The following is a 71936-nucleotide window of genomic DNA, read 5'->3' as shown; positions in this document are numbered from 1 at the left end:
TTTATCTTCCTGTATCAATCTCTATTCATGGAATAAACTCCTTCGATATATAAGCTTAATGATCATAAAAAGAGAATGTTTGACATCACCTTTTGCTTGCATGTGCTAATTCTTTGCAGTAGTGCTTCTTTAGTTTACTATAAGTGATTATTTGGGTAGAACAATAAAATCATCCTTGTCCCATGTTTGAGCTCTTGTTCTGCAATGATGGTCAGTTGGGATTATGAAGTTTCTTTTTAGACTTTGTTCAAAGCATATGAGGTGGCAAAATTGTACTAAGATGAAAAATGTTCTACTGTGTTTTAGATTTACGCATCAACCGGTCATCATAAATCTAGAAGTGCAAAGGGAAGTTAGTGTTTTGCATTGGTCATTCATGTGTTTGTCTCATTTCTTTTGGCAGGTATATCTTGGAGGGGAAAGAGCTGGAATTCTACATGAAGAAGCTCCAGAAGAAGAAAGGCAAGGGAGCTGCTGCCTAAATTTTTGTTACCCGAACTTCATATTCAGATCAAACTTTTAGCCCTCCCCGACTTACTTTGTCTTTCTCTTTCAGACTATCTTTTTTTCGTCGTAATGAGATAAGCGTTTAAACTTGTATCACCATCTAGACTTCATTAAATTCTTAACTAGAATTGTGACATTTCAAAAAAGTATTAATGTTATGCGGTACTTTGAGCATGTTTCAAGAGTTAGAAACTTGATGAGGCCTTGTGTTTATTTGTTGTTTCCTATAATCACACAACTAGCCACTACAAATTTGTTAGTTCACCATTTCCATTAGCTGTCACAAGCTATCGAGAGTTTATTGGGGATTGAAGAAAATATGGTAGTGGATAGGATGGAGTGGAGGGAGAGAATTTGTCACTGATACGACTTGATTTCACGATTTTGTATGACAGTTCATGTTAGCGGACCTCGAATCATTTCGGGACTGATGTTTTGTTGTTGTTGTCGTCGTCACAAGCTAATGGGGCATCCATTTCTCAGAACAAAACCATTCATCACGTAAACTTATAAATATATTAGAAGGTAAAGAAAGAAACAGTGAACAATAACCATAAAGAATCGGTACTCTTCATTCATTGGCTTTTACAACATGAATGCAAAACTGGTATTTTATTATTATTTTGTAACAACAGAAGCAACATTTACATATGGAAGAAAAAAACTTAAACTAGCCTACAAGGGTGGGTAACGTTTTTGGAAAAGAGACCTTCTGGTCATCACGAAGATGCAAGCCACTAATGGCACCCTCAGGAGGACCAGCAAAGACTACACCACGACTAAAAAGAGTGAGCCATATTAGCCAATAAATCAGCACAAGCAATAGCTTCCCGGACAGTTAGCTGCACATAGGTTCTTAACAACTCTAATCAGATTCCTTAAAAGGATGATGGTCGTCAATATCAACCTTATCATTCAAAAACTGAATAGCTTGGAAAGAATCAGATTCCAACGCAGATTTAAGAGTACTCATGCTGAAGAGCTAATTGCAAACCTGTTGAGCAGAAACAGAGCCAATATTCTGGCAACTGCCAGTTTTCCAACAACAGTTTAAATCTCTAATAAGACCCCATCACCAACAAGACCAGAAGGGAGACACCAGGAACCATCTGTGGCTAACTTAAACCAGCCAACCAAGAAGCCAATTGCCCCACCCACCATCGGAGGTCCAAACGATCTTAGTAGAACGCTGCACAATCGAATTCCAAGGAATCTTCTTGCTTGCATTAAAGACTATCACTCCTCCAAATCCAAAAGTGCCAAACAGTTATCGAGAAGGCAACTTTGCGATCAACCCCACACATAGAGAAAGACCTACTGAATAAAATTCAGTTAAGAGAAGGAACTTAGGAAAGGCATAAGTAATATATGCCAATATCATTAAATACCTTAGCAGCAAATTGGCACCTGAATACATGCAAGATAAAACTCTTTCCTCTGTTTACAACAAGGAAAAACAACAGTATTAATTAAATGGCGCCTCAATCTGTCAGCAGCATTAGTCGTAATCTGGCCATGAGATTCTTTCACTTCCAAATACCATGCCAAATCCAAGAGCTAGTATAATCTTGATTATCTTTAATAAAACAGTATGCGCTAGCTGTTGAGAGTTGGCCCTTGAATAAAAGGGTAAGAACTAGCTGTTGAGAGTTGGCCATTTTTAGATCTAGACCAAATCAGGGTGTAATCAGAACAGTTACTGGATTAAATTCACACAATAAGATATATATCAACATTCAGCAGGAAGCAAAGTCTCCAAAAAACCCCACTGCCAAAAACCAAAAGCAGCAACATAGCATGCTACCTTCCTGTGGATATAATCAACAGGAAAAGAGACAACTTGATTAACCCAAACGTTATTAACAATCCAAGAAAACAGAGATACCATCCCCCAAATACCACAAAGGACCATTTCTAACATAATTCAGAACTTCAATGAAACTACGATTTCTTCTTGATGGAAGTGTTAGTTAGCACTAAAAACATCCCTAATAGAAAATACTTGTTGGAAATATTTTGGAAACAGGAAATACTCCTTCTGATGAATTTTGGAGGTATTCAGTTCTCTTTCCCACAAATCTATTGTTTGGAAAAAATCAAATAAGAAGATACACTGATTTCTTTTTTTTTAATAAGTTAATCTGAAGAAAGTGAAAATCATGTAGAATTCTAAATGAATCCATTTATCATAAGAATTTATTCCAAATAATGTATACATGAAAACATAAACAGTAACAAAAAAAAGAACATTTGCGATTCAATAATGAGTATTGGTACGGTAAACAAATGCAACCCATTATCCACCGATTGCAATGCAGCCCTATGGATGATGATAGCAGCCCCAGCTCTTGAGCTATATTGACATTTCCAAAATCTATTTGATCATTATAGATGAGAAGCATTGAACAAAACAAACACAACTTGTAGGCTGCATTGAAGAGCAGAAGCACTTGTCTAACCTTTTCCACGCTTCTGTTTCAATCTTTCTCTGACAAAATCATTTCGAGCTTTGATTCTAGCTTGTTGAGGAGCAACGTTAATATAAGAGAAATGTGAGCCAACAGCAAAAAGAGAAATTCCGGCCACAAAGCACGCTACAGTCATTGCCAACTTCTTTGGGGTTGAAGGATAGCATAGCACCATTTTTAGTCTACTGCAGCCACAAAAAACCAAGGGGAATGACACTTGATAGCGAGAATACTAACTGAAATGAAACCTTTCACAGCGACAATTCAACAAACATATAACATGCATTCACTTCAACATACGAAAAATAGCCGCTCTTCACAGATTATGATCTACAATAACAAGAAATGAAATTGAGGTGGAAACTTGCGTGAAAACGAGATTAAAACAAAATCCGAGGCATATACCTGATATCAATTTTGGAAGAAATCAGACGATCGTATGAGCTCGTTAGGGCGTGGAGAACACTTTTTTTTTTTTTTTTTTTGAATAAAGACGAGTTAGGATCTGATGACAATAGGAAAAACAATAAAAAAAATCATTAGATAATTTAAAACTGGAAGCTTTACAATGAGGGGATGTAGCTCAGATGGTAGAGCGCTCGCTTAGCATGCGAGAGGTATGGGGATCGATACTCCACTTCTCCAATTTATGTTTTTTCACTTTTCAATCTATTTACTTAAAACTCCTTTCTATCTAAACCACATGACTAATAGCAAAACATGACTCTCTCGTTAATATATGAGCAACTCCATTTGCTTGTCTTCGAGTAAAAGTGATCGAATAAGGCGTTGTTTGATAAAACTGAAAATTAAGTGCTGAAAAAATAAGTACTGAATTTTAAGTGTTGAATATTATAAGTACTGAAAATATTGAGTGATATTGTGTAATGAGATCCTCGAATTCTATTATATTAGTAGCGGATGAGTGAATTGCATCCACCATCGCTTTTTTCACTTTTCAATCTATTTACTTAAAACTTCTTTCTATTTATTTCACCTTATTTTCATATTAAAAAAGGAAAAAGCAATAGTTAAAATATTAAAATACTTATTTATTTCACCTTATTTTCATAGGCAATTATTTTTCCTTTTTCAATCACTCCTAATAAAGATCAGATGATCCGATAAGCTTCTTAATTTCCCCTCTTTCATTCTGTTTTTATTTTATAATTCATAACAAAAACTACAAATGAAGGATATATTATTATATTTTTGTATGTTGATGACATACTTATTATGAGAAGTAATGACAAAATGGTAAGGAGTACCAAAGACATGACTCACGGTTTGATATGAAAGATATGGAACTCGCATATATGATTTTAGGTATCCAAATCAAATGTTCAAATGTCTCATCTTGGCTCAGTCACACTACATGGACAAGATTCTTGGCAAGTTTAATAAGGACGATTCTGGTATAGCTAGAACTCCAATAGATACTAGCCAACATCTGTCTAAAAATAAAGGGGAAAGCGTTGACCAAGTAGAATACGTGAGGGTTATAAGTAGTCTGATGTATCTCATGAATTGTACAAGACCTGTTATTTCTTTTATTGTCAGTAGTTTAAGTAGACAAGCAACTAATATAGGGGAAGTCCACTACAGCCTTTATTAGAATATTTTGGTGTTTACGGTACGCTCTTGATTACAGATTGCGCTATATTGGAACTCGCATATATGATTTTAGGTATCCAAATCAAATGTTCAAATGTCTCATCTTGGCTCAGTCACACTACATGGACAAGATTCTTGGCAAGTTTAATAAGGACGATTCTGGTATAGCTAGAACTCCAATAGATACTAGCCAACATCTGTCTAAAAATAAAGGGGAAAGCGTTGACCAAGTAGAATACGTGAGGGTTATAAGTAGTCTGATGTATCTCATGAATTGTACAAGACCTGTTATTTCTTTTATTGTCAGTAGTTTAAGTAGACAAGCAACTAATATAGGGGAAGTCCACTACAGCCTTTATTAGAATATTTTGGTGTTTACGGTACGCTCTTGATTACAGATTGCGCTATATGAGAGAACCTGTTGTGTTAGAATGATTCGGTATTTACCCCACATCTCCACTGTTTTTTCTCTCTTTTTTCAACTTTTAGTGTATTATTTACTTCTCTTTGTTTTTTTTAACTTTTAGTGTATTATTTACTTCTCTGTTTTTTTTTCAATTTTCAACGTATTTACTGAAAACTTCTCTATTTTTTCACTTTGCATTTTTCTAATTATTTCACCTTATTTTTATACTGAAAAATAAAAAGCATAATTATTTCACCTTATTTTTATACTAAAAGATAAATAGCAGTAATTAAAATACGAGACATAAATATTCCTTTTTTTTTGTTTAAAACTTCTTTTTCTTATAAAATAACGGGATAAAGGGTAAATTTGACACTAACGTTTTCAGTGAAGTGTAAATTTAGTCTTAACGTATAAAATGATTCAAATTTAACCTTAAATTTTTAAGAAAATCAATTTTAGCCATAGATTACAAAAAATATGAAAAAAACTTATTTAATTGTCACATCAGACCTTTCAAACATCAAGTATATCCAATATATTTAATGTGTTATTAATACAGTTACAAAAAAAACTTGTTAAAATACTAACAGTTGAATTTGTCACATATAAGTTAATTATAATTTTTTTTCTGTTAAACTGTCTAATTTTTTTACTGTATTACTAATATACTTACAAATAGCCAACAAAAAAATTATACGAAACTGTTTCAGTTTATCGACAAACTTGTTTGGAAAGTCTGATGTGAGAGTTATATAACAATCAAACTAATTTTTTAAAATTTTTTGGTAATATATGACTAAAATAGATCTTGCTTGAAAATGTTAGGATTAAATTTGCATTATTTCATATGTTAGGTTAAGTCTGCAGTTCTTCAAAAATATTAGGGTCAAATTTGATTTTTATCCCTAAAATAATTTATATGTGATGACCCGCGAAGCCAAACCGGACCGAATTCATTACACGGGCCCAACCCATACTTAGATCCATGGTCTAAGATGGGATGGGACCCGAATAGAGGAAGCGGGTGAAGTGAGTAACCGCCCCGAATTCCTAAATGGAGCACTAAAACTCCCACTCAGGACAAACGATACCACGTTTGTTGCCACGAAAGCCACGAGAGGGGGCATGACCTAAAAAGGAGTAACCGCCCTCGGAACATGGCCTGGAAGGGGTAACCGCCCTCGGCGGTTACTTAAGAACACTTATAAAAAGCCCTAAGGCCAAAGGGGGAAAGGTACATTTTCACATTTTTCCCACAATACTATTGTCAATTTACCAACCCTCCTACAAAAACTGACTTGATCGTCGGAGAGTTTTCCCGGAGATCCTGTCTCCGGTTCTGTTTTGCAGGTAACTACGGCGGAGATCATCAAATCGGATCCAGCAAGTTATCATTGGTGCGGTGAGCGTGGACCTTTTTTACCAACATTTGGTTAAAGGTACACAAAGAACATGTCAGAACCATCACGAACGACCGGCGTTACAACCAGATCCACTAGTATGAACTCAAGGGGTCCACGGATTGCGAATTCGCAACCTGCAAGTACGCAGCCTGTGGTGCCTAGCTCGTCAAGCCCTTCGGGACAATTGAGTCCCTTATTGGAGGTTCAAGTGCAAAATGAAATGGAGATGTCCAATAGCGATTTCGTACAAATGGCAGGACAAGTCTTGGCTTCAAATATGAGCCAAGCGGTGGGGGATCGAATGATTAGTTTGTTAACCGCAATGGCCGATCATAATACCGCCGTGGCGGCTGCTCCTCAATAACCTGTTGTTGTCTCCACACAACCATCGACTACTGCCGCCGTATCTGCGCTTCCGCAGCCATCTCGAGAGCTAACCCAGATAGGTCAGAGTAGTCGCATGAACCCACGCAGCCATCCAAGCAACTACTCGTACCACGATCCTAGTATGACGATCCATCCGACCTGGCAAACATCCCAACCGACATCGGGAATGCCAGGAATCCTTCCACTACAACACACGAAACCCTTGGTTAACGGGCATTCAGAGTTAATGGCGTCTGGGGCAAATACGTTTGGGCAGGAGCACACCTGGAACTTTGATCCTATAACCGGACGACGGCTAGAACCACGGCGAGAACAAATCTCAACATCAATTGGCGGGTGGATGCCACCTAGAGTTCACCAGCAGCGGATGGAAGAGGTTCGGCGAATACCCAATCTTGAGTTGGAAGATCAACTACGGAACATGATGGAGCGAATGGGGTACACGCCTAGGGCGAGAGCAGAGGTGCAGAGTGATTCGCCTTTTGCTCCGTCGTTGCGAGAATTTATACCAGATCACAGGATAAAGGCCCCGGCGATACCTAAATACTATGGGGATCCTAATTCTGATCCTGAGGCTCATGTCAGGAACTACAGAGAATTAATGGATGTTGCGGGAGCGAGTGAAAGTATAATTTGCAGATTATTCTCGACCACTTTGGGCGGAGCGGCATCTGATTGGTTTCGGTCTTTACCTGCTGAATCTATTCACAACTGGAATCAATACAGTCGTGATTTCTGTGCCAAGTTCGTGGGCTGTAAAGCGGCAGATGTGACGGATAGGCAGCTGAAGGAGATCAAACAGAGGAACTATAATTCCCTAAGGGAATTTGTTGTCGCATTCAACGATATTCTGGTACGGTTGCAGAATCCGGATATCGTGAGCATCCGCAACATCATGGCGGATGGAACCACGGATTGGAGCATGCGGGAGGAAATCATCCGCAACAAGCCGCGCATAGTGGCCGAACTCATGAAGATAGCAAAAGAATTCATGGAAGTGGACGATGTCAACAGAGAACATAGAGCTCAAACCCGGAGAGAGAGAGATGCTGCTAGATCCACTTCGAACAATCGATGCCAGACCCAGTCCAAGGGTAATTTTGTTCGCAGAGGCGATCACTCCTTTCAAGGGGGAGGATATCAAACACCATTGAATACGACTCGCCAGGAGGTGTTACTTTGGATCGAAAAGAACCCCCTGAAGAAGGATGTGCGGTTCCCCGAGGCGAAAGGCCGAACTAGTTTGGGGCGATATCCTAACAAATATTGCAGGTTCCACAGATTGAACGGCCATGACACGAACGATTGCTATGAACTGAAGAAGGAAATAGAAAAGCTGATTGAGAGGGGCAAGCTAGGCCAATTCGTAAGAAAAGAAACGATTGATGAGAAAACAACGCTCCCGCATGAGGGAGAAGCAAGGCCCGAAAAGAAACAGAAGAAAGGGGTGATAAACATGATAGCTGGAGGGATCTATGAGCCGCCAACAAAAAGGGCTCGCCGTGAACAACGAAAAAGCAACACGCATAGGGGGGATGCCCTCAATTACTCATTTGCACGAATCACGGAGCCGCATGCGGATGCTTTGGTGATTACGATGGCTGTAGAAGGATGGGACGTCAAGCGGGTCCTTATTGATACTGGCAGTTCTTGTAATGTTATTACTCGGACTGCATTCAACAAGTTGGGAATTAATGACGAGCGAGTGGAACATACATTCATGGATGTAACTGGTTTTGGAGGTCAATCGTCTCAAACAAGTGGACAAGTGGTGTTGGAAGCAGAAATGGACGATAAGAATCTAAAATGGCGAGGTGATCTAGAATTCGCAATTGTTGATCTCCCGTTGGCCTACAACATAATTCTGGGGCGTCCGTTCCTATCGGAAACGGAATCGCTCATCTCAATGAAGCACTTGACATTACATTTGCCAACACACCAAGGGCGAGTCATAGTTGAAGGTGATCAACTTGTATCTCAACAAGCCTATACATTGTCACTTGAACCAAAGCCAGGTGAAGAGGATAAAGTTGATGAGAAGTTGCCGGCAGAAGCATTAGGAGAAACAGAACTATTCGCCATCTCAAATGACAAGAATGTACGAATAGCGGCAGGACTCCCCGAGGAAACAAAGAAAGCCATTACCGAGGTGTTGATCCAATGCGAGTCGGCATTCGTCGCTCCGAATGAAGTGCTGAAAGGAATAAGTCCAGATATAGCAACCCATCGTTTGAATGTGGACAAAGGTGCAACCCCAGTGCGACAGAAAAAGAGAGGACACGCTCCAGAGCGGCAGAAGACGATTGAAAAAGCTGTGGCGGATTTGCTAAAATCGGATGCAATTCGAGAAGTCACCTATCCGGAGTGGCTAGCCAATGTGGTGCTAGTCAAAAAGCCAAATGGAACGTACAGAATGTGTGTCGACTTCAAGGATCTGAATAAAGCTTGTCCGAAGGATATGTATCCGCTACCTAACATTGATATATTGGTAGATGGAACTGCAGGATTTGAAGCTTTATCGTTCACCGACGTGAAATCCAGTTACCACCAGATACCCATGGAGAAGGCGGATGAAATCAAAACATCATTCATAACTCATCAGGCGACTTATTGCTTCAAGGTGATGCCCTTCGGATTGAAAAACGCAGGAGCAACATACCAGAGGATGATGAACAAGATATTTTCAGACAAGTCAGGCGAGAACTTCTCAATCTACGTAGATGACATGATCATCAAAAGCAAGAAGATGCGAGACCACCCGCAGGATATCAAAGAAATCCTGGAAGTGCTAATCAAATATGGCCTCAAGTTGAACCCAGAAAAATGCACGTTCGGAGCAAGGGCAGGAAAATTCCTGGGTTTCATTGTTAGTGGCAAGGGAGTTGAGGCGAATCCTGAGAAGGTTAAAGCAGTAATGGAGATGAAAACTCCGAGAAACGTAAGAGAAGTACAAAGACTAAATGGGCGGTTGGTGGCATTGGGGCGATTTATATCATGCTCGGCTAGAAGATGTCTACCTTTCTACAATGCCATCAAAAAATCTAAGTCCTTTGAATGGACGCCGGATTGTCAAGAGGCATTTGAGGGTATAAAGCGACTGCTATGCTATCCGCCCTTAATGAGCAGGCCGGAGGACGGAGAAGATTTATTTCTTTACGTATCCGTCACCAGCATGGCGATATGCACTGTAATGGTGCGAGAAGAAGAGGGCCAACAATATCCAGTGTACTATGTGAGCAAGGTCTTGAAGGATGCAGAACTTCGATATTCGAAGTTGGACAAAATGGCTCTCGCGGTGATAACCACGGCGGCTAGGCTAAAACCATACTTTCAGGCGCATACTATCATTGTGAGAACCGAAATTCCAATGCGGAAGGTACTGCAGAAACCTGACGCATCCGGCCGATTAATGGAATGGTCAATTCGCCTGGGGGAATTCGATATTCGCTACGAAGGAAGACCAGCACTAAAGGGTCAAGTACTTGCCGATTTCGTGAATGAATTCACGTGGGATGAAGATGAACGTCCAAAGGCACAAAAAGAAGAGTGGAGCATGTTCACAGATGGGGCATTATCCACAGATGGGGCTGGACTAGGAGTCGTCATCAAAGGCCCGGAGGTTATTCGCATGTACTATGCGGCAAAGTTAACTTTCAAAACTACCAATAATGCCGCAGAGTATGAAGCAATGATATGCGGATTGAAGCTGCTTAATGAACTTACGCCAGAAAGAGTGGTGATCTACAGCGATTCTAAACTCATGATAAATCAGATCACAAAAAACTATCTGGTGAAACAAGAAGATCTAGTCAAATACCATCAGATAGTTGACAGATTGACGCAGGAGTTAACACACAAGGGAGTCGTCTGGGAAATGGTGCATGTTCCAAGAGGCCAAAACACAAAGGCTGATGAACTAGCAAAAGCAGCGGCGAGTAGAGAACCATGGAATCAAAAAGCATGCAATTTGGAGATAAGATCCGCACCGGCATTTGAAGTCGATCAGATTATGGTCATTGAAGAGCTGGAAGATGATGAAGATTGGCGGATACCCATCCGCCAAAATCTGGAGCAGGGAGATTTGCCAGATGACAAAAGCCTAGCCAGAAAGCTAATTGGACAATCAGCGAGATACTCAATTCGAGATGGAACTTTGTATCGAAAATCATATACATGTCCATGGTTGAAATGTGTTAGCCGCAATGAAGGAGACTGCGTACTGCGAGAACTCCATGAAGGAATGTGCGGCGCACATGAAGCATCCGCGGCGTTGGCAAGAAAGCGGAATGTCACAGCTGTCAAATCCATGCGAATGAAAAGCACGTTCCCGGAGCCGAACAAATCTCTATAATGACGGCATGGCCATTCGCAACATGGGGAATCGATATAGTGGGTCCATTCCCAGAAACGATAAAGAAAAGAAAGTACTTGGTAGTCGCAGTTGACCACTTCAGCAAATGGGTAGAAGCGGAGGCAGTAACCGCTCAAACACCTGAACGAATGATCGAGTTCTTACGAGAGAACATTATCATGCGATTTGGAATGCCGCAAAAGCTTATAACTGACAACGGCACCCAGTTCAACTGTGTCAAGTTCAAAGTATACTGCGAAAGCATGGGGATCAAGAATCATTTTTCTTCCGTAAACCATCCCCAATCGAATGGTATGACAGAGGTTACCAACAGAGCCATGATTCAAGGTATCAAGAAGCGGCTAGGTGATAAAAAAACAGGTTGGGCGGATGAGATACCCCATATGTTATGGGCATACAGAACTTCTGTAAAAGTAGCAACTGGCGAAACGCCTTTCTCGCTGGTTTATGGAGCCGAAGCAGTCCTACCTGTTGAAATCAAGTCGCCTACAGATCGAATAATTTATTATTGCGACACACAAAATCCTATCAACATTAGAGATGCATTGGATTCTGTTGAAGAACGAAGAGAAAAAGCTTACATGCGAATGGCAGTGTACCGCAATAGAATCAAGAAATATCATGACAGAAGGGTGCGAAAAGTGATAATCAACGAGAATGACTTGGTCTTGAAAAAAGCGGACAAAATACAATCCAGAGATGGCAAAGGCAAATTAGGCGTCAACTGGATCGGACCATACAGAGTATCCAAGAAGCCGGGACCATCAACTTTTGAAATAGAAGAAATGAGCGGCAAAAAGCTCCCGCGCACCTGGAATCTAGAAAATCTGCGCCTATATAAACGGGCCGGGTAGTCCAGGGAAATGACGAGTACTCTTTTTCCTTTTATGAGTTTTTTCCCACTGGGTTTTCTGATAAAAGGTTTTAATGAGGCTTTGATCCCGCACATTTCATATACCAATGTAACAAAAAGTCTTTTCTTTTATCAATAAAGATATTCAATTGTTGCATACGGCGTTTGAGTGCGGATCCTTTTTAGGACAACCACTTCAGTGTGTTATCTACAAACAAAAGGCGGGTAAATCGCGCAAAAACCTTATGGTTAAACTTAAAAACACATAAATGTGTTGCCTATTAAAAAAGGCGGATGCATGATTACGCATCACTCGCAAAAACCTTATGGTTGAACTTAAAAACACATAAATGTGTTGCCTCTTAAAGAAAGGCGGATGCATGATTACGCATCACTCGCAAAACCTTATGATTAACCTTATGATTATATTATTTTCGAAAGAAAAATTATAAGATAAGGCATAAAATTAAGCGAATTAACGAGTACTCAAAAAATTGCAAAAAGGGTCTGGCCACCCTAGCGGAAACGAAACTAAACTACGAGGAAATACAAATATAGAGTCGGCAAAAGGGCAAGGGTCACGTATGAAAACAAAGGGCAATAAGGAATAAAGCAACAATCGCACGTATAGGTAAAGCGGCAAGCAAAATAAAATATATATATACGGGCAGTTTGTCACATACAACAGTCCAGATATAAATCAAACTATGCTACAGCTTCCTCTCTTTCACCCCTATGGCCCTCCTCGCCTTCAGCGGCTCCCTCATCTCCTCCAGTGGGCGGATCTACTTCAAGCGAATCCTCAACCCTCGAATCAGTAACCGCTTCAGAGGGCGGTACCTCTTGCTCAGGCTGAGAAAGGTCTTGTGGTGCCTCTTTTTCCGCGTTCTGAGTAGGGATCTCGCAGCTAATTGGAGGGTTCTGAAAACTCTGCCAATCTAAGAAGAGTACCTCATCCATATCAGCATCCTCGGCTTCCAGCTTGTCCCACTTCTCAGTTAGATCCTTTTCGGGGATGGGAACCTTGGGGCGGCTAAGTACTCGATCTGGATGCCCATGCTCATAAGCAGCATGAATTCGCTCCCCATACCAATAGATGCGAGCACCATCTTCGGCTAGAATCTCCTCAGCTTTCTTCTTTTGCATCTCCAGAGCCTCCTTGGATGAATTTAGATCATCAAGGACCTTTTGCAGCTCGTCGGACTTAGCCTGGAGGGATCTGAGAGCTTCCTCCTTCTCGCTCATGACCTTCTGACAAGCGCCTTCAAGAGCCTTTACCTTCCCTTGGACATCATCATAAAGCGACTTCTGAGTCGCCAATTCAGTACCAAGGTTCTCCAACTCTTTAGCGCGTTCAGTGTCCCTTAGGAGAGCACCCTCCGCGAAGTTAATAATCTGCATAAAAGATGATTCGCAGATAATAAGAGCGGATAGAAATGTGCGGTTACTACAAATGCAAGATCCTTGAAAGAGAATATCACAAGTAACAATATACCTCTATGGCCCGCTTCTCAATCCCCTCCATAGCAGTAGGAAGCGGCACTTGCTTTCGCACGCGGGAAGCAGAGGGGAGTCGCCCAAGGACATTGCATATGGAAGAAACAATGTCCCTACACGAGAAGCTCATAGCCATGCCAAAGGTCCTAGTCCACCACCCGCTGATATCGGGAATTGGCTGCGAATGCATAAGGGGAAAGATCAGGAGAACATCAGATAACTCATAAGGAAAAATTAACAACATAAAAAAGGGGAACAAATCAATATACCTCGTGGATTGGTGTACTGCTTTTTCCTTTGGACGAGGCGGATACAGGTGTACCGCCAACAGTGAGGGACACATAAGCGTTTTTCTTTCTAGGACGAGAAGACTCTGTATCCGCAGTATTCTTCCGCTTCCTAGTTAAGGGAAGGTCATCGGAAGCAGAAGCTGGACCTTGTGAAACGGAGGCCCTTGCGGGAGAAGTCGCCTCGATAGAAGTAATCGCCCCTCCAGGAGAATTCGCCCCTGCGACTGAAGTGTTTCCCTCCATTCGCCTCTTCCTTCTCGCTAGGGCTTTAGCCTCCCGATTTGCAGCGATTTGAGATAAAGGATCACCCCTGCAAAGGGTTAAAAGAAATCATCAACTTGGAAATAAAAAGTACATTGTACAAAAACGCGATAAGGGATATAGACAACGTGATCCCCCTCGCGATAGGCAATCGCCACTCGGCTCCTTAGCATGTGGAAAGCCTGATCATACGTCCATACAAAGGGAGGAGTACCCTTAAAAAACTTGATCACAGCGGATTCTTCCTCGCTGGGGTAACCGAAGTTCAAACTCTTTACATTTGGTCGGCCCCAACGATGAAGGAAGTTCGGATTCCCTTCGTGAAACTTGATGAAGAAATAAGATCGGTCCCACTCGCGGATTTTGTTCAGCTTCTCGTCAAAACCATAGTAACCGCTCTGCCGGATGAAAGTAAAATACCCCGCCGAACTTTTGAAATGATGAAGCTTGGAGAAAATTTTGAGCGAGAAGGGAACCTCCAGACAATCCGCCAGAAATTTGTCCAGAGTTAAATCGGCCCATCCATTGGGATGCAACTGACCGGGTGCGATTCCGTAACCGCCAAGGACGGAGGCAACCTCATCCGCCAGCGGATACGTGAAGCCGCAGATGATCTGGGCAACGAAAATGGTGAAATACCTCTTTGGGTAGTCGCCCGGTCCTTTATCCTCCCCAGGAATAAGGGTTTCGAGGCCTTGGAGCCAAGGATACTGCTCCCGCAAATCGTCAATTGTCTCTTTACAAACTAGACTTCCCGACCTGTCCTTCTTCGGTAATAAACGGGGGGTTGGGACAGGTGGCGGAATCAACTTTTTAGGGTCAAAACCTAGGCCCTCATCGGTTGTATTCGCCAGGTGGAGGAAGTCAGCGGGATGAGAATCAGACCCAGGAGAGCTGGTTGAAGCTTCATCAACCATCTCCTCGACCTCATGGGAGACCTCGCGGACGTAATTTTCGTCGAATGGTGCAAAGTCGAGGTCAGGGTTCGACATATTGATGAAGGAAAATGAACAGAAGTAAAGAATCGAGCGAGGTACAAATTCTGGAAAGGAACACTTACATATGAAAGACGACACAGAGAAGAACGGACGCAAAAAGGTTGATGCCGGAAGAGAAACGACGCAAAAGGTGGATGCCGGAAAAGAAACGACGGGAAAGGGAAAGTCACAATTTTTTAATTTTGAAAATCCAGACAAAAACGAAGAGTCTCCTATAAAAAAGACCCTAAAGGGCTCTTGCCAAACTAAGGGGGAGGCATGTGATGACCCGCGAAGCCAAACCGGGCCGAATTCATTACACGGGCCCAGCCCATACTTAGATCCATGGTCTAAGATGGGATGGGACCCGAATAGAGGAAGCGGGTGAAGTGAGTAACCGCCCCGAATTCCTAAATGGAGCACTAAAACTCCCACTCAGGACAAACAATACCACGTTTGTTGCCACGAAAGCCATGAGAGGGGGCATGACCTAAAAAGGAGTAACCGCCCTCGGAACATGGCCTGGAAGGGGTAACCGCCCTCGGCGGTTACTTAAGAACACTTATAAAAAGCCCTAAGGCCAAAGGGGGAAAGGTACATTTTCACATTTTTCCCACAATACTATTGTCAATTTACCAACCCTCCTACAAAAACTGACTTGATCGTCGGAGAGTTTTCCCGGAGATCCTGTCTCCGGTTCTGTTTTGCAGGTAACTACGGCGGAGATCATCAAATCGGATCCAGCAAGTTATCAATATGTGTTAAATTAGAACCGTATATTTTGTAAATCTATTAGTATAAATAATATTTATCTCTCATATTTATAAGACACACTGATAAAAAAGAGTTTATACCTTATTATTTTCTTTCCATCTAAATTTTTCACTGTATTAATCTTCGTATATTTATTATATTAATCTTCATATCTTTATTAAATTTACATTATAATCCATAGATTTATAAAACATTAACAACGAAATTAAAGACTCCATAAAAAAATAAGTGTAAAAATATCTCTAACGTTTACATCCAGAAGCAATTTTACGAGATCTATCTCTTCTCTTTTAGATATTTCTCTCTCTTTTAGATCTATCTTCTCTTTTTCAGATCTGTCTTCTCTCTCTCAGATCTGTTGTCATGGTGAAGAATTTTTATGAAGATTGAGAGTTTTGAGATCTATCTCTTCTCTTTTAGATCTTTCTCTTTCTTTTAGATCTATCTTCTCTTTTTTAGATCTGTCTTCTCTCTCTCATATCTGTTGTCATGATGAAGTATTTTTATGAAGATTGAGAGTTTTGAGATCTATCTCTTCTCTTTTAGATCTTTCTCTCTCTTTTAGATCTATCTTCTCTTTTTCAGATCTGTCTTCTCTCTCTCAGATCTGTTGTCATGGTGAAGAATTTTTATGAAGATGGAGAATTTTGAGATCTATCTTCTCTCTCTCAGATCTATTTCTCTCTTTTAGATCTTTTTCTCTCTTTTAGATCTATCTCCTCTCTTTCAGATCTCTCTTCTCTCTCTAAAACACAGGATCAATTTTATAACTCAATTTTTTTTCTCTCTCTCTCTCTTTGCTAGGGTTTTATGGTGAAAAGAGTGAGGGACGGATCTAGGGAGAGGGGGGCGACTGGTGGCGGTGAGGGAGTGGTGGCGGCTAGGGCTTGGGCGGATCGGGATGGGGAGATCGGTGGGGATGGCTTGGAAGGGAGGAGGGTGATGGGCGAGGAGCGGAAGGAGGGTGGGGGGGCGCTCGAAGGAGATGGAGCTGGGTAGGGAGATGGGCGACGTGGCAGGGGGGATTTGGGGCGATGGGAGGGGGGACGTGTGGGAGGCGAGGGAGGCACCGCTGGATGTGGCGCTGCGGCTGGGGGGGAGTGCTCGGGAGGACTGTGCGGTTGGATCGGCGCCTATTTCGGATGCAGGGGGCAAAGCGCCTCCGATCGCAGGGGGCAAGGCTGGGCGCCGGGTGTGCCTGGCGCCGAGTGGAGCACCGATGGTGCCTGGCGCCGGGTGGAGCGCCGGCAGTAATGCTGGGCGGTGGTGTCCGGGTGCCGGTGCTGGGACAGGTGTTGGAAGCAGGTCCCCGAGCAGTGCCGGGCAGGCTGGGGCGGCGGCAGGGGGGCAGGCTGCCTCGGGTCAGGTCCATATTAATAGAGCGGGTATTTTTGGTGTTGAGTGTGGTGCTCAGGTCCAGGGAAACACGGTTTCCCCCAGATCTAGGGTTAGTATAAACGAAGTAGGGAAAAGTTCTTGGAAAGATACGGTTATGGGGGTGGTCGAGGAGGAGCCCTGTATGGAGGAAGTGTTGATGGTGGGGGAGTCTGATGATATGTACTCTGATTCTGATGAAGAGGAGGGTGTCCAAGACGATCCTCTTTGTCCGGTGATTAGACTCTCCTCAGCTGAGAAGCGGGAGCTCAGAGAGAAATGGAAGGTGTCTCTAATAGTTACAGTGCTTGGAAAGAGAATTAGCTTTAACTATTTTGCCCAAAGGATCCAAGCTCAGTGGGCAAGGAAAGGGAAAGTCAGTATTACTGACCTGGAAAATGACTACTATGTCATTAAATTTACCCGGGTTGAGGATTATAATGCGGTGATCAAGGGGGGCCCGTATATTATTTCCAACCATGTTTTGGCCTTAAGGCCTTGGGTTCCTAATTTTAATCCTCATGATTGTTCTGTTAACAGGATTTTGACTTGGGTTAGGTTCCCGGGCCTTCCCATTGAGTATTATATTGAAAAGTTTCTTAGCAAAATAGGAGGTCTGGTTGGGAAGGTCCACCACGTGGACAAAACTACAATTGGTGCCATTAGGAGCAAGTTTGCAAGGGTTTGTGTTGATGTTGATCTTGCAAAACCTTTGTTGTCAAAATTCTGTGTTCAAAACAAGGTGTTTTTTTATTGAGTATGAAGGTTTACATAACATTTGTTATGATTGTGGCATGTATGGTCATTCTCAGGAGGGGTGCCCTAAAAGGGAGAAGGTTGTAGAAGAGATTGTTGAGGATGGTGTGGAGAGAACTGAAGTGAACCAGGGGAATGGAGGGAATTTTGGACCCTGGATGATGGCAAAAAGGACTGCTAGACGTAGAACACAACCTTCAGTGGTGCAGAATCGTCCTCCTGATATTAGCATCAATTTGAAGTCTTCCCTATCTAAGCCTATTGCCTTTCCTAGTGTCAAGGAGAAGCCTATCCCCAAAGCAAGGGAGGAGTCTGGAGCCGTTTCAGCTTTCACATCAGGATCTAGATTTGGGGCCCTGACGATTGAGGAAGTTCATGATCCTGACCAGGGGGATGAGCATATTGTTCAAAGCATGCCAGGTTTGGAGTCTGTTGAACCATCTGAGAAGGTGATTGAATCTGTTAATCCCCTATTTGTTTCCAAGGACGAAGCCTAGGGGGGGACCCTGGCCCTGGCTGCTCGAAGGATGAAGAAGATAAATGAGGTTAGTATTCCTATTCTTTTTGGTGATCCTGGGATTGGGAATTCGATGGGAGTTAATAAAACTAGTTTGAAAAAGCTAAAGGGTAAACAAAAAAGTATCCAGAATACTTTGGCTTTACCAGAGAAGAGGGGGCCTGCGGGTACCTCGGCGAGGCTCTCAGGAGCCCCTAATAAATACCTGGCTTAGGTGTGTTGGTGCGGTCAGTTATCCTCCTTTCTATGGATTTGTTGTGTTGGAATGTTAGGGGTACGACTAGCAAGGCTACCCGTATCCATATTAATGATCTAATTAAACATTTTAACCCTTCTTGTTTTGCTTTAATGGAAACTAAGATTAGTGGAGATAAAGCAGATGAGGTGGTTAAAAAGTTTAGGAGCTGGAACTGTGTTAGATCGGAGGCTACTGGCCGAGCTGGGGGGATTTGGCTTTTCTGGAATCCAAATCGGGATCATTTCGATATTATTAGCATGGACAAGCAGTTTATTCACTGTAAAGTGAGTGTCTCCGGTAATAATTCTTTTTTAATTACCCTGGTGTATGCTGACCCTATTTTAGCCAATCGGAAACGGCTTTGGGAGGTTCTTTACTCTATGAGTGCCAGCATATCTGAGCCCTGGTTTGTGGCGGGTGACTTTAATGATATTGCTTTTATGAGTGATCAGAGAGGGGGGTTGCATCATTATGTTAATCGCTGCCTTCACCATAAGAATAGTATGGATTTATGTGGGCTTTCTGATCTTGGGGCCTCCGGTCATAAGTTCACTTAGAAGCGCAACAGTACCTTTGTTCGGTTGGATAAAGTTTACGCTAATGTTTTAGCTCAGACTTCTTTCCCTGAGAGTTCTGTGTTAAATCTCCCGTTCCGCCATTCGGATCACTGTCCTATTTTATTTAGGCTGTTGAGAGGCAATCGTCCTAGGGGTGAGAGACCGTTCCGTTATCAATTGGCTTGGGAGTCTCATCCTAAGTTTAAGGATTCCGTTCATGATAATTGGAAACCTGACTTGAATGTCCTTCAAGCTGCTGAAGGATTCAGGAATAATATGTTGGGGTGGAATAGAAATGTCTTTGGGCACATTATTAGAAGGAAGAATAAGTTATTGAATAGGATGGAGGGTATTCAGCGTAGGTTGGAGGTGAGGTTTGATCACGGTTTGGATGGCCTCCTCAGAACCCTTCAGAAGGAGCTGGAGGCTATGCTCAGGCAAGAGGAGCTTCTTTGGTTTCAAAAGTCTAGGAAGTCCTGGATAAGATGGGGATCGTAATACCAGGTATTTCCATCTTTCTACCATTATTAAAAGGCGGAGGAATAGAATTGATGCCATTAAGGACTCTAATGGTGATTGGGTGTATGAAGATGAGGAGATTCGGAGATTGGCCCTGGAATTCTATAAGGATCTGTTTAAAGAGGAGCCTGTTTATCTGGAGAGGGCTCACTCTGTTGCTACCTTTCCTATGATTGGAGAGGATAGCATTCAGGATGCCTTTCACCCTATCTCCCTGAAGGAAATAGACCAAGCCATTTTTAGTATTGGGGCTACTAAAGCTCCTGGGATTGATGGTATGCCTGCTGGTTTTTACCATAAGCACTGAGAGGTTGTGAAGGAAGGTATCTATAATTTTATCATAGGTGTTTTTAATGGTTCTCAGGATATAGAGCTAGTGAATAGAACCATTCTGGTTCTGATTCCTAAAATTGAGAAGCCTTCTTCCTTTTTGCATATGAGACCTATCAGTCTTTGTAATGTTCTTTATAAGACTGTTACAAAGATTGTGGCTAATAGAATCCGTTGCATTCTTCCTGAGATCATCTACCAGAATCAGGGAAGTTTTGTGCCTGGTAGACAAATGATGGATAATGTGGTGATTGCCCAAGAGATGGTCCACACGATGAAGATCAGGAAGGGGAAGAAAGGCATTGTGGCTCTTAAGTTGGATTTGGAGAAAGCCTATGATCGCATCAACTGGAGTTTCCTGATGGAGAGTCTGGAAAGAGCAAGGATCCCTGACAGTGGAGAAGGTTAATTAAGGTTTGTATCTCTTCTCCTATTTTTCAAGTTATGATTAATGGTGATATGTCGGAGGAATTCTCTCCGGGCCGGGGTATCCGTCAGGGTGACCCAATGAGTCCCTTCCTTTTCGTTATTGCTATGGAGAGGTTGTCTCATCTGATTCAAGATGCTATTGATAATGGGAATTTCCACCCAGTGGCTATCAATAGTTTCTGTCCCCAGGTTACTCACTTATTCTTTGCAGATGATGTCCTAATCTTCCTGGAAGGTAATGAGGAGTAGTTGAGTGTTATTATGGATATTCTTGATTGTTTCTGTTCGGCCTCTGGGCAGAAGCTTAATGTCCAGGAGTCTAGGATGATGTGCTCTAAAAATATGAACCAGAGAGTCTGTAAAAGGTTAAGTGATCTGTCGGGTATTCCTCTGACTGGCTCCCTAGGGAAGTATCTGGGTATTCCCCTCCACAGTGAGAGAGTGTCTAAGGTGTCTTTTAAAGATACTTTGGATAAAGCTAATATGAAGTGTGCCACGTGGAAATCCAAGACTCTCTCTCTCGCTGGCCGCCTTACATTAATTCAATCTGTTAATTGTGCGACTCCCAATCATATTATGCAGGCTTGTCATCTTCCGGATCCTGTGCTTAAAGATCTTGATAAAATTAACCGTAGGTTCTTGTAGGGGGAAGCTGAGGAGGGGAGAAAGATCCATCTTGTGCCTTGGAGTGAGGTTTGTCAGCCTAAAGATTCAGGAGGTCTGGGCATTAGGAAAGCTAAAGATAATAATAAAGTCTTATTAATGAAACTCCTGTGGTGAATGTGGCAGTGTCCTACAGCTCTTTGGGTCCAGCTCTTATGCGGGAAGTACCGGAAGGATAAGGTGTTGGGGGGGGGGGGGGGGGCTAAGGAGAGAGTGGTTAATTGTTCCTTTCTTTGAAAAGGCATTAGTGCTGTGTTTGCTGAATTTTGTTCTGGGATTGGCTGGAATATGGGTAATGGCAGGTCCATCAGTTTCTGGAAGGATATTTGGGTAGGTAAGAAGCCTTTATTGGAGGTTTGTACTTCCTTGCCTCCGTTGGACGTTCAGGACTGGAGGATTGCTGATATTGTGGATTCTGAGGGTGAGTGGATTTGGGATAAATTTGATTCATACCTCAGTCTGGAATCGCTCCTTTCTATTAGAGAGGTTCACATTAGTAATCAAATTGAGGATCAGGATAGTTACTGTTGGACGCTGACAAACAATGGGGCCTATTCGTGTAAATCTGCTTTTCAGGCATTCTATCAGGGTTTGGATTCTTCTTCCCCAGGGGTGTGGAAGACAATTTGGGGCTTGAAAGTCCCATACCGCATTAGGAGCTTCTTGTGGCTTGGGGCTAGGAATAGGTTGCTTACTAACGCGGATAGAAAAAGGAGGCACCTGGTGGATTCTGGAGCCTGTGGCAGATGCAGAGGGTTTGAGGAGACGTTGTGCCATGCTCTCAGGGATTGTGAGAAAAGTTTAGAGGTTTGGAGAAGAATTCTCCCTAGGGATGTGCTTCCTTCCTTTTTAGCCCATTCTGAAAATAATTGGTTTGTTGATGGTATTAATGGGATTCTTCTGCCTGGGAATCAAGGTGTTCTTCTTTTTGTGGTGGTGTGCCATCAGATTTGGAGGTGGCGGAACGAGGAGATCTTTGGAGGAGGAGTGGTTTCTATGCCAAATGTCCTTGATTTCTTTTCTAAGAAGATTAGTACCTGGGTTGAGAGTTTTGGTGAGGACCCCTTAGTTAGGGTGGTTCAGAGGAAGGAGGTCAATATTTTAGGCTGGTGTAGGCCGAGTGAAGGTGTGGTTAAGCTCAACACTGATGGTTCTTGTCTGAGAGACGGGAGAATTGCTGCAGGAGGGGTCCTTAGAGACGATGGAGGCAGGTGGGTTTCTGGCTTCTCTCAGAATTCGGGTATTGGTTCTTCCTTTTCTGCAGAGCTTTGGGGGATTCTCTCTGGCCTGAAGCTGGCTAAGGATCTAGGGGTGAAGAAGCTTCTAGTTGAGTCAGATAACCAAGAAGCGGTTAAAATGATTTCTGAGGGCAAGTCTGTTTGCCGGAATAGCTTGAATATTATTAAAGGCATTAAAAGGATTGGGTCCTCCTTTGAGTCTATTAAGTTTGTTCGTATTTATAGGGAGCAGAACCGCGTCGCGGACCGTCTTGCAATGGAAGGGCACTCTGGTTTGTTGGGTCTTTCTACCTTTTCTTCTCCACCGGGCTTCATTTCTTCTTTGATCTTGGAGGATGTGGTGGGGATCAGTTTTCCTAGGCTGATCCCGGGTTGAGTTGTTTTGTTTGTTTGTTTTTTTTTCTTTCATTTTCTACCAAAAAAAAATAATAATAAAACATTAACAACACGAATTTGCTCTTCTAATTAATTTCAACACTAATTTGCTCATTCAATTAACCCTTCTCAAATTTATTCATCCAATTAATTTCAAATAAGTTCTAAATTAATTTTAATTTATTACATATTCTAATTTGATTTCTAATACAACTATTTATATTATATTTCAAACATGTCTAATTTTAATTTATTACATATTCTAATTTGATTTCTAATACAACTATTTATATTATATTTCAAACATGTCGAATCTTCCAAATGTTAAATTTGTGGTAGTTGACATTTCAGGAAAAATTATCTTACGTGGTTGGATCCCGAAATCCATTTAGATATAAAGAATCTTGAAGATACTATTAAAATAAAAAATGATGCTAATTTACAAAACCATGCAAATGCGATGAGTTTTTTCCGTCGTCGTCTGAATCAAGGACTAAAATCAGAATATATGACTCCTAAAGTTATCTTACGTGTTGATGTTGAAATCCATTAGCTGTCAAGCAGAGGTAGATCTAGAGGGGGAAAGGGGGAGGGGGGGGGGGGGGGGGGGGCTTGAACACCCATTGTCGTTGGAAAACTCCATTAGAGATTTGGATGAATTTTTATTTTATTTTCCCGTAAAAACACCCAAAAAAATCATAACACTACACCATAGATGGTCTTTTGCAACCTAAAATACATGTGTTGCACTTTTTATGATTTTTTTGGATCTTTTGCAACATGGGTTATGGAATGTTGCAAAAGACATGTCAAACTCACATAATTTTGAAATTTTAGAACACTAATTATAAAGTGTTGCAAGAGATGTGTCAAAATTGAAACACTTTTTATGTAAATAATCTTTCTTAATTCTATTAGATGCAAAACGACGTCGTTTTGTATATTTCAGGATTAAAAAAATCATAAAAAATAAAATTGTCTTAAGGGGGAAAACTTTTGTGCTTGTGATCAACGTTATCAGAACCGGACCGGATATCAAACCAGATTTATAATTGGGTTAAGGGTCACTTGGTCGGACCAGATGACTCGTATTGGTCGGATCGGATGACGTAAAAAAATAAATAAACAATATTTATATATATTAAATATAATAATTAATTTGAAATTATTTTTATAAAGAGAGTTAAAATCCACTACAAGAAAAAGAGGTATTAGTAAGCAAAATTTAGTAAGGGTATAAAATACTTATTAAAAATAAATTCTCAATATTTTTAATAAGCATAAATTCTAATACTATTTAATTAATAAGCAAAACATATTTTTAATAAATTTTATCAAAAATTCCCCTTATTAATTCATTCTAAATTAAAATCCTTTTATTTTCTATTTTAATACCTAAATTAAAATCCCTTAGAAATTGTAATACAGAAAACTGAAACACTTATTAATTATAATAATAATACATTAATTGCTTTTGCTTTTACTCCCCTAAATTTTCCCTCCATCGATTTTTCATTCCCTCCATCACTTTTCGTTTCCCTCTCTCTTTTCTTTTCGTTTCCCCCTAAAACCCAAACCTGGCTCACTCGAATTTGAGACCATATTTTGATTACAGCAAAATGAATCGAGCAAATAACCTTATGCAGGCGAATCCCACTTTTCAATCGATCTGTATGATCCATTCTTTGCCTAGTTTTTTTTTTTGTAAAAACCTAAAACCCTGATGTGCGGTCCATTCTCTGGTGTGTGTTCGGTCATTCCCAATCCCTTGATTCTCACTCCCTTTGGGTTTTCTACAGGTACTTTTTGAAACACTTTCATTCCCTCTTTCACTTTTCTTTCCCTCCCTCTTTAATCTAGATTTTCAATTGCATTCTCAAAATTACTGCAGTTCCCAACTTTCAATAAAATTTCTGGTAAGTTTTTGCTTCTTTTAGGTTATATATAAGTTGGAGAACCAACATTTGGACATTGAGTTAGAGTTTCAAATATAAAGAAAAGCCCTAGAAATTTGTAACACCGATTGATATTTTTGGCATGTTTATCACTTTGACAACTTGTGATAATTGGAAATTTCTTTGCTAAATGTGAAGTTTTTCGTCTTTTAGTATGGGGCAAAATTTTATCTGTTTTTGCATAATCTCTATAAGAGGCAGTAGCACTATTAACTAATGTTTTAAATGTCACGAGCATTCAGTTTAGGTTTAGACAGGTTAAATGTTAGATAAACTTACCAGCTTAGCCTAAAGCTATTTAATATTATGGTCTTAAATGTGAAATTGGGATCTTTTGTCAAGGAAGAATCCATCTGTTCCACCAAGAGTAAATGTTGGGTCTGATGAAGTGAAGCTAAGCAAGGTACTGAACCAAGAGTTAGGTTTCTTCTTCCCCCTGATGTTGCATCTGTTTGTGATGGATGTGGGTGATTATGTTCACCTTCATATGTTGCAACTAACACTGATTGGTCTTCAATGCTTCTTTGCACTTGAATATCGTAGAAACAAAAGAACTATACTTTAGAAACTAATAATCTCATTCAGATTTATCACAAAAGAGTTATTTTATGTATGATCTTGTGTCCAATTGCATTTGAAATTATCTTCTTTTTAACAGAGCAAGTAGGAGCAAATGAGCACTTGAAATAAACTCTTGGTGAAGGGTTATCTCATGTGACCTTTTGACCATATTTTCCTCCATTGATATCCATCTTTAACAACTTGAAAATCAATTAGAATTCAGTTAATTATGAGTGAAGTAAAAATGTTAACAATTCCTGTTTTTAAAGGACTTACTAGGCTTGTATCAGATGGTTCGGACTTGACATAAACTCTTGAAATCTAGCTTTGATAACTTCTTCTCTTTGGCTTTTATAAGATTTTTCATCAGTTGAGCTGCTTTCAGAATTAACATTCATGGCTAATGTGTTATCAATAATTGTTGTTGGTATTACTGCTCTTAGATTTTCTTTTACTCCATATACTAGGCTCCTTATCTTGATTCTTGTTCATATAATCCACCAATTGGCTTCCTAAAGCATTATAGTTTTCACACATCATAGTTAGCATTTCTGTTAACTTTTTGTTTTCAGTCTTACTCTGTTCAATTTCTCTACTAAATATCTGATCTTGCCCTTTAATATTTACTGGTTTTGTTTTAAACTTCAACACAATTAGATAAAATGTCTTCAATTTATTCCTAAACAAAAGACTTATTATAGAATGAGTTCATGTTTCTTGTTATTTGCTTTCTAGTTCATTATGTTGCAGTTTTAATAATTTAATTGTCAAACTACAGTTTGTTCATTGTTTTGGCTGAGATTATGACCTGAAAATGGTAAAAGTTGTTAAAAGTAGATATATGTTGTTGTATGTCCATTTCAATTTATGAAATGCAAAAGATTCACATGAACTCAGACCAATTGGTACGATTGAAGGAAACTGACAAACATAACCCAGATGGAACTTTAGCCTAATATTTGAGTTTTTTCCACTCTTAATTGTTTTTTCCGATTTGTCAAACATTTGTAACTCAAAGATTACATGATTGTATGATATTGATATCTGATTCGACATTTTAGATTTGCAATTTACTAATTATGTGCTTCTTTTGCTGTCAAATTGTGGCGAAAAAGTAGGGAAGCTCAACAAGTTGAATAGAGCAGATTCAAACACCATCTGATGAAGTAGTTGTTCCTTCTGATACCTTGGCCCCTGTTCCTAAAGGTATATATCTTTATTGAAAACTAGTATCCTAATGTTATACCTCAATTCGGGCTTCCTTTATTTTCAAAAGTATGCTCAAATGGTGGATCTGGTTGTTGCAGATCCAAAAGAAACTAAGAAGCTTCTCGATAAACACCTCGTTTTGAAGTTTAATGGATGACTGGGAACAACTATGGGTTGCTTATTTTTAATATAATGACCTATCAACTTGAGTGCATCAATGGACATACGAGTTAATTTGATGGGTTTCTTTCTTGCTTATTGCAGGTTTGTTATTGAAGTTTGTAATGGATACATTCTTTGACCTTATTATCATCCAGATTGAGGTTATTACTTCTTTCTCTCTACTGGTTATATATAGTAGGGATAAGGTACCAAAATAGGCCTAAGGTTTTTGGAGAAGTACCAATTTAGGCTCAACGTTCAAAATAGCACCAATATAGGCTTAACGTTTACAACATAATATCAATTTAGGCTTAACGTTTATAATATAGCATCAATTTAGGCCTCACGTACAAAATAGCACAAATATAGTCTTAACGTTTATAAAATAATACGAATTTAAGCTCAACGTTTACAAAATATATTTAATTTAAGCTAAACGTCACAATTAAATTAACCATATTATATTTTTTTCCTATTAACTTTATATGTTATTTTTTTATTTAGTTCTATTTATTTATTTATTATAATACAATTTATTTAAACACAAACTGTCGAGCTTAGAAAGCTGAGCTGTTACAGCCTACAGAATTATTAGTAGAATTTAGCAAGGTGTTACCTTAAATAATTGGTAAACTGGTACAGTTCTATTTCCAGAACTAGTATCCATTTCTGGTTCTAGAACTGGTATAAAGTGTCAATCTAATCTAGTGTCATCACAAAGAAGCCATCTTCACATGCATATCAGCAAATCAAATCCAAAAGTCTCAAAATTGAAGAAAAATGGAGACTGAAATTACCAAAAGCTTGATCATCCCAATCTCTTTACTCTTAGCTTTTGTTATTTCTTAGCTTCCTATATTCCGAAAGGGTTATTAAGAGTCCTATCTTACACACCCATTTTCTACATCTTTTTCCTCCTTCCCTGGTATTCATCCTCTAGTTAATTCTCTCCTTCTTCATCACATGGATCGCTTCTTTCAAGCTTCTCCTCTTCTGTTTCAATAGAGGTTTTCTCTTTTCCAGTAAAACCTATTTCGACTTTGTCTTGGTTGCCATTTTCCCTATCAAAATGAAAGAAATCAATGGAACCTTCCAATTTCGATATGAGTTGCTTCAGCTACTTGACAAGCCATACTTAGGTGTCTAGATTTGACCTTTTTATGAAAAAATCTAAAACATATGAGAATAATTAATAATATTCATTAAATCTGGTGTTTGCATAATTTACATTGTTATGCATATACATAATCCATATATTTCACTCAGAATTCTGCCTAGTTTTCTCAATTGTCACTTGTCTTAAATCTAATGTTTGTGTATTTACCTTGGCAATAACAGTTCGTCCTTTTGATAAGTTTTAAAACTTCAAGGACCTTGTAGCACACCTTTAACTAATTCTGTTTACTATTAACTTTTTTATAAACATTATATTAGCATTTAGAATGGTATTGGACCTCTGTTATTTCTTTCACCCGTAGTAAAATTTTATGCATTGTTTGTAATATCATATACGTATACAGAACTAGAGGATCCCATTGACTGAGGAGAAGCAAATTCTCAAAGAAATAGAAAAAGCTTGAGGGGACAAGGGACAAAGTAATTGCTAACTGCTATGAGAGAAAAGATTCGGGATTCAATGGGCCAGAAAGAAGCTATAGAAGACCAGGTCAAAGTAAGAATCCTGAAATTTTGGCTCTGTTGTGCTAAATTTTTGTAGTTTTTCTAGCTTCTCTCGATCAGTTCTTGTGATTAATTTATGTTATAATCAGAATTGCCCGGTAACTTGCTAATTTAGTTATATTATTGTAGCTTATGGGTTCTGATTTGGATGGAGTAAGAAAGGAGAAGCACACAGTTTGGGGAAGAATTAATCAACTTAGGGATATAGTGAAGGTTTTTTTATAATGAAATCAAGACCTCACGGTTTGAGCTTCAGCTGTGATCTAGAAGAAGCACAAAGCATTTGAAAATATCAAATCATTAAGGCAATTACGTGATGAGGTATGTTTTATCATCAACTATGTGAAACTCTGTTTTTGTATGTGAAACTCTGTTTTTCTCAGTACATAAATCTGTTTCTATCTATAGTCTTGTTAATTAATGATTTTTAACTGATTTCACTAAGTAATGTTTTTTCTAAACTTGTATGGTGTATGTGCCAACTCAGTATGTTGCAAAACTGTTTATAGAGTAGTAAACAAATGGAATTTTGTCATAATGAAGATCATATGGCCTATAGGACTCTAAGCTTTTAGCAGTTGTTAACCTTGTGGAAATTAGTACCCGAAGCAAAATTGTTTAATAAATTGTTTTGTTCATAGTGAAAATATGTTGTCCCTCGAAGGCTCTTGTATAATAAACGTCCTCAAAGTTGCGGTATTTGTAAAAAAAAGGCCTATGGGTTGGTCCCTTCATCTTTCTTCATAGTCTTGGCACTGTTTTGTGCATTCTTCATTTGTAACAACTGAAATAATGTAGTTTCCATCTAAGCTCTCTGAGTAACTGGTAAATTTAGCTGTCAAAATTAGGATTTAATTAATTTTGTCTCATCTCTATTAGAATGTCCATGTTTGAACAAGTGTTAGATGTTTGTTGCTTACATTTTTGCAGTTCATGATTCTTCTGGTTTTACGCCATACTCTTCCAGCCATCCTTTCTGGAAACAATGTCATTTCCTTCCCACTCCTAATAGTAAGGAAAATTAGTTGAAATTTGAATGAAATGGCACTTGTATGAATGCAAATATTAACAAGTGTTTTAGTGTGGTGTGGTGTGTGACAGTTGATATTTTTGCAAATTGTTGGGATTGTTATTCCAATTTATGTGATGGTGAGAGTTGTAGCTGCTATCCAACGTCGGCGCTTTCAACAGGTAAATTCCTGACACTCACAGTATGCAAATCTGTAAACATTTTTTACAGTCCTCAATGTTATTGAGCATCATGTATATATTTGTTTGATTAGGAGCCCCCACCCCTAGATGATGAAGAAGCTGAGCATCAGAGCCTGCAGGAATTAACAAAGATAAAAAACCAATTGCAAGGAGAAATGGAGGAGAAAGTTATCCAACTTGAAGAAGCAATGGAGGAGAAAATGAAACAAGTGGATCAGAAAGTGAGGAAGAGTTTGGCATTAATCATAAACAAATTGGTAGAAGTTAATCGCAATCTCAATATTGATATTGAGGATATATATAGTGGCATTTCAAATGAAAATGAGAATACTACTATCTTTTCTAAGGAGTTTGAAGGATAAGTTACATTATTACTTTATTATACTTTTTATTATGTGTTTTGGATCATTTGAGAATTTTAAATTTCATTATTAACATATTGGGCTATTATGGATTTGTAATTGCAATTACGGGTTTTTTTATGCTATTATTTAAATTCAGAAATTTCTTAATTTTTTTTGTGTTGCACATGTTAAAGATTATGTTGCATATGTTACAGTGTTACATTAAAAACCGTTAAAATTTCAAACACAAAGCGTTGCTATGAACATAATATAAAAGAGTTGCCATTAAAATGTTAAATTAAAAAGTGTTAAATTAAAGAGTTGTATAAAAAGTGTTAAATTAAAAAATGTTGCAAATTGTATATGAAAGAGTTGCTTGAAACAAAAAAAATGTTAAATTAAAAAGTGTTGCAATTCTATATAAAAAGAGTTGCAACTAAAAAACAATGTTGCATAAAAACTTGTTGCAAGAAAGTTTAAAAGTGTTGCTTATAATTTTATTCGATAATAGTGTTACCTGATCTACGATATAGGCAACGCTTTCATTTAAGTTGCTATAGGATAGGAAAGTGTTGCCACTGACATGAGTAGCAACATTTGTATCGATGTTGCTAAAAATGTGAAAAAATGTTGCTTGTGACATCTTTAGCAACGTGCGAAAAAGCAACTCTCTTTTCTGACAAAAACTGTTGCCAAAACTTCTTTAGCAACACAATAACGACTTTAGCCAACACTTGCTTGGTGTTGCAACAGACCATCTATGGTGTAGTGTAAGCATCTATAGATTATTGGAAAGCATCATATCATAGAGGAGGAACTAAGGAAGACCAAACATCGAGCACTTACGGTGGTAAAACAATTTTACAGATTTGCATCGATGGTGTTTAATTACGGTTATCAAGTAAGGGTTACTAAAATTTTGAGGAGGAAGAAAGGTGGCTTGGTGTTGTGTTTTATTTTACGTTTTCTAAATCTAATATCAAACGACGTCGTTATGTTGAATTTGGTCAATAAAATCACAAGACTTGTATTTGATAAGCCTATATCTAATCGGTGAGTAACAAATTCATTTGGTCATTCAGGATGAAATGAGCACTATTGATGATGACAAACTTCCTTTTTACCACTAAAAATTAAAAGTTGGCTACTTTTTTTTTAGAAAAAATTGTTTCATTCATAGAAAAAATAGTATATCTCGACATAAGTAATTAAAATTTACAACCCAGAAGTACATCAAAGAAGTTTGAATCTGCATTTTCAATATCATATATCATGATAGAGCATTAGTAGAGAGTGTTTGAAATTTTTTTGGCACAACGGCGAAAAACACACTCCACCCAGAATCAACTTCATAGTCGTTTGTTCCAGGAATGTCTTAATGATCTTTTAATGAGCAAGATCTATGCGATGATAGACAAAACTCTTCTATTTTTCCATTAAGGAAAAATATGATAACATTCATATAGAAAGGCCTACCATAACCACCCATGAAGGAGAATGAAGAAACTACCAAATCTACCATAGTAGTAGATCAATAAAAAATTTATTCAATAAAAAAAGCAAAACAAAGCAAATAAGAGGCCTATCTTCTGGCTAAAAACCGGACCCCCCCCCTCTCAAAACCTGGATGAAAAAGAAGAGAGTTTCTTAACAATGAGATTTAGGTCTTCTTTAAAAAAAATGCCGAGCCTAAGACAAACGAAAAATGGAATTTTTTTTAAGCAAAGCTTCCTTCAATATAATTATTATTCAAAATTTTAATAATTAAAATTTACATAACCTATTTTAAAATATTTTTATTTTTTATACTTAACTAATAATCAGTGGCGGAACCAGGACCCCATATGACCCGGAGTAAGCATCATTAACCATCTCATCTACCTTTAAACATTGAAATAATACTACATAGAGTTAATATAATTCTCTCCAAAATATTACCAAACACCATTACTTCCATCATATCAACTCCATCCAGCAAAACCCATGTAGCTGAATTTAATAGATGATTTTAATTGTAAATGACGCAAGACACTCATAGAAATAGAGAGCAACGATACTTTTATATAGAAAAAATAGTATTTTACTACTAAGATATTTTTAGGAGTGAAAAGGAAAACAAAAGTTGTAAAAGGGATAAATATGTTGGATGTTAGAAAAGATTAAAAAAACGAATACAAAAATATGTAAAAACAGTAAACTGTACTAACAAAAATTAAGGGCTTGATTGGATGGGGGGTATAGAGGGGTTAATAAGGGAAGGGTTAGTAAGGGTTGATAGAAACCCTTGTTTGGGAGGGGGAAGGATTAGTAAGGGATTTTACAAACCCATGTTTGGAATACAAAAAAAATTAGAAGGGTAGAGTAATGGAAGAGTTTTGAAGGTTTTGTTTTAAGAAATTTCATCCAATTTTCAACCCTCCAATTTGGTGGGTTTTGAAGGGTTAAGAAATTACCCTTCTTTCCCATTCTTTACATTTCCCTACCCTTCTCTACCCTTCCTTTATTTACCCTTCCCTCCCCTTCATCCAATGAAGCCCTAAGTGAAAGTATACGAAAGTCTGAAGAACAGATGTGAGAAATCTGATGCTATATTAACAGTCTTCTTAAGACATATTCCTTCACTATTAACGATCGTCTCCCAAGATACAACAGATTACGTAAGCGAACTCTTACCGTGTGTAGAATTGTTATCACCAGAATAACATTGATTGATAAGAAGAACAACTATGGAAGTTGCAGGAACCAAAAGATTATTTAAACTTAAAAATAAGAAAATAATTTTAAGGAAACGAATGTCCTTTTAGTATGCTGGAAGAAGTAATGTAATAATAAACTTACCAATTAGTTTTCATTTGTTGTATATATAATAAAAAAAAAAGACAAATTTTGGACAAAACAGTTTCTTCAAACTATTTTATATAAACCGCTTTTTTTATTATTATTCATTTTGGATAATAAGGAAAATTAATCCAATAATCCCTATATGAATAAAATTTGAAGCAACTAGATATGATATGGTAATAACTTTCTATAGTCGATATTTGCATAGAATAGGTAGACAACAACCCTCAAACCTTCTCTTGTGAAAGTATATTCACTTTACTAACTGACTAGTACATGTGATGTCCTTCAACTATTATGCTATTTGTGTAAACGATAATATACTTCACATAACATAACACAATTTTTAGTTCTCATGGTAATGTTCGTTATGGTCATGAACATCTCCTGGTTCTGCAAGAATTAGAGAGATTTGAGCCTCATTAGTCTCCTTCGAAGAGATCCCACTCCACTCTCACATATTTGATTTTTATTTCTCAAAATTCGGATGCACAATGTATCATTAAAAGCATAGCTTAACCTTTTTCCATTTTTATATTATTATTTACAGCATAAGAATAGACTAGGGGTGATCCCCATAGTGACCTCACAAAGCTTATACAATTAGGTTATCCCTTTGAACCTATATCTTAGGATCTCTAGTCAACAAGGTTGGGTTTTCCTTCACATAAAGCCTTAAATATTAATATGCTTCAGTCCCATTCCTTTCGATGATTTTCAACTTGATCTCGGTTTAACCTTTTAGTTAGTGGATATGCGGTATTATCTTTTGATCCAACAAAATCAACAGAGATAATATCGATTGAGATCAATTGTCTAACGATGTTATGTCGACGATGCATGTGTCAATATTTACTGTTATATACGATATGTGCTCTCTTAACCATTGTTTGTTTATCATAATATATATAAATTGTGCGCATAGACTTTGGCCATATAGGAATATCCTCCAAGAAGTTTTGTTGCCACACAGCTTCTTTTCTGTCTTTATATCTGGTTATAATCATGAGGATTTCCAGGACAATGCTCCTCTTGCTAGAGTAAACATGTATTTGCTCGTGTCCTTAGAATCCTTATATCAGATATCCAACTTGCATTAGAGAATCATTCTAACACAACAGGTTCTCTCATATAGTGCAATCTGTAATCAAGAGTGTACCGTAAATACCGAAATATTCTAATAAAGGCAATCTAGTGGACTTTCCCTATATTACTTGTTTGTTTACTTAAACTACTGACAATAAAAGAAATAACAGGCCTTGTACAACTCATGAGATAAATCAGACTATTTATAACCCTCACGTATTCTACTTGGTCAACGATTTCCCCTTTATTTTTAGAGAAATGTTGGCTAGTGTCGATTGGAGTTCTGGTTATACCAGAATCGTCCTTATTAAACTTGCCAAGAATCTTGTCCATGTAGTGTGACTGAGTCAAGATGAGATAGTTAGGTGAACATTTGATTTGGATACCTAAAATCACATATGCGAGTTCCATATCTTTCATATCAAACCGTGAGTCATGTCTTTGGTACTTCTTACCATCTTGTCATTACTTCCCATAATAAGTATGTCATCAACATACAAACATAGAATGATATATCTTTCATTTGTAGTTTTTGTTATGAATTATAGAATAAAAACAGAATGAAAGAGGGGAAATTAAGAAGCTTATCGGATCATCTGATCTTTATTAGGAGTGATTGAAAAAGGAAAAATAATTGCCTATAAAAATAAGGTGAAATAAATAAGTACTTTAATATTTTAACTATTGTTTTTTCCTTTTTAATATGAAAATAAGGTGAAATAAATAGAAAGAAGTTTTAAGTAAATAAATTGAAAAGTGAAAAAAGCGATGGTGGATGCAATTCACTCATCCGCTACTGATATAACAAAATTCGGGGATCTCATTACACAATGTCACTCTTTACTTAATAGTTGTGACTCTTATTCAGTCACTTTTACTCGAAGACAAGCAAATGAGGTTGCTCATATACTAGCTAGAGAGTCACGTTTTGCTATTAGTCCCGTGGTGGTTTAAATAGAAAGAAGTTTTAAGTAAATAGATTGAAAAGTAAAAAAGCATAAATTGGAGAAGTGGGGTATCGATCCCCATACCTCTCGCATGCTAAGCGAGCGCTCTACCATCTGAGCTACATCCCCTTACTTGTAAATTTTTAGTTTTGGTATTAGATCCACTTTATTATTTTAGTATGTAATAAATAAAATTTATTTAGGAGTTTATTAGATCCCCTTACTCCGTATTAGGAGTTTTCTGTGGCTGGGCGTTAAGGACAGTCTTCTTACTAATTCGGATAGGCACAGAAGGCACTTGGCTGATTCTGGAGCTTGCAGTAGATGCAGAGGCCATGTTGAGACTTTGTGCCATGCTCTTAGAGATTGCTCTAATAGTAAAGAGGTTTGGAGGAAAATTTTCCCACACCATATTTTCTCTTCCTTCATGGCACATTCTGAGGTCGACTGGTTCTCTGATGGTGTTAGAGGAAAGTTGCTTCCATACATGGAGCATGGTGACATTTTCTTTGCTATTATCTGTCACCAAGTTTGGAAATGGAGAAACGAGGAGATTTTTGGAGATAAAACTGTTTTTATGACAAACTTAGCTGATTTCTTCTCGAAAAAACTTTTCTCTATTATCGATAGTTTCAAAGGAGAGTCCCTTGCCAAAGCCTCTCAGTGTTGTGATGTCCATCTCGTGGGATGGAGCAGGCCAAGAGAGGGGGTTGTAAAGCTGAATACTGATGGTTCCTGCCTCAGTAACGGTAAGATTGCGGCTGGAGGTGTACTTAGAGATGCAGGGGGCGCGTGGCTTTCTGGGTTCTCCCAGAATTTAGGGTTGGGTTCTTCCTTTTCTGCGGAGCTCTGGGCTATTCTTACTGGAATCAATCTTGCTAAAAGGCTGGGTGTTAAGAGGCTCTCTGTGGAGTCTGATAATTTGGAAGCAATCAAAATGATTTCTGAGAATCATTCTATGGGTCTTAACAGTCGCAACCTCATCAAAGCTATTAAAAGGCTTTGCTCCTCCTTTGAGTTCGTAGAGTTCAGACACATTTTTAGAAAGCAGAATCGTGTTGCTGATCGCTTGGCGGCGGCGGGCCATGAAGGGACGTTAGGCGTTACTACCCTTCATGTTTCCCCTAGTTTCATCTCTCCTCTTCTCTTAGAAGATAGAATTGGGGTTAGCTTCCCTAGGCTAATTCCTGGGTAGTTTGTTGTTGTTCGTTTTTCTTTTCCTTTTTTACCAAAAAAAAAAAACTATTGTTTTTTTCTTTTAGTATAAACATAGGGTGAAATAAATAGAAAGGAGTTTTAAGTAAATGTATTAAAGATTTTTTCTCAAAAATGTCAACTACCACAAATTAACCATTTGTAAAATTCGACATTTTTGGATATAATATAAATAATTGTACTAGAAATAAAATTATGATAAGTAATAAATAAAAATTAATTTAGTTTTCTAATATTTTAATTATTGTTTTTTTCGTATAACATATAAGGTGAAATAAATAGAAATGAGTTTTAAGTAAATACATCAAAGATTTCTTCTCGAAACAATCAACTAGCACAAATTCAACATTTGTAAGATTCGACATGTTTGAAATATAACATAAATAATTGTACTAGAAATAAAATTATAATATATAATAAATAAAAATTAATTTAGAAGTTGAGATTAATTGGATGAACAAATTCAAGTTTTCTTTAGAAATTTCAATACGCATTAAATGTTGGTATATACGATTTTGCTACTCGTTTTGGATCAGCAGGTGTATATACATGACAACTAATTTGCTAAATTTTGAAGTTGAACTATCTTTTGAACTCTTGTTCACAATACTTTATTTTAGGTTCCATGTGAGAAAGTGATGAAACTTTCCACATAATTATCTTTTACACTTTTTTATTTTCTCCTCCTAATTTAAGAAATGTAAATGACAATGTACAAATCATACAGTAAACATATCTCTCGTTAATTGCTCGAGATATTTAATTATTGAGAGAGATTCATATATGTTAGCGATATTTTCGTAACGTAATGCTAATTTCAACCTTGTCACGTGTAGTTTGGATGCGGGCATTTTAGAGATATTAATTCTCAATTAATGTAGGTTAAGTTTATGGATTATTATACGCACCAAAACTTGAAATCTAATCGAAATGATTGGCGAGAGAAGCAATGATTGAAAAAGTCTCTATTGGTTTCTGACACCTTTATAGAAACTTTGCTATTATTTAAAGCTATTGCGAGTAAGTAAAGAAAATAAAAGTATGAAATTGACACGAGATTTGGTAAAAAAATGGGCTATTTTATTGATATCAAAATGAGTCTGAGTATAATTGTTGATGGAAAATAAATGTAATTGAAATAATTTCTATATCAACATATAGCTAAACCAGTTGCACAATTAGATGTAAACAAATCAATAATATGAGCACAAATTCAATTATAATAATTACAATAAGGGAGATGAAATGAAAAAATGAAACGACAAACTTAGAGCCATAATTGGCTATCTCGAGGAGACATTGAACTACAGTCGACTTTGGATCCATGAACACTATGAGAACTTCGAGCAGACGGTAAAGAGTGGAGCTTACTTCGTCTGTCGGTCTTTGATTTGAATTGATCGGGAACAAAGCGAGTAACTTCATTTGGACATATTTAGGTTTGACTTTAGATGGCTCGTTAATGAATTTTCAGACACGAAATGAAGCAAAATGAAAGCCTAAAATGAAATTTAGGATGTTGGGAATGAGGGTGTGTAAGAATCGAGGACATAAAAAAATTAAAGGCTTGAGAATGTAAAAACAAAATGAATGGGCAGAACATGTAAAAGCTGGCAGATTATGTAAAATGATTTGGGGTCCAAAGAATAGCTTGTAAAACGACTTTCCGGACATGAAATGAGGCGAAACGAAACCCCAAAATTAATTTTAGAGTGTTAGGAACAACTTGGTGTAAATATTAAGGACATAAACAAGACGGAAGAGGTTTGAAACGTAAAAGTGAAATTGTGGGGCAGAATGTATAACAACTGGGCAGATTGTGTAAAAAGATTCAGGATCAGAAGAATGACTTGTAAAATGAGTTTTTGGATAGGAAATGAGGCGAAAAGAAAGACTAAAATCAAATTTCAGACGTTAAGAACAAGTTTGTATAAGAATTGAGGACAAAAACGGGACATAAAGGGTGTGAAATGTGAAAATGAATTTGCTAGGTAGAATGTAGAAAAGTGGATAAAAAGTGATTTTGGTGAACTTTAAGCTATGAAATTGTTAACTTTTGGAAAGGGATTGACAATTGAACGATTGAGAACTTGAAAACGGGTTGCTAAATCATCAATTGAGGCTAAAAAGATGTTTTTGGAATGAAATTAGAGCAGGAAACTAAGAAAAACAAAGCTATGACAAAGTGTAGGTGTTTTTGTTTGGTTTTGTTGGGTTGATTGGTTGGGGGTTGGAATGAAGGTATGAGGTCTTATTTATAGTACTTTTCCAGAAGGCCTAATACATAAATAACCCCCTGAACTTGTCCAAATATTGCAACTGCCCCCCTCAACTTTCAATTGTAACAACTTACCCCTTAAACTTGTCAAATTGTAAAACATAACTCCAAATTGGAAATTTTTTTACCCCGTATTTGAAGCAACCGTTAAAATGTTTTCCCGGATTCGTATCATGCCAAACATCTGATTATCATACTCCACGAGCGTTGCAGATTTTGTATTTCACGTGTTTCTTCAATTGCAGTCCATGTCAGCAATTTGGGCTTGTATTTTACAATTGGACAAGTTTAATGGGTAAGTTGTTACAATTGGACAAGTTTGAGGGGTAAGTTGTTACAATTGAAAGTTGGAGGGGGGCAGTTGCAACATTTGGACAAGTTCAGGGGGTTATTTGTGTATTAGGCCTTTCCAAAATATGGGTGTTGTGCATGTTTCCTGTTGGAAATTAGGCTAAGGTATAGCAGTGGAAATATAAATTTTTTAACCTATTTCCATATATCCATAGGATCCATTAATCGTTATTTCATATAAAGAAGGATAAGAAGAATTATCTCTTGATGATCAATCTACCGTTGTTAATGAAGTGCCCACAACTCTTCTCCGAGTTCCCAAACACGAAATAAAACACGGGAAGATTAATTTAGAATCAACCATTGAATAGCAACCAAAGTAGATTGCCTCTAACTAATCAACACAAGATCAAGGATAAAAGAAATAGATGAAATCAATTGATCGGAAGGAAACCGTAGAGAAATCTCATCCTCGAACTAGGGGTGTCGAATTTTCTCTCTCTCTCACTATAGGGATTTCGAAAATCTCAGTAGGAATGCACTTAAGGTTTTCGAAAATCACTAGGGGGGGTATTTATAATCTCTTGTATCTAATCCCTAGTTAGATAGAATTAGGTTACTGAATAGGAATTCAATTCGGAATAGAATTCCTAATTATTATCTCATTATATATCTAATATATTAAGGATAATAATAATAACCTTATTGGATAATAATAGGAGTATTTTAATCTAATTAAAACTCCTAACTTATTTATCTCTTAACTAATTTAATTCATAATCCTAATCTAATTAGGATTTAACAAAATCAAATTAATTATTCATGTATTTAATTACATGAATTTCGACCCCCCCTTGGTCCATGGGCCTTCTTGGGCTCAATTGGGCTTCCATCAATTAATTAACATCTATCTCTCTTTTAGGTTCCAAGTCTTATGTGTGACCCATTAGGTTCTTATTGCTTCTAGCCGTATGCAATGTTATTAAATTAATTTTCAAAGAATTATATTTAATCTTTGCATAACGGAATGATGTACAGAGTATGTGATTAGCAAGTCCGTAATCATTCCCCCAAAGCTATAAGAAGATAGGTTAATTCTGTCGTTAACCTTTCCGTATTAGTTACAGTATAATTCGATCCTTTATCAACTACATCCTTAAACTGAATCTTATGACTATGGATGATGTTAAGTCACATATAGCGAGACGTTCGTTTTACTTGTACAGGCCGAGTCAACTCAAATAGATAGGTTAAGTGAAATCTGTATTTCAAGTCTTAAGCTATCACCTTGCAAGGATTTAGAGTCGAGTCTTCCACAAGCGATCATTGGATGTATCTCCCATTCATCGGGAGTGATAAATGCTCAATCCAATATATAACGATCCCGCAATCACTTCCTGTGATACCCAACGTCTACTGTTCACACCCCAGAGTCATCTCTGTTAAGGACCGTGTTACACCAGAGTCAAAGCGTCACATTCCGTAATCCAGAATACCAATTAATATTCCTTTGAGTCTGAGGATTAGTTATACCTATTAATACCAATGAGATGAACAGGTGACAAGGACGAATCTACCCATCCTGTTATCTCAAATCGGATCCCCAATCCTAATGAACAACTTTTCACCGGATCTATGTAACTGTCCAGATATCTGTATATATGAAGCTTGTGAGACCAGCTTTCTGTCGGACAGAAGACATTGTTACATACAAGTCTCAATAGTGATATATCAATCCTAAACATATCACTTGACTTGGGGTGGTTTTAAGTTTATTAGTTTATTATAAAGTTTTGTCTCACTTCATGCTTGTATGAACACTTTATAATCACTTTAAATAAACTTACAAATTTCCTTTTATTAGACTTTATTTAGTGCTTAAAAGGGATTGCCTTTATATAGTTATAAAACATATATCTCATTAAAACAAATGATATAAAGAACAATTCATTTGCATTAAGTTTGTATCCTAGAACAATTGTCTATAGGACACTAAACCCCAACATACTCCCACTTGGACTAAAGCCAATTGTTTCTAAAACTTATCCCAGTAGAAGTTAAATGACGATCATGTACTTTCTGGGTTAAAGGCTTTGTCAACGGATCTGCAACGTTGTCCTCTGTGGGTACTCTTTCTATTCTCACATCTCCTCTAGCCACAATCTCTCTAATGATGTGGTATCGCTTAAGGTAATGCTTGGACGCATTATGAGACCGTGGTTCCTTTGCTTGCGCAATGGCTCCATTGTTATCACAATACAGTGTAATGGGATTTACAATGTCAGGCACCACACCAAGTTCTGTAATGAAGTTTCTTATCCAAACCGCTTCCTTTGCTACTTCCGCAGCTGCGATATACTCTGACTCGGTCGTAGAGAAAGCTACGCTTCCCTGCTTGGAACTCTTCCAACTGACCGCGCCCCCATTCAAGATAAACACGTATCCTGATTGGGATTTAAAATCATTCTCATCTGTGAGATGACTTGCGTCTGAAAATCCTTCTATTTTCAGATCACCTTCTCTATACACTAGGAACATATCTTTAGTTCTTCTCAAGTACTTAAGAATGTTCTTGACGGCAATCCAATGCTCATCTCCCGGATTCCCTTGGTAACGACTCGTTACAGATAACGCGAATGCTACGTCAGGTCTAGTGCATAGCATAGGATACATAATCGAACCGATTGCGCTGGCATACTGGACTACAGCCATGCGTCTTTTGTCATCATCGGTTTTAGGACATTGATGATTGTTTAACTTTACTCCATGTAGCATGGGTAAGTTACCTCGTTTCGATTCAAGCATGCTAAACCGATTTAGCACCTTTTCAATGTATGTAGCCTGTGAAAGACCAAGCAGTCTTCTCGATCTATCTCTGTAGATCTTTATACCAAGTATATAAGCTGCTTCACCAAGGTCTTTCATTGAGAAGTTACCAGATAACCATACTTTTACCGACTGTAGTAGAGCAATGTCATTTCCCATTAATAATATATCGGCCACATATAGTATGAGAAATGCTATAGAGCTCCCACTTGCTTTCTTGTAAATGCAAGCTTCTTCGCAATTTTGTTCGAAACCAAATTGTTTTATGGTTTCGTCAAAACGCTTATTCTAGCTTCTTGATGCTTGCTTGAGTCCATAAATGGATCTCTGAAGTATGCAAACTTTATTTGCATCCTTTGATATGAAACCTTCAGGCTGCATCATATATACATCCTCAAGCAGGTTTCCGTTTAGGAAAGCTGTTTTCACATCCATTTGCCAAATCTCATAACCGAAGTGAGCGGAAATTGCAAGCATGATTCTGATTGATTTGGACATAGCCACAGGAGAGAAAGTTTCGTCGTAATCAATTCCTTGCTTCTGACGATATCCTTTCGCTACTAACCTAGCTTTGTAGGTGCTAACCTTTCCATCCATGTCTGTCTTCTTTTTAAAGATCCACCTGCACCCAATGGGTATTATCCCTTCGGGTGGATCAACCAAAGTCCACACTTGGTTAGTATACATGGAATCCATTTCAGAATCCATGGCCTCAAGCCATGCTTTAGAATCTGGACTAGTAAGAGCCTCTTCGTAGTTTTCGGGTTCGTCGTCTAACATGGGAACCTCATTATTATCTCCCACTAGAAAACCATATCTAACTGGGAGTTCATGAACTCTTCGTGATCTATGAATAGGTGGCACTAGAGTCTCATCTAATGGGACTCCTTCGGGTACCTCAACCGCCTCTGTTGTTTCAGTCGGTGTTTCTTCTTCTTGAACTTCGTCAAGTTCAATCATGCTTCCCTTTTGTGTTTCTTCGAGAAACTCTTTCTCTAAGAAGGTTGCATGTTTGGATACTATCACTTTCTGATCATCTGGATGATAGAAGTAATATCTCACAGTTTCCTTAGGGTATCCAATGAAGAAACATTTATCAGATTTCGAATCTAGTTTGTCGGACACAATGCGTTTGACAAATGCTGAACAACCCCATACTCCCATAAATGAAAACACGGGTTTCCTACCAACGAACAATTCATATGGTGTGGAACTAGCGCATTGAGTTGGTACTCGATTTAGGGTGAAGAGGGCAGTTTCTAAGGCATAGCCCCAGAACGTCTTTGGAAGTAAGGCCATGCTCATCATGGATCGTACCATATCTAGTAGGGTACGGTTTCTCCTCTCGGATACACCATTGTGTTGTGGTGTACAGGGAGGTGTCCATTGTGAGCATATCCCACATTCAGTTAGATAATTCAGAAAATCATCTGAAAGATATTCGCCACCTCGATCAGATCGAAGCGTCTTTATTTTCTTTCCTAATTGATTTTCTACTTCATTCTTGAAGCATTTGAATTTCTCAAAAGCTTCTGATTTGTGCTTCATCAAGTAGATGTAACCATATCGGGTATGGTCATCTATGAAGCTTATGAAGAATCTGAATCTTCCTCTTGCTTGGACTGATATAGGACCGCATACATCTGAATGAATGAGTCCTAGAGTGTCTGATACACGCTCACCTTTATTGCTAAAGGGTGTCTTTGTCATTTTACCTTTTAAACATGATTCGCATGTTTCCAATGATTCGAGATCGATTGGATCTATAAGCCCATCTGAATGTAGCTTTAGCATTTGTCTCTTGTTTATATGGCCTAAACGACAATGCCACAAGTAAGTTGAATTATCTAGCTTATGTCTTTTGGTATCAATTGCAAAAACATGAATTTTGACATCTAACACATAAATCCCATTTTGTGATATTCCTGAAAATAAAAGGTCGAATCTTTATAAAAATTGCAACTCTTGTCTTTTATTGAAATATGAAAACCGTCGTCAACAAGACGGCTAATAGAAATAATGTTTCGAGACATTTGCGGAACGTACAAACAGTTCCTTAATTCTATTACAAGCCCTGAGGGCAAATTTAAAACATAATCTCCAATTGCGAGGGCGGCAACTCTTGCTCCATTTCCTACTCGCAAGTTTATGCTTTCTTTCTTTACTTCCTTAGTCTGTTTTAGCTCCTGCATATTTGTACAAATATGAGATCCACATCCGGTATCAAGTACCCAAGATTCAGACTGTGAAACTGTATTTATTTCAATATAAAACATACCAGATGTTGAAGCACCGCCATTTCCCTTCTTGAGGGAGGCTAGGTACTCCTTGCAGTTCCTCTTCCAATGCCCGTCTTTACCACAGAAGTGGCACTCTCCTTTGGGCTTCTTCACTTCCTTTCCCTTAGCTTTGTTGGGCATGGCTTTCTTACCTTTCTTGGGATATTTAGGATTGGGATAATTCCCTTTCCTCTTCTTTGATCCCTCAATGACAAGAGCTGGTATTGCCTTGTCCTTTCTCATATTGGGCTCAACTGACTTGAGCATATTTGCAAGCTCTTCAAGAGAGGTTTGCAAGTCATTCATCTGATATTTCATAATGAACTGTGAATAACTCTCTGGGAGGGATTGAAGAATTAAGTCTATGCTTAATTCGTTATCCATCGCGAATCCAATACTTGAAAGTTTGGTAATATAGCCAATCATCTTGACACAATGTGTCATGATAGATGTGCCCTCTTGCATCCTGCAATGATATAGCAACTTGGATATCTCGTAGCGTTCACACCTAGTCTGTTTCCCAAACAGCTCTTTAAGGTGCATGATGATGGAATAGGCATCCATTTCCTCATGTTGCCTTTGTAATTCCGGTGTCATCGATGCAAGTATGATGCATCCGGCATGATCTTCATCAGCCTTGTGCTTCTGGTAAGCATCAATTTCCTCAATGGGAGCATCATCAGCAGGGATAGGGGGTATCGTTGTATCAAGTACATACCCTATCTTATCGAACTTCAAAACAATTTTGAGGTTACGAAACCAGTCGGTGAAGTTTGAACCATTCAATTTGTTATCGGTAAGAATGTTTTGCAGATTGGTTTTAGTCATGATTTTAAGAGTGTGTTTAATTAAACCTGAGAGTGAGAAAGAGTAAACGTATGTCATTCATTTGCTTAAAGTATATCAATCTAAAATTATAGGCCTTTTAGTTTATTTTAGATTGCTCCCACTATTTTGCCAAATTAATAGCCCTCCATATTAATTCGAAGAATTTCACAAATCCTTTAGTGAGCTAGGATCCTAACTCCTGAGATTTCGCCTTGAGTTTGCTCAACAAGCTAGTCTCATTCGTTAGGTAGATTCATGTAATCAATCACATCTTTAATGTGATTCCTAGGTTATTGGGTTACTAACCACATTAGTAACTAATATGCTGTTCACATTAATCCCAACCATCTTGCCCATTAGTTTATGACAACATGAGTTTGCTAATCCAATTATCATAATCTAATTTAAGTATTACCCCATATTCATGAAAAGTGATTTTCGATAATTCAGGTGTTACCGAAAGGACCCCGAGCTTGAGTTTGCTCAACAACCCAAAGGCCCTCAGCACTGCCGGCTGAATTATAATATTAGGGAGGGGCAACCGATTTTAATAACTTGTTTATTTACTTAACTTTTTAATGAGGAATTTTATTTTAGGTCTCATAATCTAACTTAGTCTTGATTTGCTTTAGCATACATCAGACACATACATTCACATACATTGGCGTTATGGACATATCATCTAAATTATTCCGTCGAGCCAGAGACGGAATAAAAGGGCAAAACCTAAGGAAATACTAACTATTACATATTTCTCTTTAGGTCCTCCGTCTTCTCCATGGCGCCTTGAAATTACATATTAATTTCTATACTACTAAAGAAAACTTCAATTGAATTGAATGGAATCAGATGAGAGGAGAAATTATAATAGATAGTAGAAAGGCAGGACTCGCAGGCCCTATTTCAAAAATACCAAAAGACTAAAAGAGGGTCCAAATATATCCATAACTCCAAACATGCATAGACTCAATTAAATAAATTTAATTGGTTGATTACATAACTGTCTTATGTAATATTTATGTTAATCACATTAACTTATCAAATTAACTTTCATCCAATTTTACTTCTAATAGTTTCGTATCTTTTATATTAATCTTTAGATTAATATAACTATACAAAACTTTAATTATGCACGTCCCAATTATTTTGATTTTAATTCATTTAACATTTTGATTTACAAATTGGTAAAACAAACTTTTAAACAAATTTTCATTCGATAATCAAAACAGAAAACTATCAATTTCTGAAACATATATATTTAAATATAACAAAACGATTTTAAACAATTTAAAATCAAGTGGGTCTCGGGCCGGGCCCGAGAGTGGGCTGCTGCCGATTGGCAGCAGCCCTAGGGCGGCTGGGACGCCGCACGCGGCTGCTGCCGCGGGGCAGCAGCCGCGCGACAGCGGCCAGTCACGCCGCGAGGCGCGACTCGGGCTGCTGTCGTATTATTTTTTTTTATATATAAATCAATTTTAAATATATATATATCAGTTCTAAAACGGTTTTAAAACGATTTTCAGAAAATAGGAAAAACTACTATAGATTTCCGTTTTATCTTTAGAATTAATAAAACTGATTTTATCAATCTAACTATAAAACTAATAGATTTCGTTATCATGATTATCAACCAAAATAATTAGGAACATACGCATAATCTATTTTAATTAACAATTAATTAAAACTTATTTATCCTTAGAATTAATTAATCAAAACAATTTGTTAATTAATCCTAACTATAAATATTTATTCAATCCTATTAAAAAACTTCTAAATTTTTATATATGAAATAACGGATTTAACGATGGCTCTGATACCACTGTTGGAAATTAGGCTAAGGTATAGCAGCGGAAATATAAATTTTTTAACCTATTTCCATATAACCATAGGATCCGTTAATCGTTATTTCATATAAAGAAGGATAAGAAGAATTACCTCTTGATGATCAATCTACCGTTGTTAATGAAGTGCCCACAACTCTTCTCCGAGTTCCCAAACACGAAATAAAACACGGGAAGATTAATTTAGAATCAACCGTTGAATAACAACCAAAGTAGATTGCCTCTAACTAATCAACACAAGATCAAGGATAAAAGAAATGGATGAAATCAATTGATCGGAAGGAAGCCGTAGAGAAATCTCGTCCTCGAACTAGGGGTGTCGAATTTTCTCTTTCTCTCACTATAGGGATTTCAAAAATCTCAGTAGGAATGCACTTAAGGTTTTTGAAAATCACTAGGGGGGTATTTATAATCTCTTGTATCTAATCCCAAGTTAGATAGAATTAGGTTACTGAATAGGAATTCAATTCGGAATAGAATTCCTAATTATTATCTCATTATATATCTAATATATTAAGGATAATAATAATAACCTTATTGGATAATAATAGGAGTATTTTAATCTAATTAAAACTCCTAACTTATTTATCTCTTAACTAATTTAATTCATAATCCTAATCTAATTAGGATTTAACAAAATCAAATTAATTATTCATGTATTTAGTTACATGAATTTCGACCCCCCTTGGTCCATGGGCCTTCTTGGGCTCAATTGGGCTTCCATCAATTAATTAACATCTATCTCTCTTTTAGGTTCCAAGTCTTATGTGTGACCCATTAGGTTCTTATTGCTTCTAGCCGTATGCAACGTTATTAAATTAATTTTCAAAGAATTATATTTAATCTTTGCATAACGGAATGATGTACAAAGTATGTGATTAGCAAGTCCGTAATCATTCCCCGAAAGCTATAAGAAGACAGGTTAATTCTGTCGTTAACCTTTCCGTATTAGTTACAGTATAATTCGATCCTTTATCAACTACATCCTTGAACTGAATCTTATGACTATGGATGATGTCAAGTCACATATAGCGAGACGTTCGTTTTACTTGTACATGCCGAGTCAACTCAAATAGATAGGTTAAGTGAAATCTGTATTTCAAGTTTTAAGCTATCACCTTGCAAGGATTTAGAGTCGAGTCTTCCACAAGCGATCATTGGATGTATCTCCCATTCATCGGGAGTGATAAATGCTCAATCCAATATATAACGATCCCGCAATCACTTCCTGTGATACCCAACATCTACTATTGACACCCGAGAGTCATATCTGTTAAGGATCGTGTTACACCAGAGTCAAAGCGTCACATTCTGTATTCCAGAATACCAATTAATATTGCTTTGAGTTTGAGGATTAGTTATACCTATTAATACCAATGAGATGAACATGTGACAAGGACGAATCTACCCATCCTGTTATCTCAAATCGGATCCCCAATCCTAATGAACAACTTTTCACCGGATCTATGTAACTGTCCAGATATCTGTATATATGAAGCTTGTGAGATCAGCTTTCTGTCGGACAGAAGACATTGTTACATACAAGTCTCAATAGTGATATATCAATCCTAAACATATCACTTGACTTTGGGTGGTTTTAAGTTTATTAGTTTATTATAAAGTTTTGTCTCACTTCATGCTTGTATGAACACTTTATAATCACTTTAAATAAACTTACGGATTTCCTTTTATTAGACTTTATTTAGTGCTTAAAAAGGATTGCCTTTATATAGTTATAAAACATATATCTCATTAAAACAAATGATATAAAGAACAATTCATTTACATTAAGTTTGTATCCTAGAACAATTGTCTATAGGACACTAAACCCCAACATTTCCCACTTCCCTAACTTTTCTCTTATCTTTTTCGACTACTTGAAATCATTCCACTTCTCCTAACTTCACTCTCACTTCATCCTAACTTCACTCTCATTACTTGCCACTCCATCCCACACTTCCTTAATTTATGGCTTAGTGTGTAGTGGATAGTGGATGACCTTTTTGCACATGTGTAAATAAGGTGTCAAATTTGAGTGGTTAGCCCTTGATCCGATCGTTGGCTCGTTGCGGCGTCCCGGTGTCCCGAATCCATGAACCGTGCCTAAGTGTTGCTACTGATTTTTTATTCCACACAATATGTGCACTAAGCCACACGTCATATGGCTTATTTTATGCACTCATTACTCGCCATTTTAATGTTCCACATGGCGTATGGGACATTCCACACGTCGTGTGAAATGGCCAATTTCGAGCAGAGGCTTTAGATTGCACCCATACGTTGTGTGGCTGTGCCACATGTTGTGTGAGTGGCTTTTGCCTTAGTTGCGAAAAACACACATCCCTCACATGATGTGCAGATTAGCCATACATCGTGTGTGGTAAAATTTATTGAACTTTATATTAACTTATATTCTATGCTTTTTATTTACATAAAACTAAAAAAATAAAATTTTCATTCTGTGGACCAACTATATTCAATATAAATTTCTAATCTCCTTTGAGGACCAATCTTAGTATGATGTGTTGGAGCAATAAGAACATATACTGCACAACTAAACACTCTTATGTGAAATATTGAACTCATTATCAAAATATAATTGTAATGGGGAATACTCATGATTGCCTGTCGATCTGATACATATAAGTGATGTTGTATGTAAGATTGCATATCTGTGTATATATGAAGGAATATATTTGCATAAGTAATAGTCTAATAATTAATTCGAGACATTTAATAAATGATTATGTTAGACCATTTTGTAAATGAACTTAGGCTACAAGATGTTCAACACTTATCCAAAGTGATATGCAATAATCATTAAAGTTTGGGATGTAAAATCGTAACATTATCAAGACGAGTTGTCTTACTTGGATAATCGGGAAATTATGATCGTAATCTAGTGATTTGAGTAAGTAATCGGCAAAAGCCATATTGTGTGATGATAATAAATAAACTTGTGACCATATAATAAAAGCATTATTTAAAATCATAAAATATCTAAATGGTCCACACGATGGATAAATTGGTCCATATATATCGCCTTGAAAGCATTCTAAAAATATTGGTGATTCAATTCCAATCTTACCCTTTGAGGGTTTTATAATTAATTTGCATTGCAAACAAGCAATACAAAAAATCATTACTTTGAAGAATCCTTGGGCTCTTCAATGGATGTTCATATGCATTTCTATAATTTTTCACATCATTATATAACCAGGATGACATAGTTGATCATGTTAAATCTTATAAGTATTAGAATACGTAAACTTCTAGTTTATAGTAAGATTTCTAGGTAAATTGCACGCATACTGAACTTTACTCATTTTTATGGTATGGCCACTATACTTCAAAAATAATATAAAAGTCACTCAACTTTACACTTTCTAATATTATAGCCAATAAACTTTAACTAACGCATCAAAATAACCATTAACGACCTCAAAATTGAAATGTTCAAGAATTAAAGTTGGTTAGAGCAAAATTTACCATGAAACAATATTTTTTATTTTTCAAAATCATAATTTATGGAGCTTTCTCTCTCCTAATCAAACAACACCTAAATAACCACAAAATGAAAATTTTAAAGAATTAAAGTTGCTTAGAATATCATCAATTCTTGATTTTTTTTTATTTTGAGGTCTTTAACAATTATTTTGAGGCGTTGGTTGAAGTTCAGTGGTCATAATGTTAGAAAGTGTAAAGTTGAGTAGCTTTTATGTTATGTTTTAAAGTTCAGTGAGATACTGTGAAAATGAGTAAAGTTAAATGGTCATGAGTATAGTTCACCATAAGATTACTTTAATCATGTTAATAAATGTGTAATACAAACCGTGAATAAAGTATTAAATTTTTTTAGTATATATTTATTCTCTGAAACTATATTTATAACATATCATCTCAATATGATATCAATTTCCACGAATATCTTTAAAACTTAATAAATTTATGTGGAACTTTAAAGAAAATAATGCATTATTTATAATAAACTTTATTCCTTCTAGTAGGACTATACTGGATATACCAAAGTCCGACATATGAATCCCAAGCCCGCCCCCGTCCAAGCTCATCTGTATATTAAAAAAAGAGTAAAATACATGAATATCATAATTAAGTACAAAATTACAACTAAGTCATATCACCGAACTTAATTCTTAATATGTCATTATTCTCTATATATTATGATTTTACACCATAATTTAAAAATTCTAGACTCCAATTCATAGATCATAAACTTTAGAAAATATATTCCAGACTTCTAATTTATAAATTCTAATCCTTAAAATATATTAAAAATACTGATTTTACTAGTTTGATATAATCCAAAATTATGACTTGACATAGTTGTAAATAATTTTTGAAAGATGAATTTCTGTGTAATTTTCCCTTAAAAAAAATACAATTAAATTTAAAATGTCACACCAACTTTCTTAATAAAAATAGTCAACACAACACAATACTTAATCAGTTTGGAAAAATTATAGTAAACTAATTATCTATCGAAACATAAAATCCAAAATAAATTACAACATAACAATAAAAATAACTATCTATAAATTTATCATTTCATTTGTCATTGTAATCAATGTTTTTAATTGCTAAATAATTGTTAAAAAGAAGAGTGTTAAATCATGTCCTTGAGCTTGTACTTCTAAATTCGAAGAATAGTTTGCATTGACGGATCATGTGGTTGGAGGCTATGACAAAGTTGCATGGCTATGTTCTGTTGAGTTTTGAACTTACTAGTATAATAAGAATGTTGTTACTGTTAAAGTGTTGTTTGCTTCTCAAAATCCCGATGTAAACTTTGTAAAGTCCAAGTCCGTCTAGGTCCAGACTCATTTAAGTGTTGTTTGCTTCTCAAAATCCCGATGTAAACTTTGTAAAGTCCAAAACCCGTCCAGGTCCAGACTCATTTAAGTGTTGTTTGCTTCTCAAAATCCCGATGTAAACTTTGTAAAGTCCAAGCCCGTCCAGGCCCAAACCCATTTAACCGAGATTGGATACATGAAAATGCTAAATATGTAAATTCACCTCCATTTGTACAAATTTTATAATTTCCCCCCCAAAAAAAAAATCGAAAGAACCCTAATTTCTCTCTTCCCCCTCTTCTATTTTCTTCTTCGATTTCAACTGTTGCAGACCGCTCTCTCCCTCGTCTCCTTCTTTGACTTGCAGACCGCCCTCTTCTCCTTCTTCGGTTGTTTCTCATTCGACCGGAGTTTTTAGTTTCAGGTTTCAATTCTTTTGCTCTGCTATTGCTTTCAAGTTTCAATTCTTTTTTGCTTTTTTTTTTTTTTGAAGAATTGCTTGCTGCTTGTGATATTCTGCTTCTAAATTCTCTCTGTTTTCTGGTTTCTCATTTCTCCCCCATCTGCTTCTAAATTCTGTCTCTTTTCTATTTTGTTGAAATCTTAAGTTTGGCAGACTATGGATTTTTTATCTCAAAATGTACATGTTTCACATGCGAATTTAGTGAATCGTGTTTTGTTTGTTTTAGTGAATCACAAATCTTAAGTTTGGCAGACTATGGGGTAATAAATGTCTACTATTTATCCCAATTTCAGTAACAATTTAGTGAATCATGTTTTGTATTTGAACTGTATATTGTTTTATGTGTTCAAACTTATGTTTTCTGCTTGCTTATTATATATATATATAATTATTTATTGCGTCATCCTTACCAATCTTGAGTCATTTGGTTGAACAAAGTGACCTCTGACCCAACTACAAATCTGGTTTGATGTCCGGTTTTTACAACATTGCTATATATATATAGTACATTCCTGCTTTGCAAATAAAAAGAGCAGTGTAAATCCATGAAAGCACGGGGATTTTTTTTTTCACTTTTCCCTTAAAGAATATTGATGTTTTGCAGTTTATGATTTTCTACTTGTAAGATTAATCCTCCCTCCCAAAAAACAGATGTAGCTGAAAATTCATGGAATGGAAGGTGGAGGCTTGAGTTCTAGGTTATATTCAATTTCAAACCCCACCGTTGCAGCAAACCGAGCCCTCCCAAAGTTTTTAACTTTACATCCTTCTAAAAGTTCATCTCTTCTTTGCTCACCTAATTATGCCTTTCAATCTTTTCCACCAAGGGTACTAAATGCATCCTTCAACAGATTTCAATGTGTGAACACAGCAGAGGTATTAGGTAGTGCTGTTTTTCACCAGGAAGATTGCAATAAACCTGAGGTCAAAAGGAAAAAGCTTGCGGTTTTTGTTTCCGGTGGAGGCTCCAATTTTAAGTCAATTCATCACGCTTGCCTTCAAGGATCCATCCATGGTGATATTGTCTCTGTAGTCACTAACAAGCACGGTATATGTTTGCCTTTCCCTTTTCTTCACCTATTCATGTGCTTTAGCTCTACCTGAATCTTTTGATTTGAATTTGCACCAGATTATTTAGGGATAAGGTGCAAAAATGCCCTTAACGTAGACAACAATGAGCAATATTACCCCTAACGTTAAAAATAGCACAATTAAGGGCCTAAGGTTAACAACTTGGACCAATTTTAGATTTCACTAACAGATTTCTTCACAGAGTTATAATTTCCGTTTTCTCACTTCGTCTTTGTGCCCTGTCATGAACTTATCACGTTATTGGAAAAAACCCAGCAGGAATCTGATCCATCCAGCTAGTTCTCCTTTTTCTCTTTAACCTTTTTACATGGAGAAACTTGAAACTTGGTATTAAACAAAGAGATTCTTACTATTTCTTTTTCAACCGATGAGATTTGATATTGGTGAGATTCTTGCTATTTTTCTTCTTCAATCAGGTGATAAGGTCAATGAAATGACAGATGTGTGAATTAAGAAAACGGAAATTATAACTCTGTGAAGAAATCTGTTAGTGAAGTCTAAAATTAGTCCAAGTTGTTAACCTTAGGCCCTTAATTATGCTATTTTTAACGTTAGGGGTAATATTGCTCGTTGTTTACGTTGAGAGCAATTTTGCACTTTATCCCGATTATTTATATGTTCCTTTTGTCTTTTTTACAGGATGTGGAGGTGCAGAATATGCAAGAAGCAACAAAATCCCAGTCCTTTTGTTTCCTAGAACAAAAGATGATTGTGGTGGGCTATCCTCAATTGACCTTGTAACTGCTCTAAGGTGAGCTACATTTTTAATTTGAAGTTACTCATTTTAAGTTATAACTTGTATTTGCTTCTTGCAAAGGAACTCTATTTAGTTGTTAGATGGTTTCAGCTTTTCTTGTGTTTCATCATTGAGTCACTAACATATGTAATTGTTACAAATATTAATAGTCATTCTCTGAATGTTGCTCAGTTAGAACATGGTTGATTTGTCATTGATGCCTGAGGACATGTTAGCAATCACTTATTGATGTAAAAAAGATTACTTGTTGTCCATCATTTTTGATCTTTTTTTATGTCGTTCCCCTTCCTTGTGATAATGTAAAATGAGGAAGCTTATGTGACTGCTTCTTAGTACATATAAGCAAAAGATGCGTGGAATGTCAGGAAAGAACCTGCATGGCATGTGAAGATTATCTTTTGCCTTCGATATCCTCTCTTTCTTGATCTTGAAAACCAAATACGACTGACGCAATAATATATAAAATGCTGCTTAAATTATGTGCTGGAAATGTTTGTTTTGTTTCTCTAGTTTTTAAATCAAATGTTTGATATTCTGTGTGGATCAGGGATTTGGAGGTTGACTTTGTTCTTCTAGCTGGATATCTTAAACTTATACCTAGTGAGTTAATCCGTACTTTTCCAAAATGCATATTGAATATCCATCCAGCGCTTCTTCCAGCATTCGGAGGCAAAGGCTACTATGGTATGAACGTGCATAAAGCGGTCATTGCTTCTGGTGCGAGGTATCTTTCAGCTTATGTTGTTGTCTTCTTTTTATGTTGTCAACATCATTAATGTTGGAAGTGAAGTTCATTCCTCAATTTTGTTGAACTTTCATAATTCTGTCTTATTCACAAAAGTTCTCATATGTTATATTCTTGTTTGGGCTTTGCGCCTGATTAGATACTCAGGTCCAACTATCCACTTTGTTGATGAGCATTTCGACACGGGGCGTATCCTTGCTCAAAGAGTTGTCCCTGTGCTTGTGAATGACACTCCAGAGGAGCTAGCTGCAAGGGTTCTTAGAGAGGTAATGAGTTATTAAGTGGTATCCATTTTTCTTCCCTATTCATTCAGACACTTTTTGAAGCTTAAGCTATTTTTCGTTTATAGAAAATGAACTTAAAATATTTCATGGAATTCCACTAATGTCAAATTGTTCTGATTTGGCAGTGGTATACTGACTTACTATAGATTATTTGACTAGCTGGTTTGTATTTGATTATGGAAGAATTAATTATGGAGTTGTTGAACTAAAGTAGCCTTATTCAGTTAGTCAACTCCATTGCATCACCAAGGTTTATTTCAACTTGTTAATTCCATTTTCTTCTCATTTTGAATTGTAGGAGCATGGGTTGTATGTTGAGGTGATAACGGCACTATGTGAGGAGCGTATAATTTGGAGGGAAGATGGTGTTCCTCTCATCCAAAGTAGGGAAAACCCCAATGAATACATATAGCTTAGTCAATTTTGTTTTGCTTGTGGTAAGTGCCGATATTCTCCTAAATGATTTATTAAAATAATGCTATGAACGTCGTCATGAACACGAGCTCTATAATCTGGGCATTCAACTAGCTAGATTACTGTGACATATCATGAGTTTGAGATAATATTTGATGATTTTCGAATCACTTAATCTACAGAGAATATAACCAATCCTTCTTTCTTGAAGGTTTTACATAATTCAGTTTTACCATTGATGTTCCTCTCAAGTGATTGAATTAAAATGGTTTTGAGATGTGGTTTTTAATCTGCAGAAATCAAAAGCTTACAACTACATTTCAGCCTTTTAAATCTGCATCCAAAGACATGTATAATGAGTTGCACAGATTTCTTTGAGGATGATAATACTGCGTTTCCATGAAATCTACGTTGGAAAATCTATCTGTTTTACTCTTGACATTTTTCAATTTTGTGAATAGATGATGAGAAGGGAGAAGAGGGAAATGGCTTGAGATTTAGCCTTTTTCTGAGACCATTCTCTTACATCAAATATAAGGTTCACCTTTTTCGGCCATCTGCTTTGATTTTCCAGCAGTATGTGTCTGTGGGTGACTACATTTCCTACTTTTTTCTTCTTCTTCATATATCTGAAAATACCTAAACTTTAATGTTTAGATGCAAAATAGATTTATGAATTCATTTGATGGAATTTCACGGTGCAAATAGGGATTAATCTAGATATGATACGAGTTCAGGGTCTGTCCATAAACATGTATCTGGAAAATTAGAATTGAAGAACAAATCTTTACTGTATGATTATTGTTTTTTAAGCCAAAATATTAATTAGTTCTTTATACTAATTTCAATTGATAGTTTATTTTAGGCTTAATATATTAGGAGCTTTTTAAACTTGGCAATCTATCTAAATTCTCTCTTATTCTGCCATCTAATCATGCCGTCTTAAATAAGTTTAGGAGTTACAGAGTATTTTATTAGTCATGTACTATTTTAAGTATTCGCTTTCAACTTTTTTTTTTGTAATATATAATATTACAATATTTTATACAATACAACAACAACAAAGCCTTAGTCCCGAAATGATTCAGGGTCGGCTAACATGAACCATCATATAAAACCGTGAAATCAAGTCGTGTCAGCGGTATAAATTCGCTCCCTCCACTCCGTCCTATCCAGTATCATATTTTCCTCAATTCCCAGTAAACTCATATCACTCTCGATCACCTTCCTCCAAGTTTGCTTAGGTCTTCCCCTACCCCACTATATCCCTTTGCCACTCTTTGGTTCTCCTAACCGGCGCATCAAGCGCTCTACTTTTGTAATATATAATATTACAATATTTTATACAATAATTAATAAAAACCATATAATAACAGTAATAATTGTTTTACATATTATATGTAACAGAAAAAGTTATGGTTGCTGTTTGGAAGTGAATAAGAGCATTTTTATTTCTATAATTATAAAAACACTTATAGGTTGTGATTCTTACTGCTATATTATTAGAATTTTAATCTCATTTTTAAAATATATTTTATTTTTGTAATTATTTTACAATTGATATTACTGTTAATTTGTGAACCAAATTAATGTTTTAATATAATAATTTTATTGTTAGTAAATTAAAGGGTTAATTTCAAAAAAAATCTATATGGTTTCATGTTTTTGCAAATTGGTATCTTAGGTTTTTTTGTTCCAAAAACAACCTTATGGTTTTTGCCGTTAGCAAACTTGCGGTAAATCCCTTGACACCATTGAAAAGCAGGGTATTTTCAGATTCTTTCTTTATTTCACTTTTGACTTTTTCACTAACTTTTCTCTCTAAGAAGTATGCTGTAAATATAATTTTTGACTTTTTAAACCATAACTTCATTTCTCACCTTGAATTTCACATCTCTTCCGTGTTCGTCTACCTTGTTTTCAATTTGGCATTCCGTTCCTCAAGTCATGCTTTTACCTCTTCATACATTTGTTGGATCTTTTGGGCTAGTTTTTGGACAGAGGACACTACCTTTCTCTCCTCTCGGGTGGTTTACAAGGTTAAAAGTGTGGTTGAGAGTTTTGGGTAGACGATCTCAAAAGGTGACTTTCCAGATCATGAGTGAATGGCTCCATTGTATGCAGCTCCGCTTGAGCAATCATGAAATTCCACGCCTTCAGTTTGCCTTTGCACTTGCTTATCAAAAGATTACCTAAAGTTTGGTTCACAACTTTCGTGTGGCCATCATATTGTGGGTGGGTGGTGGTGATAAATTTCAATGATGTATCAAACAATGCCTAAAGAGTCCTCCAAAAGTGGCTAAGGAACATAATGTTATGATCGGAGACGATGCTTTTAGGAACCCTATGTAGTCTCACAATTTCCTAGAAAAAGAGCTTAGTAATGGACAAGGCGTCAATTGTCTTCCTATATGGGAGAAAGTGCGTCATCTTGGAAAACCAATAAGCTACCACAAAGATAAAATCCATTCCCCTTTAATTTCTTGGTAGCCCCAACACAAAATCCATAGATAGATCTCCCAAATGGTGTTCGGAACCGAAAAAGGCATATAATGACCCGTATTATTGACATGTCCTTTTGTGGTTTGAAAAACATAACATCTTTCCACCAAGTAAGCTACATCCATCCTCATCGTGGGCCAATAATACCGCGAACTCACCGTTTCGGGTTAAGGTGCAAAAATACCCCTAACGTTTTGAGCCTTGAACAATTTTACCCCTAACATCTAAAATGGTGCAATTTTACCCCTAACGTTAATAAATTGGGTTAATTTGAGAAATAATTCATCAAACTGTCTTCTCGGTCATGAATCTTGTTATCTACACTTTATATGTGTGTCATTTTATCAGTAACAAATCACAAACATTCGATGGGATGTGAAAAAAAATAAAAAAATAAAAAAATATACTGTCTTTTTGTACGGATTAGACAAAAAAAATTCAAAAAATCCACCGAATTTATAAATATTAATCTCAAATTCTATTATTAAATTATACAAAACATGAAATCCTTTTTTAGAACGAATTATTATGCAATTGGTGCAAAATAATGAACAAAAATATCTGTGTTTTATAATAGTGTCTGAAATTGACACAATTTATCAACGTTAGGGTAAAATTGCTCTTGGCTTCCAACGTTAGAGGTAAAATTGCACCATTTTAGACGTTAAAGGTAAAATTACTCCTGGCTCAAAACGTTAGGGGTATTTTTGCACCTTAACCCCACCGTTTCATAAATCTTGTCTCTACCAAAATGTCTCGATAGGCTACCTCCGTGCAAATTCCGAATTACCTTTTCCTGAATGGAAGTACAAGGCAAACGTATAGTAGTTAATTAATCTCTTAAAGCTTCAAAATGCGACCTAGCCATTGGAGAAATTATAATTTATTTATAATTTAAATAAATAAAGATGCATCTTTTTTATGCACACTACAAGGTATATATGGAGCATCTTTTTCTCACCGTTTCATTTCTTCTGATAGCTCTCTTAATATGTTTAAAATGTAGTTAATTAATCTCTCAATGTTTCTCTAAAAGCTCTTAGTCCACTCTCTAAAAATAATATAAATAATTAACTCTTAGTGATTTGAGGAGTGCATCTTTTTTCACGGTTTCATTTCTCCTGATAACTCTCTCAACGTGTTTAACTCTAAGAACTCTTAGTCCACACTCTAAAAATAATATAAATAATTAACTCTTAGTGATTTGAGGAGTGACTAAAACATATCATCTCAAATACTCCTTATTTATTATTTTATCATTAAAATTATTAAGTATTTTTATATCTACCAATCGTGAGAGGAGACAGAGAGTACTCAATAATAAATTATTAATAAGAAATAAAATAAGGAGAAGAATGAGAGTGGAGAGAAGCTACTCAATAATAGAGAGGATGGAGAAGCTCTTAGTGATTTGAGGAGTCACTAAGAGACCGTTGAAATTGGTTTTTAACTCTCTCTCCTCAAATTTTAACTTAAGAGTCTAACTAAGACACTGTTGGAGATGCTCCAAGTTGCAAATAAATAAACTGTATGTGAAAAGGTGCGTAGCACACATCTTGAAAAAGTTAAACGAATGATAGATAAATAACACATCAGACTTAGACTAACATGTAGGAAAAAAGGATTAATTTTTTTTTCATTGTGAAATTCAATCTTTTGTTACTTGAGCGAAAAAGGGAAGAAGAAAGGTCTTCTTTAGTGGATCCCTCTTATTCCTGTTTAGCCCCCCTTCGTTCCGAAAGTTGTTTCTACATCTGTTTAATTTTGAGGTTCATTGCTCCAGTTGTAACAACTCTTTCTCTCCTTGTACCAGACTACTAAATACAACTAAAAGTGAACAATGTTATTATATAATTCACAAAGTTACAATTTTCACGGTGAAAAAATAATAATTAACCTTTTTTTTCCTTCGTGTCAATTCAAGTCCAACGTATTGTTTACGTGTCAATTCGTTTGGTTTTTCCAAAGCACGTGCAACACATCTTTCGCATGTAGTTTACTTCTTTGCAATAAAAAAACTAATTACCTACATTTTAGACAAGTTGAACGAGCGATCAGAACATTTTAAACAATCAAATTATTGATTTGATGCTAAAGATTAAAAATTTCCAAATCTCAAGAAAATAGTGTAAATATCGATTATGAGTCATGCCAACCCTACCTCTTCCCCCACTCTTTAGCGTCTGCCACCACCGCTAACCCCAACGGATCCTTCCGATGGCTCTCCCCTAAACCAGCCCAGCCCTCCGCGATCTTACCGAGATATGGTTGTTGATGAAGTTATGAAAGAGTCGCATCATTTGCCAATTGATTTAAGAACCATATGTATGGGTCGTATTGAATGTGTTGATGGAGATCCATTGTTCCCCGATATTACCACTGAGTCGAAACTTGTTGATGAATCGTCAAAATCTTGGGCCGGAATGCTATTAGGAGGATGCCCTCATATTGATTGGCAACTCGGTTGGCAACGCTATACGATTGGATAAAATTACATCAGGAAAGTCTAGGGGAAATTTGCTCATGTTTGTGTGGAAGTGGAATTGAATAGACCCATGGTTGCCTAGTTCCGGCTTAATAGACATGTGTATCATACTATCATGTGGAGTATGAAGGGTTATATGTCGCTTGCATGAACTGTGGATCATATGGGCACGGGAAAAAAGTATGCTCTCATTTGAGTGTTGCAGGAAGTCTGCAAACAGCCACTCTAAAACATATTGACCGTTTCAACATGCGTTCTCTCCTAATTCTGCTCAAGGTGCTCAGGGTGTTAATTCATCTACTTTGGACACGCATAGAAATTCTCCACAGGATCAACAACCTCCATCTGCATGTCAGAATAACGTCTCGGCTTACGGAGAATGGATGTGCGTTCCTCGAGATAAGTACTCCTCACGGCTCAAGAAAGGGGATAGAGATGTTGTTGTTAATAGTTTGACTATGAATCCACCTGACCCCACAGTGTCTACGGTAAAAATAACGCATAACAGCCCCAGGGATTCATGAGGAAAAAGACTGGAATCTAATAGTGCCGTGTAGCCACTTGGTTTTGCCTTCGCTGCTTCTTCATCTGGTGGTACAACCTCGGATAGAAGTCGTGGGACCGGAGTTTTTGGTAACAGTGGCCCGAGCTCCATCAATATCTTCGACAGTCTCCTCACTGATGTAACAGACTCCTCTACGGATGTGGCCATGGTGAGTGGTGGGAAGGAAAACTTTTCATACGCTGAGGGTTCTCTAGGTAGAAAGAAACGAAGTTGTCCAGGCCATCAGTTTAGAGATCCGTTGGCTACGATGGATGATAATGTAAATCAGATTGAGAACAAGCGTCCTACTGCTCTGGGTCAGTAATTTGGTTTCCTGTCTTGTTTGTGCCCATTTGTATTCTTATGATTATGTCCTAGAATTTCGTTGGAACCGGTGGTAATGAGTTTCACGGGGCTCTTCGCCATGTGCTAATAGTGTTTAAACATGTTCTCGAAACTAGATTACCCTCGTCTCGGGAGGATGATCTTTGTCGTAAACTTAATTTCACTAATGTCGAGGATATTGACACTAAAGGGTTTAGTGGCGAGATTTGGCTCTTCTAGAATTCATATAAGACTTCGGTATCAGTTATTGCTCAGAATAGACAGTTCTTGCACACCAATGTTAATCTCAAAGATGGCTCTCCCCACGACTTTTCCTTTCTTACTACATTTGTGTATGTTCGCCCGTAGCTAGCTTTCAAAAAGGAATTTATGTCTGATCTGCTTACACTTTAGACTAGTATCAGTATTCCCTGGGTATTGATTGGTGATTTTAACTGTATCAAAAGTTCTGATGAGGAGCAATGTGGGGTTCCGGGAGTTGTGGATCGTTGCACTTTGTTTGCACAGTGGACCAATGATATGCAGCTGGTGGATTTGGGTTTCCTAGGCCCAACTTTCACTTGGTATAGGGGTGGTTCCTTACGTACTCGTATTGCTTGTAGGCTGGATAGAGCCCTATGCAACACTCAATTCCACAACCGATTCCTAGAGATAGTTCTCTGTCATCTTCCTCGCAACCGGTCAGATCAAACTCCAATCCTTTTAGATTTGAAGGTTCTCGCTCTAGCTCCATCTATCAAACCTTTCAATTTTGAGGCAGACTGGCTTCTTTATACCACTTTTCCACACTTTTTTCACCCAGCCTGGGATTGTAATGTTGAAATTTCGAGTGGATTGAAAGCGCTTGTTCCAGAATTGGCTCAATTGGAATAGGTATGTGTTCGACAACATCGCTAATCGCAAACAACGAATTTATCGTAGATTAGACGGGGTTCAGAGATATATTGTAGATCATGAAACTAAGGGCATCTTGAGACTAGAGAGTGAACTTCTTAGGAACCTTTCTGACGTTCTTCTGCAGGAAGAAACGCTTTGGTTACAAAAATCGAGGGTGCAATGGCTCTGTGTGGGGGACATGAATTCGGCTTTTTTCACACGTCTACTATCATTCGGCGGAGGAGGAACAAAATCGAGTGTTTAAAGAATGATGATAGGGCTTGGGTTTGGGATGCAGAGGCTGTAAAAAGTCAGGTTGCTAATTACCTCGAGACTTTGTACGGAGGAAAATGGTTTTAGGCCCCAACTTTTCACTATTTACGGGTTTGCAAGCTTGCTGAACTCTGGTGCTGATTCACTTGCGTCTCATTTTACTAGTGAGGTTGTGCGGGCTGCTATGTTTGATATGGGTCCATTCAACACGTCGGGCCCTGACAGTTTTCAGTCCGGGATCTATCAATGTCTTTGGCCGACTATTGGTCCTCAAGTGACTGCTGTTGTTCTCTAGGCTATTTGTTCAGGTGTGACACCTTAAGATTGGAATGAAACATTCCTAACGGTAATTCCCAAAATTGCTAATCCAAAATTGACTTCTCAGTTTAGGCCGATAAGTCTTTGCAATGTCTTATACAAAGTTGTCACTAAATGTGTTGTGAATATTATCAAACTGTTACTCCGATCCATTGTTGGACCCACCTAGAGTAGTTTTGTGTCAGGTAGACATTGCGGATAACATAATTCTCTTCCAGGAAACGATTCATTCGTTTAAGAAGAAAAAAGGCAAATGTGGGTTTATGGTCATGCAATTGATCTTGAAAAAGCTTATGATAAAATTTCATGTGCATTTTTGCAGGATACTCTTCAGGAGCTCGGGTTAGAAGAGCACATCATCAAGATTATTACAGCTTGTGTCGTTGGTCCCAGTATGCAAGTGCTTTAGAATGGCGAGCCGTTGTGCCCCTTCTCCCCAACCAGAGGACTTCGACAAGGGGATCCGTTATCATCTTATTTATTTGTGCTTTGTCTGGAGAGGTTAGGTCATACGATTAACGATGTAGTTGGTAGGGGCTCTTGGCACTCTGTTCGATTGTCTAAAGGGGGACCGACTCTCTCTCACATCTTTTTTAATGATAATATTATACTAATGTCAGAGGCTTCGATAAATCAGGCATATTTGATCAAAGACATTCTCTGTGACTACTCGGATTGCACTAGGCAAAAGCCGAGTCTTTCAAAAGCAAGGTTTTTTTTCTTTTAATGTGGCTGATGTTACTAGTCAGGGTATTTGTGCGATTTTAGGAATTTCTAAGACATTTGATCTTGGCCGGTATCTCGAGATGCCTGTTGTGCATACTAGGGCCACGAAGGTTCCTTACGGGTATGTGGTTGATAGGGTGAATGCTAAGCTTACTAGATGGAAGGCTAAATGTCTGAATTTTGCAGGTAGATTGACACTTGTTAAATTTGTCATATCTGCTGTTCCTAATTATGCGATGCAAACGACTCTTCTCCCTCACAGTATATATGATACGCTAGACAGATATAATCGAGGATTCCTCTAGGGCTCTTATGGCTCTGCACGAAAAATACATCTAGTTAAATGGAATTTGATTTGTTAAAACAATGAGGGGGGCCTCGGGATTTGCATTATGTGATGTTTTAAAGGAGCTATGCTAACTAGGCTCAGCTTGGCTATGTTGACGGATGCCCACTCCCTATGGGTGAAGGTTCTAAAAGCCAAATACCGGGGCAATCGAACCGGCCTGGAGGTCTTTAAAACGCACTCATCTCAATCTAGCATTTGACGGGCCATTTTGGCAGGGGGTGAAGTTTTGTCTAAAAGAGCCTCTAAGTTGATCCTTAATGGCAGATGCACGAAGTTCTGGCTGGATCGGTGGTGTAGGGATGATCCATTATTGGTGGATAGAGGATCGACTCTAGATGTTACTCCGTGAGATGAACCCGTCATTCAGTTCCTGGATGCAACGTTAAATAACTGGAAGTGGGATCAGCTCTAGTCGCTCATTTCTCCTGCTCGCATAAAGCAACTTTCTACTCTCGCGGTCTAGCCTGCATGCGAGGTAGAAGATCAGTGGTAATTGTCAGCATCGACGTTGGGAAGGTATTCAGTGGCGATTGGGTACGACCTGCTGACGGAACAACATTTAGGGATGATCGATCCTAACAGCTGGGCTCGATTGTGGAGGATTGAGGTCCTTGAAAAAAATAAAGTGCTTCAGTTGGATTATACTGAATGAGGGATTATTGTGTATTTCGAATCAGGCTCGACATCACCTAACGGAGGAGCTGAGCTGTGGCTGATGCCTAGAGGTGGAAACTGAATTGCACCTACTCAAAGACTGTGTTATAGCTCGACTATTTTGGATCGAACTCCTCACGCAGCGGGCTCGAATGGCCTTCTTCTCAACGAGCCTGTCGGACTAGATATGGCTGAACCTTTGTAATTTCACGCTAGTTCAAGGATATCGGTAGTCGCCGCTCTTCTCTCGGAGTATGGTGACTATGGAGGTGAAGGAATGCATTGGTGTTTGAAGGGAAGGCTTGTCCGTCTAATCGGTCTGAGGTTGTTAAACGTCTGTGTGCAGAATTTCAGCAAACACAGTTGCTATGCTTAGCGTCTCTAGCTACGAATCATAGATGTATATAGATTAGATGGTAGCCTCCGAGGATGGATTAGGTCAAGGTCAATACAAATCGGGATGTAAAGGGAACCTGAGAGCTGCTTCTGCGGGAGGTTTAATCTGGGATGCAATGGGGTCATGGCTAGGGGGTTTGGGAGTTAACATTGGGTTTTGTACTGTCACTCTAACTCAAATATGGGGTCTCTATTATGTTCTTTGCCTAACTTGGGGTGGAGCTTGATTCAAAGGTTGTACTGCAGCTTCTTACTAGTGTGATGGAGCTCCATCACCCCTATGCATGCGCTGACAGGAGCTTCGAAAGAGAGATTAGACTACTATCTTTATGCATGTTTATAGAGAAGACAATCGTGCTGCTGATTGGTTGACGAACTTTACAAGTTCCTATCCCTTAGGTCATCATGAGTTTGATTCGCATCCTGCAGGCCTCCAAGAAATTCAGAAATTCTCTCTGCTGATGTCAGAGGGTTAATGTTTAATAGATTTGTTCGGATGTAATTTTTTCCTATTTTTCTCTTTCTTCCTTCCCTGTTCCGGGCCTTGAGCCTTCCTTATCTACAAAAAAAAAAAAAAAAAAAACATTTTAAACAAAATGAAGATAGCTATCGAAACATTCAAGTCTCATCTATCATTTTAGACAAATTCAAGAAACTAATGCATTACAACATTTTATAATAAAATAATCAGCAAATACTACGAAATCTACATGCTATGGAAATAAAACCAATACAATAAAGATACGTAGCTGAAAGATTAAAATTTCATAATCTCATCCATTAAGCTTCATTTTTTTTCTAGACCTATTAATTATATCATTTTTCATAAAAGTAATCATAAGATTGGAGTCAAACTTATTATATTAGGCTGAAGAAGAAAATTGTCATGCTGAATTAGACCTCGAAACAATTTACTTAATTTTAATATTAGAAACCAAACACAATTGTATATTAGTTGCTACCAAAGAGAAGGAATTGCAATTCCCAATTCTCATTTTATCTCTAATTCAGCACCTTTCTGTCTCAATCTCTTAACAAATACAGTAAAAGAGGTAAAAAAAAACATGGAATCCTTCATCTTCTCTCTGTAACATAAACAGAGACAAGTACCAAATAACAAAACCAAAAAAAAAAAAAAAAAAGATTCTTTTTTAATGTACAAGGAGCATTTGATCCCACATTGCAACTTGAAACTTAGGCTTTACATTTCTCAATTCCTGTTACTTGGCTTCCCACTTGTTTTAGTTCAGCAATTTCTTTCACCACATGGGTTTTATCTTCTTCAAATTGTTCATCTTCTGAAACAAATGAAGCTCTCATATTCAGCCCTTACCCAAGCCAACAAACAATCATTTATAACAACAACGTCAAACCTTTTATGTTTATACCTCTATCCATCTTCAAGTCGGCCAAAAACTGCAGAAGCTTGCTTCTATTCGCAATAAATATGTTGACGATTTCAGGAGGTTTGTTTTGATTAGCAGCAAAGAGCTATCAATGTTGCAAAAATAGCATAAGCAAATAAAACAAACCAAATTAAAGTCTAGAATAATAACTTGGTCCAAGTCGAACTGACTTTCCGAGACAATACCTTGAATACATGAAATGCATCCATCTGGATCTTCTTGCTTGATTCCTGAAATGAAATAAAAAGTTTATTACAACATGATTTCTTGGTAGTCCTGTGTTTTAATGAGGTTGACATTTTTGCCCCTCTTCTAAGAAATTTAAAAAAGGACAAAAGATTGAAAGAACAAGTCACATACCCTTAGAAGATTCATTAGAATCCGCAAGTTATCTTTGGAGCTCACATATCGTACCATGACTGAAGAATTTGATCGTTCCAGTAACATATCACCCAACAGCTGAAAACAACCAACAGCGTATATTAGCATAAGCTTAACATGGGCAATCGACTTAACAAGTGCCGTCACACCTTAATAGCTTGTCGTTTGGTGATATAACTCTCAGATTCCAGCAGTTTTGAATTAAATTCCTGAAAGAACTAAACGCACAATAATCATAGGAGAAAGGTTAGATGGTAATCAATCGGATTATTAAAAAAAAAAAAAAGTTTCTTGAAAAAAAAAATCATGCATTTGACTAATTATGTTGTACTCGTTCTCACTCTACCTATCCAACCATAAAACAGAAACCCCTTTTGCACCCTCAAACAGTTCCGTTAAAGAGGTAGAACTTGTCTCCAATTTTCTAAACCAAGCCTCAGAGAGGGAAACATATAAAACATTTAAGATGAATGAAAGACAGTAGAAAATTGTAATCTTTGGCGAAACTCACCCAATCATAATTCTTTGAAAGAAATCCTGCAACAGTGGACTTGTGCCTGGTCAAAAGTTCCTGGAGCATATTTGATAACAAACCTGTTATGCTTTCAAGTAGTAGAATTATAATGTCCAAATTGGAATGTTTAGCAAGATGCCAAGACCTGGTAATTCATTCATATTTGGATTGATAGGCAAACACAAAACAAAACATTATGCAGAGAAATCGAATATATGAATTATATTATTTATATCTTCCACCATAAACAAGATAATAGTTATCTCATAGCAGATATTTATACGAAATACATTTTGATTGTTTCACAAGTAAAAAAAATTCACAATATTCATATATGTAAAACAAAAGTAATTTAATTTCATATTATAATTACTCTCACATCTTCTGTACAGTCAAAGAAAAAGGAAGAAGAATCAAACCTTGAAAGTCGCCATAGCATCTGCTGCGATATCAAAATTTGGAAGCTGTATGTAGTTAAAGAACTTGATCAAGTGCTCTGATTCCAAGACATATCTACAAAAGAATAAAGGATGTTCTAGAAAGATGAATTCACCAACAGATGATGGGAAAAATTAAAAGTAAACAAGCTAGAGATAATTTATCTCTGCCTGGCAAAGTGAAGATGTACAAAAATTGCCTTGGGGAGATTATATATTGAAAAAGAAAAGAAGTGATCACATACAGTAAGATGTCCGTATAGAGATAATTTACCTTGCAACGCTCTGATGACGTATGCACTCCCTCAACATACTACCATAATGCAAAGCAAGGTCTGGGACTTCATACCTGATAAAGAATTCATTATATATTAAAATACTTTATGGAAAGAAGAAAAGAAGTCAACTCCATAGACACTTATAATTGAGCTTCAATATTAAACTCATGTAGCAGCCAGTAATAAAAAGAACTATCTTGAACTAAAAGGGCACAGTTACAACCAAATCTGGACTAGGATCAATCACGCTATCTCAGAATTGCATAGTTATCCTCTGAATCAAATTTCGAATTCAATTCAACTTTGCTCTTCGTTTCTATTGTTTTCAATTAGAAATAGGCACAATCTGCGAAACAGAATCCCAATAAAAACAAGTTCAAGGAATAAACTATGTTTTTCATGCCTGGGTGTTTCTAAACCTATATCCCCTCTCATGGCCAAGCTCTCAAATTCCACTACATTCTCAAATCAAATTTCAAAAGATATGTAAATGAATTACAAGTTTAGAAACACCATTAATGAAACAAGCTCTCTCTTGTGATGCACCTCACAGGTTCTATGAGTTTTACAAAATAATGAACCACCAAGGGAAACAGTGTTAGAAATTTAGAATTTGTAATATATTAACAAAAGCAACCCAAGATTTTAGTTACTGTATAGCAAGGACACATGTAGAGGATTAGCAGAAATAATCATCATAACCAAACAGCCAAGACTTTCACAACAGTATCTATAACTTACCCAGATGCCAAAATATCAATGAGGTTTAAGTTTGCTTCCAAGTAGGCAGAAGCAAGGATTCGACATTGAACCTGTTGCCTCTGTAAATTGGCAACCACTTGAGTGGCATCTTTCCGTGCCTGTGAAAAAAGTAATCTTCTTAGAGGAGAAAGAAGATTCAACAAGAAAAGTGACCAAGTTGAAGCGGTGAACGAAATAAATAAATAATAAATAACAACAGGCCAACATCCACAACCATAAGGCCATGCATTTAGAATTCATGTGACTTGAATTGAAGAAATGAAAATACTCGCCTCCAAACTCAATTTAGGAAGAAATTCAATAAGAAGATTTAGTGTATTCTCCTTGAAAAATTCCTGGGTGAGTTGTGCACAAGCATCAGAAACAGGCTCAGATTCACTACTGCCATACAGAATCACCTTTAGCTCACGTATATGTTTGAATAATTCTTCCATCTGCAGATAACCGATCAAACAATAAATTACGTCTCATATGATCACAATGTTAGATTCTTAAAACCACAAAAAGTTTACATAATTCTACATCATCACTACAAAAGAAACAAGCTGCGGTGGCCATAAAAAAAAAAGCAGGGAATAGTTTAGAATGAAAAGCATATATACCTTCTCGTCTCTCTTGGCGCCGCGAAGTTCACCGCTGCCATTGAGAGAAACGAGAAGAATTCGAGTTTGCCTGACAACGTCAGCTGGAGATTTGGGCTTCGACTTGAAGAGGCTTTTCATCTGTGTATGATGGAATCGGAGTTAGGGTTTATGAAAAATTGGAGTGGACGGAGAGAGAGGAAGAAAGGTGTTTGTTTCCCGGGAAAGTAGGTACATTAACGTCTAGCATAGGAAGCTTAAAGCACGTAATTTTGTTAAAAAAAGGACTAGAAGACTAGAGAGCCCTGTAGGTGTACGCATATGGAGCTGCTCACGTGTTCTATCACGTGACTTCTATTGCTCTTTTAAGGCCTTTCCAGCTCTATTCCATTTCTTTTAATTTTACTACTCTAATAATTAATTACCATCAAATCCAATTTCTTCGTATGATTCTTTCAGCTCAGAGTCCGTTTGTTTTAGCTACTGTTTGTTATAAAAAAAATAATTTTCTAAAAATCAAATATTTTGTACTTTTATAAAAAGTTACTTTCAAATGTAAAAATAAACAGAAGATCACTAACCAAATGTTTAAAACTCTTCCTTTTGGTGATTGGTTGAGAATTTGGAAAGCTGACATACCTTTTAAGGTTCGGTATTGCATTTGGCGAATGTGCAGGAACTGTCTGCCGACGCGAATCCGACTTCAGCAGCGCGGGGTTCCAATCAATGTTGAATGTGTCGTCTGTAATGGCGACATGGAAGACACCTGGCATCTTTTCTGGGAGTGTCGGGGAGCCCAAGTAATTTGGAGGGATGCTGGTATGCTGCAACAGATGACGAGGAGTGCTGCTGTTGCCAACAACTTCAAAGAATTAATTTTCCACTTTCTCCGTGCGTCAACTGTGGATCAAGGCGATAGACTAATGATGCTGCTATGGGCTATATGGCGAAATCGAAATGAGAAGTTATGGAACCAGGTAATCATCTCTCCAGATACTTCAATCAGATCAGCGTTCGAGGTGTTAGCTGATTGGAAACAGACCCGTTGTAAGCGCAATAGCAGCGGACAGCAGATGCAGCACCAAAACTCGTCGGTGGTTTGTAGACTTTGGCATGTTCCTCCCGGGGACTACCTAAAGTGTAACGTGGATGCTGCGCAGTTTGAAGACGAAGGGAAAGGAGGTATTAGCGCAGTGATCAGGAATGATAAGGGAGATTTTGTGGCTGCTCGTATTCGTGGGTTGGACGGAACTCCCCCGATCCGAGAAAGAGAAGCGAGGGCGGTGCTGGAGGCATTACAGTGGGCAGAGGAACGTAATCATGTTAAGGTTGTATTTGAATCTGATGCCAAGGTGGTGGTGGACGCAATTAACTCCTCGAACGAGGACTTCACTGAGTTTGGAGATTTAGTTCAACAATGTCGGTTTATTCTATCTTCTAATGACTGTTACTCAGTCACTTTTGTTCGGCGACAAGCCAACGGAATAGCTCATGCCCTTGCAAGAGAATCCCGCTTAGCTAATAGTCCCGTAGTTTTTGATCAGGTTCCAAGTTATTTGATTTCTGTAATTAACATTCTTTGCCCGTTAGTGGGTCATTAATTCAATTTCCTTTCAAAAAAAAAAACTCTTCCTTTTGAAATAAAAATGCAAACATGAATATGAAAATAAGCAACTAAACACACCCTAAATATTTTTGAGAATTCGATCAATTTGAAAGTATCGGAAATGGAACATCAATATTATAAAGTTTCATCTTTGAACATCAAAACCATCAAATTTGCATTTGATTTCTCTTGAAGCCATTTTCACCGGATTAGAATCAACATTTTGACCGGATAAATTTAGTGTTTAAAAATGGAATTTTTGTTGCTTGTGGGTTCCATTCTGATACTTGAAGATGTTGAATACAATTAACCCCTAATTTGAATTGACAAATCAACCAAACTTCACATTTCTTGTCTTATTTTAATTTCTAATTTTTTAGCTACTAAATTAAAATTTAGTTTTGATGAAAAATATAGGGTTTTGTTATTTACCACCCCAAATTATTTATCACCGTCTCCATTTGGACAATTTTGCCCTTTGCATAAAATTTTTGCAAAACTGAAAAAAAAAATTGAGAGAAAATTTCAAAATTTGACCTAAACGGATGACGCGTTCCCTCCGGCCCATGGTGTGGGCGGATGCGGCATCCGCCCAACCCATGGCGGGAACGGATGACGCATTCGCCCACCATGGGTCGGGGGGAATGTTGTTCCCGCAATGGGTCGGTCAGATGCCGCATCCGCCCCCATCATGGGTCGGGCGGATGCTGCATCCGTTTAGTCTAAATTTTGAAAAATGCAAAAATCTTTAGTTTTTAGTGACGAAAAACACTAAATCGTCCAATTTTTTGCGACGAAAAATGCAAAAGTCTCCAATTTTTTTATGACAAAAAATGCAAAATTGTCATGAAAAATATGTATTATTTTCATGAATTCTTTGATAAAAAAATTTAAATTTTAATGTTTACGACTCGTAATCATCTATTTTCGGGGTTCGGGTTGTCACACATCAGTTATTTTCATAATTTCAATTATTATTGTTTGGGTTTATGATTTTCTAGAAAGAATTTTCAGTTTTTGATCAAAATTATGAGAATGGCAAAAAGGTCCAATGAGGGAGGTGATACTTAATTTGAGAACGGTAATTAGCAGTTCACAAAATATATATAGAAAAAGGAAGATGGATCAATAGACCTAAGGAGCCTAGTCAATTCATCATCGATGTCTCCTTACAAAAGGATGGCTCAGCTCACGACCGCCTCACTAGACCATTTGCATAAGAGCACTTCAACTTTAAGCCCATAGCTCAATCCCTGCAAATAGGCGAACTATTTCATTAGTAAAGGATCTCATGAATTCTCTTTAGAACTTATTGCTTACTCCTTATATTGTTCTATTACTCTTCTAACTTGATTATCAGAGTGTCAATAGGGATCATTCTCGGTGTAGGAGAGTAACCATCGGAAGGCTTCGCCCAAAGTACAACATCCTTATTATTTAGTGAGGTGACCGTGGATCACTCCAAAAAAACATAACAAAAATAGCCACAATGTTTTCTTTACATGCCCATCGGTAGCGTTCTTGCCTCAACTCGTAGCCCCCTTGTTTATCAGTTGAAGCAGTTAAGCTTTAAG

The 71936-nt window shown here is 37.3% G+C and overlaps 3 protein-coding genes, 1 long non-coding RNA gene, 1 other non-coding gene and 1 pseudogene across 11 annotated transcripts in view; 2 read left to right on the top strand and 4 right to left on the bottom strand.

Moving 5' to 3' along the window:
* LOC136219160 (small ribosomal subunit protein eS8) overlaps positions 1-681 on the top strand; it is a 2512-nt gene extending 1831 nt beyond the window's left edge. The window contains exon 5 of the mRNA XM_066006433.1: positions 404-681. Within this exon, the coding sequence (XP_065862505.1) occupies positions 404-482 (79 nt within the window). The 3' untranslated portion in view covers positions 483-681. The remainder of the gene's footprint in view (positions 1-403) is intronic.
* A 412-nt stretch (positions 682-1093) lies between these two features.
* LOC136219159 (uncharacterized) lies at positions 1094-3573 on the bottom strand. 4 transcript variants are annotated; one of them, XR_010684065.1, is made up of 3 exons: positions 3381-3492; positions 1896-3160; positions 1094-1824 (listed from the first exon to the last, which is right to left on the bottom strand). It is a non-coding gene; the product is annotated as an uncharacterized lncRNA (long non-coding RNA). The 4 variants fall into 4 exon arrangements; XR_010684064.1 differs by having other exon boundaries at positions 1095-1821; XR_010684066.1 differs by having other exon boundaries at positions 1095-1821; positions 1915-3160.
* Positions 3574-25038: 21465 nt separating this feature from the next.
* Positions 25039-27362, bottom strand: LOC136217311 (probable WRKY transcription factor 40; annotated as a pseudogene).
* Positions 27363-34861: 7499 nt separating this feature from the next.
* Positions 34862-34934, bottom strand: TRNAA-AGC (transfer RNA alanine (anticodon AGC)). The gene has a single exon. It is a non-coding gene; the product is annotated as a tRNA-Ala (tRNA).
* A 16470-nt stretch (positions 34935-51404) lies between these two features.
* On the top strand, positions 51405-55793 carry LOC136219158 (phosphoribosylglycinamide formyltransferase, chloroplastic-like). 3 transcript variants are annotated; one of them, XM_066006432.1, is made up of 7 exons: positions 51405-51598; positions 52289-52685; positions 53369-53480; positions 54034-54210; positions 54371-54497; positions 54814-54952; positions 55391-55793. In XM_066006432.1, exons 2-6 carry the CDS (start codon positions 52310-52312, stop codon positions 54925-54927), a joined length of 906 nt encoding a protein of 301 aa, XP_065862504.1. In that variant the 5' UTR covers positions 51405-51598; positions 52289-52309; the 3' UTR covers positions 54928-54952; positions 55391-55793. The 3 variants fall into 3 exon arrangements, with proteins under 3 accessions (XP_065862504.1, XP_065862503.1, XP_065862501.1); XM_066006431.1 differs by lacking the exon at positions 55391-55793 and adding an exon at positions 55226-55368; XM_066006429.1 differs by lacking the exon at positions 55391-55793 and having other exon boundaries at positions 51406-51598; positions 54814-55104.
* Positions 55794-65364: 9571 nt separating this feature from the next.
* LOC136219157 (putative MO25-like protein At5g47540) lies at positions 65365-69034 on the bottom strand. Of its 2 annotated transcripts, none has more exons than XM_066006427.1 (11): positions 68778-69034; positions 68448-68609; positions 68155-68273; positions 67410-67484; positions 67118-67211; positions 66696-66755; positions 66334-66402; positions 66164-66262; positions 65989-66033; positions 65786-65888; positions 65365-65695 (listed from the first exon to the last, which is right to left on the bottom strand). In XM_066006427.1, exons 1-11 carry the CDS (start codon positions 68895-68897, stop codon positions 65592-65594), a joined length of 1050 nt encoding a protein of 349 aa, XP_065862499.1. In that variant the 5' UTR covers positions 68898-69034; the 3' UTR covers positions 65365-65591. The 2 variants fall into 2 exon arrangements, with proteins under 2 accessions (XP_065862499.1, XP_065862500.1); XM_066006428.1 differs by having other exon boundaries at positions 65365-65692.
* Between the last annotated feature and the right edge of the window lie 2902 nt (positions 69035-71936).

This window comes from Euphorbia lathyris, chromosome 2, assembly GCF_963576675.1.
Source record: "Euphorbia lathyris chromosome 2, ddEupLath1.1, whole genome shotgun sequence".
NCBI lineage: Eukaryota > Viridiplantae > Streptophyta > Magnoliopsida > Malpighiales > Euphorbiaceae > Euphorbia > Euphorbia lathyris.
The sequence above is the reverse complement of the archived record's forward strand: the minus strand, read 5'-3'. Positions and strand labels throughout refer to the sequence as shown.

What these genes read in the sequence shown, in the direction of transcription:
- LOC136219158 (XM_066006432.1), top strand. Translation starts at nt 52,310, where the DNA reads ATGGAAGGTGGAGGCTTGAGTTCTAGGTTATATTCAATTTCAAACCCC. An exon ending in TGTAGTCACTAACAAGCACG is followed by an intron (nt 52,686 to 53,368) that starts GTATATGTTTGC and finishes TCTTTTTTACAG; the next exon opens with GATGTGGAGGTGCAGAATAT. An exon ending in GTCATTGCTTCTGGTGCGAG is followed by an intron (nt 54,211 to 54,370) that starts GTATCTTTCAGC and finishes GCGCCTGATTAG; the next exon opens with ATACTCAGGTCCAACTATCC.
- LOC136219157 (XM_066006427.1), bottom strand. Translation starts at nt 68,897, where the DNA reads ATGAAAAGCCTCTTCAAGTCGAAGCCCAAATCTCCAGCTGACGTTGTC. An exon ending in TTTCAAAGAATTATGATTGG is followed by an intron (nt 66,403 to 66,695) that starts GTGAGTTTCGCC and finishes TTGTGCGTTTAG; the next exon opens with TTCTTTCAGGAATTTAATTC. An exon ending in ATGCATTTCATGTATTCAAG is followed by an intron (nt 65,889 to 65,988) that starts GTATTGTCTCGG and finishes CAACATTGATAG; the next exon opens with CTCTTTGCTGCTAATCAAAA.